This window comes from Chanodichthys erythropterus, chromosome 12 (assembly GCF_024489055.1).
Source record: "Chanodichthys erythropterus isolate Z2021 chromosome 12, ASM2448905v1, whole genome shotgun sequence".
NCBI classification, from domain to species: domain Eukaryota; kingdom Metazoa; phylum Chordata; class Actinopteri; order Cypriniformes; family Xenocyprididae; genus Chanodichthys; species Chanodichthys erythropterus.
The window spans coordinates 8,383,382-8,453,950 of record NC_090232.1 but is presented as its reverse complement, the minus strand read 5'-3'; the positions used below and the strand labels follow the sequence as shown (position 1 = coordinate 8,453,950).

The following is a 70,569-nucleotide window of genomic DNA, read 5'->3' as shown; positions in this document are numbered from 1 at the left end:
TGCTTGTTTGTCATTCTTTAACCCCTTAACTGTCACTGTCCTACTTGGTGCTTTTTTTCCTATCATATATTTTAGTAATCATCATAAATTAGGTCATCATAAATTATCATTTGAAAGCTTAAAAAATAATTCTGTGAAAAACGTTTTTAAATCAGACTGCGTTACCATGTAAACTTACTTTAAAGGGATAGTTTACCAAGAAATTAAAATTATCCCATGATTTACTCACCCTCAGTCCATCCTAGGTGTACATGACTATCTTCTTTCAGATGAACACATTTGGAGTTATATTAAAATATATTTTTGCTCTTCCAAGCTTAATAATGGTAGTGAAAGGGGCATGAGATTTTGAAGCCCAAATAAGTGCATCCATCCATCATAAAAAATAATACATACGACTCCAGGGGCGCCTTCTGAAGCAAAGAGATGGGGTTTTGTAAGAAAATTATCCATATTTAAAACATTAACTATAATAGACAGCCATATGCATCGATTTATGGCAAACGAGCAATTTTAGAGTAAAATCATTTTGTAAAATAAATATTTTGTATAAAATAAAAAAAGTTTAGTACATTTGTTTTACACACTTAAACTTCTATAACTTTTTTACACTTTTTTACAAGTGCTTTCACTTTAGCAATAATCTGCTGTGTCTTCTTTTAAAAAGCTGAGTCCTCTTCAGCCTTAGGTCTATAATCCAAAGCATTCATGAATTACAACCATATACTGTAAGTTTGGATAGTGCATTTTCACATCTATGCTCAAAAAGGGAGTGACAGATATGGTTACTGATATTATGTGGGCTAATTAAAAACTCTTGTCCAAATAATACAACATTCAAATATTTAACTATCCAACCTTAAACATTTACCCTTGCTCAGTCCATGTTAGCATAGTGACTGAAATAAAATCATTTCAGCATCTCTCTCTCACTTTTATATTTGCTTGGTTGGTGTTCTTCAATGCTGGTTAGTTTTTAGCAGTAAGATGTTGTGTGTTTCTGTATTCAGGTCTTTGTGGTTTTCTTTCTTTGGAACCTCACCTACGTAGATTACTGGCTTGTATGTGGTCAACTGCTCTGAGGGAAGAAAACCACTGGAAACAGCAACAGATATAACTACATGTTTTCACACCTGCATGAATGGAGACGGTGAAGAATCTTGGCGATTTTTAACATTTCCCAGCAGATTTGACCTCACATGTTTTTTAATTAATTCTCTTAAGTGACCTTACATGACATTTTCATGCCAATAGTTTGGTATCAAATGACAGTTCTCTTGCACATAGAAAACAAAATGTGAAAAGCGGACTTGGGTTAGATCTTTGGCCAAGAACAAGTCAATTGTGGTTTATATATATAAAGGTCAGCATGTGAATGTGTGTGTGTGTTTACAGGCAACTCTGATTTCCCAGAAGTAAGAAGGATGTACTTACAAAAATCAGAATCTAGTGTGGGTATTGTGAACTTGCGTGCAGAAACTAATATTTTAATTAGCCTTCACAACAATGCATTCCTTTTTTTTATTATTGTTAGCACAACTAGTGGTAAAATGTTTTCATAATAGCTGTCTAGAGCTGAACAAAGGTGTTGGCTGACTTAAAACATTCTGGATTGTGTGGGGAAGTACAAACTTTGAGGCATCTTCCTAATGAGCTAAGCTCTCTTGATATTCCATTTTAGAGAATAACAAGTTTGTAATGTTTATTTGTTGACTATTAATGGAAGTGGGGACTTTTTAGCAGTGAGAAAAACTCCAAAAAGCATTGCAATATATATATATATATATATATATATATATATATATATATATATATATATATATATATATATATATATATATATATACAGGTGTTGGTCATATAATTAGAATATCATCAAAAAGTTGATTTATTTCACTAATTCCATTCAAAAAGTGAAACTTGTATATTGTATTCATTCATTACACACAGAATGATATGTTTCAAATGTTTATTTCTTTTAATTTATATTATATTATATTTATATTATAACTGACAACTAAGGAAAATCCCAAATTCAGTATCTCAGAAAATTACAATATTGTGAAAAGGTTCAATATTGAAGACACCTGGTGCCACACTCTAATCAGCTAATTAACTCAAAAGACCTGCAAATGCCTTTAAATGGTCTCTCAGTCTAGTTCTGTAGGCTACACAATCATGGGGAAGACTGCTGACTTGACAGTTGTCCAAAAGACGACCACTGACACCTTGCACAAGGAGGGCAAGATACAAAACGTCATTGTAAAAGGAGGAAGGGAAGGAAAAGATGTGGTAGAAAAAAAGTGCACAAGCAATAGGGATAACTGCACCCTGGAGAGGATTGTGAAACAAAACCCATTCAAAAATGTGGTGGAGATTCACAAAGAGTGGACTGCAGCTGGAGTCAGTGCTTCAAGAACCACTACGCACAGACGTATGCAAGACATGGGTTTCAGCTGTCACATTCCTTGTGTCAAGCCACTCTTGAACAACAGATACCCCCTTTCCACCAGCATGAACCGGGTGCTAGTTCAGAGCTAGTGTTAGTGCCAGTTCAGAGTTGGTTCAACTGACGAGCCTTCTGAGAACCGGTTTGCCTTCCCACGGGCTAGAGAGCCAGGACAGAGCCAGGTCTTACGTCACTGTATACATCTCATATTTCACAGCAAGGTTAGCGCTGCAGTGCCAAACACAAACACACCAAGCTTCTATGAGATGCATCGGCTTCCCACAGAGTGATCGGCGCATGACATCAAAGCACCGCTAAAACGATCCAAAATGCACAAGGTTGTATGCTCTACAAACACACCCGTGGACCCGCGGCACTCCGATGTCACCTGCCGAATCGGTCCACGCTGCTCCGATGCATCTCGAACAAGCCTTCTATTAACAATCGCAGATGTTTCACTACTGTTTATGCTCATGGCTTTGCGAACCTACATCCATTTGTATATAGACGGAGATTACTAGCTGCTGTTTCAAAAATGGCAGTCACAAGTTTCTTGTTGTTCACGGTAACCCCACTCCCAGTCCCTGACGCAAGCGGTTCTTACTTCTAGCCCAGCAATGTTTTGGTGCTTCTTACGAACCACTTTTCCTGGTTCGGAGCTGGTGCTTTGTGTGTCGAAAGTCAAACTGATTTGAAACTAGGCTCTGGCTCCGAACCAGCACTCAAACTGCCTTGGTGGAAAAGGGGTAAGACACTGTCAGAAGCATCTCACCTGGGCTAAAGACAAAAAGGACTGGACTGCTGCTGAGTGGTCCAAAGTTATGTTCTCTGATGAAAGTCAATTTTGCATTTCCTTTGGAAATCAGGGTCCCAGAGTCTGGAGGAAAAGAGGAGAGCCACACAATCCACGTTGCTTGAGGTCCAGTGTAAAGTTTCCACGTCAGTGATGGTTTGGGGTGCCATGTCATCTGTTGGTGTTGGTCCACTGTGTTTTCTGAGGTCCAAGGTCAACACAGCCGTATACCAGGAAGTTTTAGAGCACTTCATGCTTCCTGCTGCTGACCAACTTTATGGAGATGCAGATTTCATTTTCCAACAGGACTTGGCACCTGCACACAGTGCAAAAGCTGCCAGTACCTGGTTTAAGGACTATGGTATCCCTGTTTTTAATTGGCCAGCAAACTCGCCTGACCTTAACCCCATAGAAAATCTATGGGGTATTGTGAAGAGGAAGATGCGATATGCCAGACCCAACAATGCAGAAGAGCTGAAGGCCACTATCAGAGCAACCTGGGCTCTCATAACACCTGAGCAGTGCCACAGACTGATTGACTCCATGCCACGCCGCATTGCTGCAGTAATTCAGGCAAAAGGAGCCCCAACTAAGTATTGAGTGCTGTACATGCTCATACTTTTCATGTTCATTCTTTTCAGTTGGCCAAGATTTCTAAAAATCCTTTCTTTGTATTGGTCTTAAGTAATATTCTAATTTTCTGAGATACTGAATTTGGGATTTTCCTTAGTTGTCAGTTATCATCAAAATTAAAAGAAATAAACATTTGAAATATATCAGTCTGTGTAATGAATGAATATAATATAAAAGTTTCACTTTTTGACTGGAATTAGTGAAAAAAATCAACTTCTTGATGATATTCTAATTTTATGAACAGCACCTGTATATATAAGTATATCGAGATATACTTAAAAGTATTTTTATAAAAAGTGTACTATAAGTACATTGTTTGAAAATATTGATTTATAAAGAAAACAGATATATAGCTGAGTATCTGAATTTTTGTGTAGACTAATCCTCTTGTAGTGTACATAGGAATGTACTTCACTCTTTCCTCGCCATTGACTGAATTTTCAGGCTATACGGTAGGGGGCGCTGTTACGCATCTTCTGAAAGAGTACAGAAACTCCGGTTCAAAATGCAGGAGAAGAGCATCTGAAACAAACGATAGAAGATTACGCACGCAAATGTGACATAAAGCGATCATCAAACATTAAACATATAAATAAAAACTGCCAAACGTTATGTGGATATGAGGACTATGAATTTTTGGGGGTGTTTATGGACTCGATCTACTCCACCTTCGTTTTGAATCCCATCCTGACATACCCATGTGAAAAAAGGACGTTTCTATAATGTACTTAAAGTGCTCTATTTTCGTGCACTAATTTTGTAATATACTAAAAATTATTCATGAAATATGAACTAAATTGTGCTTTTAATATACTATCTCTGTATTTTTTTTTTATTTTTTTTTTTTTGTATTTAGATATCAAGTACATTTAAACCCATAGTGTAGGCTACTACAAGTGGTCACTATTTTTTTTTTTTTTTTTTTAAATACAGAGATAGTATTTTAAAAGCACATTTTAGTGCATATTTCATGGTGTCTCAAAATAGCACAGTTACACTTAGATGTTCTTAAGATTATCTTATTAAGTACTAAAGAATAATTTTTACTATTTTAAGTACACAATTAGTGTGTGAAAATAGAGCACTTTAAGTACATTATAGAAGTGTAGGCTACTTTTTTCACCTGGGTAGTCTTTGACAAAAAAATGCAATTTCCTCTGCTTTTTTAAAAAATGTTTCCTTTTTTTAAAAAAATGAAACTTACCCACATTTAAGTGTTGATAAAAAAGGATTCATGAAACTAGAATAAAATGGAAAGAGTTAAAGAGCAGTTAAGGGTATTTCAAGTATAAAAATAATACCTAAATAGGAAGATAGTAGTATTTTTAAAGTGCAAAAAATAATATATAAAAAGTAAATTATAATTGTGATGTTATGTTCACTTAAAGAAAACTAACAAGTATACTTGCACTAAACTAGTAGTTTACTGAGAGATTATTTCAAAAAGTACTTTCATCAGAGGTGTAAAGTATTTGAGTAAATGCAATTTGTTACTGTACTTAAGTATCTTTTTGGCTACTTTGTAGTTGTACTGAGTATCAAAGATATTTGCAACTTTTACTCTTTACTTGACTGCATTTTTGAGCAAGTATATGTACTTTTTTACTCCAGTACATTTATAATGAGTAATACAATTACACATTATATTTTGCATGGCACCTAACTTTTTCTGCAGCAGTCTGTTTCTGATATAAAGAATATATCACCATCTAGGGGCAATGAAGGTACTATATCTTGTGCGTTTTGCCTTTATTTACCCAAACATGTCAGCAGGGGTACTTTACATGAATGCAAGTGCATTAGCAGGTTTCTTAATCACAGATGTTTGATTTAGGATGTGAGGTCATGACTGCAGCCGGTAATGCGGCTGAAACCAGCACATCTATTGCAAGTAGACAATGAATATTTAAAATAGTAAACTATTGTTTACTTAACATTGTTTTATTTATCCGCTATATATTGATGAGACCTTTTTGATGGATATTGATTTACTTATGGCCTTTTTGTGCACTTGAGCTTAACTGAGACTTGAGAGTTTGTAGATGTTTAAAAGGTTGTTCTGTCGACCTTGATTTATTGCAATATTGAGGTATTCAAAATAAACATGATTTCTCATCTTACAAATCAACTGTTTCTTATTTTCACTGACATGTCTCTCAGGTGTTGCAGACTAGTGCAACTTTGAGCCTAAATTCAGCATGAGCAAAATACTTAAGTACTGTTAAAATCAGATACTTTAAGACTTTTACTCAAGTCGTATTGGAATTGGTTACTTTTAACTTGTAATGGAGTCATTTTCAATGACAGTACTTTTACTCAAGTATGGTTTTCAGGTACTCTTTACACCTCTGACTTTCATATACTAAAAATGTATTACTAGTATTAAACTACTAGTACACTTTTAAGTTCACTTGTAGTACAGATGCAGTAAAAATGAGAAACGAAGCTGTGAACTAGTTGTGTTCTTAAAGTTTACACTTATAGTACACTTAAACGTATACTTCAGCTGGGCCAATTTAGTCCCAAGCGGTATTAAAATAGTACACTTACAAGTTTACTACTAGTTCATTGATACTAGTATACTTACTACATAAAGTATACTTAAAAAATATACTTGAACATTACTTAAGTCTACTTCTTTTTCGTAAGGGTAGTTCTTCATGGACATGGGCTGGTTGCTGACGGGGACCTGCTGCAGAAACCACCTATCGAGACGGCAGCGGGCGAGCTCCTCTGGGGCCGACCACTCTAATCCCCAACTCTTCTTTGGCCTTAATTGGTAAGGACACAGAAGAGTCCTGCCTAGGCCTGGCTGTTTCTCTTTAGGCAGCAGGGGGCAGAGTCATCGCCGGAGTTCACCAAGTCCTCTGCTTCAGAGTCAATCAAAGATATTGTGTCATCAAAATCCTCCATAGAGCCAAATTAAACCACGCCGCTCGCACCAGATGAGGGGAGCTGGTAATTCAGCACGCCGAGGGGAGAGCGAGGTACACGGGCTCTGGGCTGACAAAGAAAACTGCAAAAAAAACTTTCCTAACCAAAAACAAACCTTAAAATATAGCTGCAAGCAGCAATTCGGGGCCAAGCCCCAGAAGGGGCAGTAGCGCAATACGGAGCAGGAAGAGCAAAAACAGCAGAAATTGAATGTACATGCTAAACAGCTCGTTCAGAAGGACAGGTGGAAATGAAATGAAAATTAATAGAAGTTCAGAGAATGAACACGGAATGAACTAAATACACTTGTATCTCATTCAAGAGGAATAAAGATTAGTACAATGCTTATTTGGATAAAAAGGTATCAAAATGACTCATTACACACAATTGTATAAAGGCACCCCACACAGGATTCGAACCCACAACCTCCGGGTCCAATGTCCATTTCTCAACTCATTGCGCCACTGTGCAGGTAAATGTTGGCACACCTGCCGAAGTTCATTAGTTCATGTGAAAATGAACTCAAAATGAAGAATTTTTATAAAACTGCACTGAATGTTATATTTAATAACTACTTTAGATCATTCTGCAGCTCATCATGCTGTAGCGCAATACAGAGCAGGAAGAGGAAAAACAGCAGAAAATGAACAAACATGAAACAGCTGGTTCAGAATTACGGGCGAAAATGAACTCAGAACTTATGTACATAAGCTTAGATGAAAATGAACACAGCATGAAACAAAAAGCATTTATTTCTAATCCAAGAGGCAGTAAAGGAATCAAAACACACTATTTCATAAAACCACTCCACCTGGGATTCGAACCCACTATCTTGGGGTGCAGAGCTCATCAGGTAACTGGCTTTACACATTGAGCTACTTGAGGATGCACATTCAACAATCTGTGGAAGAGAACTTTTAGTGTAAGAAAGAATTTACAAAAAAGCATTACTTAGAATGCTAACCATATTAGCATGCTAAGCTAACTTAATGCTAATGAAGCTCATGGTTAACTTGATAGCTGAAGAGCCACATTAAAGAGAATGACAACTGGTTAGCATTACTGTTTTTGATTTAAATCAATATGGCAGACAGGTACATTTAAGGAAAATGACAAATGACACATTGTCGGAATCGGCATAAGCCAGGGAATAAAATGACATAAAGCAGATAATGTTGGATTTTGGATAATGTTTTCAAAAGTTATAAGCAATTTTGCAAAAACCATTATATCTGTGGAACACTAGGTGGCGCTGTGCTGAAACTTCTCATGTACCTTCAGGACACTCTGATGGTCATATGTACCAAATTTTGTGATGATATGTCAAATTGTTTAAAAGTTATTGCAATTTATGACAAAATTCAAAATGGCGGACACGTGGTTCATCCGATGTTGACGAATTCGATATCCTCGGATTCGGCATGGCACAGGGAATCCATAGACACCAAGATCTTGATTTTCTAATAAAGTGTTCAAAAGTTATTGGCCAAAATAGCCATTTTTCAGATCTCATGACCTGTAGGTGGCGCTGTTCCCAAATTTGGCATGGAACCTCAGATCATGGTCTTGATCAAGTGTACCAATTTTAGTTTTGATTGCTCAAAGTTTGGCCGAGATACAGCCTCTATAGCAATTTTGGGTCAACCTTGTTAACTTCGTGACATCATAACTTTTGAACAAAGATGAATAAAAAAAATCTGTTCAGTCATTTCTGTGCGGCTCAGACCAAAGATCACTTGATCAAAGTTTGGACAAAATTGGACAAATTTTGAAGGAGGAGTAGCGAAAAAACGGAATACTGTACTTTTCAAAATGACCACTACTGTACTGGGTGGAGATTTAATGTAAGATATTGAATGTGATCAGTATGAAGAGAGGAATCAGTTGTATTGACATTCATTTTTCTGGAACAAAGGGTTCAAAAGTTATAACCTTTACAAAAGTGAATATTTGAACTGGTGGTGGCGCTATAGACTTAGTCCTAGATACTCCAAAGTTGGTCAAATTACTTTTAATTACTATCACTACAAGCATGCCAAATTTGATAATTTTCCTTCTAATGGTTCATTGATTACCATACAGGGGGAAGAAGAATAACTACGAATTTGGACATAAAGGAATTGCATGTGATAGCTTCAGATTAGACCAGTTTTAGGCAGAATGCCTAGAACAGACACAAGTTCTGCATCTTTTCCTGCCACAGTACCTCATGCGGTCTGGGCATGTGTCACACTGAGTTTCGAACCCACGATGCAGAGCATTCGGGATCCGTGGCGTAACACATTGAGCTAATCAGCCATGCAAGTTCATCAGTATGCTAAGCAGAGGTTTCAGTGTGAGAAAGAGTTCACAAAAAAAAAAAAGCTTCATAGCATGTTAACCATATTAGTATGCAAAGTTATTTAATGCCAACTAAGTTTTGGTTAACCTGTTGACTGAAGACCACATTAGAAAGAATAGCAATAGTTTAGCATGCTAAGCAATTACTGTGCTAAGCTAACTAGCATAAGACAACAAACACAAGCAAGGTCACATTCAGAGATGAATATCTCGGAAATGGTAGTGAATATCAAAAATCTGTTCAGTCACTTCTGTGCGGCTCGGTCCAAAGATCATCTGAGCTGATTTTGGACAAAATTGACCAAAATTTGTAGGAGGAGTAGCGAAAAAAATGTTTTTCATTTACTTCAATATGGCAGACAGGTACATTTAAGGAAAATGGCAAATGATACATTGTCGGAATCGGCATAAGCCAGGGAATAAAATGACATGAAGCATACACATTTTGGAAAGTGTTTTCAAAAGTTATAAGCGTTTTTGAAATAATCATTACATCTGTGGAACAGTAGGTGGCGCTGTGCTGAAACTTCTCAGGTACCTTCACGACCTTCTAAAGGTCATACATACCAATTTTTGTGAAGATATGTCAAATTGTTTAAAAGATATCGCAATTTATGACAAAATTCAAAATGGCGGACACGTGATACATCCAATATTGACAGAATCGGTATCGTCGGATTCGGCATGATCCAAGGAATCCATAGACACCAAGATCTTGATTTTCTGACAAACTGTTCAAAAGTTATTGGCCAAAATAGCCATTTTTCATATCTCATGACCTGTAGGTGGCGCTGTTCCCAAGTTTGGCATAGACCCTCAGACCATGGTTCTGATGAAGCGTACCAATTTTTGTTTCGATTGCTCAAAGTTTGGCCGAGATACAGCCTCTATACTAATTTCGGGTCGACCTCGTTAACTTCGTGACATCATAACCTTTGAACAAAGATGAATAAAAAAAATCTGTTCAGTCATTTCTGTGCGGCTCAGTCCAAAGATAATCTGATCAAAGATTGGACAAAATTGGACAAATTTTGAAGGAGGAGAAGCGAAAAAAACAAATACTGTACTTTTCAAAATGGCCGCTACTGTAATGGGTGGAGACTTAATGTAAGAAGTTGAATAGCATCAGCATGAAGAGACGAATCAGATGAACTAAATTTAATTTTTCTATGACAAACAGTTCAAATGTTAAAACCGTTAGAATGTTGAAATTTTGAACTGGTGGTGGCGCTATAGAGTTGGTTCTAGAGACTCCAAATTTGGTCCAATCACTATTCATGAGCATCTCTACAACTGTGCCAAATTTCATCATTTTCTCATGTTCCGTTGATAGGGCTGCCATAGACTCCCATTCGGGAGGAAGAATAATAATAATAAAAGGGAAAACGTACAATTACAATAGGGGCTACAGCCCCTTCGGGGCTTGGCCCCTAATAAGAACGGTCTGGGAACCAAGAATTAACATTCTGGGAACCAGAGATTGTTAGCTGGGGTGTCACGCGCTGGACGCTCGCTGCTGCTTCATTCTTCACACGGTAGAAACGTCCAAATGAAAATGTTCAACAAGCTGAAAGAAGCTTCTTTGTTGGAACTGTTTAAATGTAACTGAAGATTTATAGTTGTTATTCTAAATATTCATTTTCCCATGGCCATGGAAGGGAATCAGATTGTGGGTCACATACACATTTCCGCATTTCAACACGCAACCAAAAATCTAATCCCTAGAAGCTTGTGAACAAGTGAACAAGCAAGTTCTGCTAATTCACAAGCCGACAAACTGAGAGAGTCATACTCACAATAATGTTAATTATTTAACCAAACAAAATACAAAACTTTCAAAAACACTCAGCAATGTGATTATTTCATTGAGTGATAGGCAGTGGGTTTAATCAGTGATATTATTAAGAGATATCCAGCGTCTTCTCGTCACCTCCTAAACCTGCTTCCCTTAGTGTTTTGTGTACACATAGAAAAGGAGAAAACATGTAGGCCTATTACATTGTCCAGTTTTATCCCTGAACAATGATTGCAATTTGTTACAATGGCAATGCTCGGTGCAGTAGGAATGACCTACATTGGCAACGTTTTTTACAATTTCACAAAATCAAAGCATGCATTAACTCACTATAACAAAAAGGCAGTGCCATTCTCCTAATATGGAGTCCAAACAAATGTGGAGTCCAAACGGTGTGATGTCAGATTCACATTTTCTATGGTATTCAAGCGTCCATAGCACATTCATGTTCATGACCTATTTAATCTTTGAAAGTCTAAATGCAGCAAATTTTGTCTTGCACTTCTGTAACTAAAGCTGAATTTCTTTTGCCATGCAACGTGTCAGTCATTTTCCCACAGTGGTTAAAGATCCTCTGGCTCCACCTGCTACAGTAGCCATTCCCTAAGCTCTTGCTATTGATTGCACTGGAAAGTGATTGACAGGTCTGGGGTGTAGATCTTTTCCCTACATACCTGACTGAAGTTTACCTGGGGCATCTCCAGTCAACACTCTGGCACTGCGCCTACAGTTGACAACTGGCTTTGAGTCGGTCGACGTCTCGACCTATCACTTGGGAATAAGGTCATTAGTGTTCCCAAATTTGCTGTGCAGCAAAAACCAAGACAGACTCCAGACATTGCCTTAAAATATGCTTTAATCAAGGTTCAAGGTAACCCTGCCTAGAGTAAGGATACCCTAAGTTTCATAAGTTTCATTTCCCCTTTTGTTATATTTGGACATAATTCAGACACACAATGACTTAGGCCCAATGTTTGGGCGGACACAGGCATCGTTAGCCAATGGTCACAAGTTCCATCGTTATCAGCATAGTTCAATGAGTCAGTGTTTCCTGGAGCCATGGTTCCAATGAACATTGACAAACAGCATTGCAAAGTTGTGTGGTTGGAGTGATAGATCTCGATCTGTGGTTAGAAGTATATTTTCTTGTTTGCATGACGTGCATTTAATGAATCCTCATAAGCAAGCTGGCATTCAGTACAGTCTAGGCTATTTATTTTGAATATATACTAATTTAATTTACATCTTTTAGTTTGTCAGGTGATTTAAAGCGCTGTTTTTGAAGAGTGAGCATGTGCGTACATGCCGTAGTACATAAGAACAAACCAATGATTTAATCTGGAAATAAAGCAAAATGAGTTAATTTGATCTGAATCAGATAACTTACTCCACCGGCTAACATCATTAACCAATGTAGCTGAATGACAAATTTGTGACAAAATGGTGTCAGGAAACAGTTGTGACTAGCTAGTTGATTTCTTCAATGATGCAGAGTACTATGGAGCGAGTTATATCATTGTATGGGAAACGAAGCCCTGGGAAACTAAATGTTTACACTTTTGGAGAGATAAACCATGAATGGCATACTAGTCAACAGGACAGTGGAGGGAGACAGAAGGTGAATGGGATTGGCAAATTATACATGTTAAAACTGAACCTTCACCAGGCCTCAAAATTCTCCAGTCAAAGTTGTGAAATGAACTCCGACCCACTGTTATTTTTAATGGGTGAACTTTATTATTATAATTATATATGCCATTTTTGATATGCATGTAAAGATGGGGTCTGACATACAGTATTGTGTTAGCTTTACTGAAGTAGGCCAACCAGTTAAGCCTGTATTTCACTGGAGTTTCCCTACAGTATATAGTCAGGTTTCTTATTCATTATGTGCAGAATGTATATTTTCGTATTGTACAAATTCATATTGTTTAGTTTCAAAGCAGTAAGGAACCCTTAGCTCTTGGTTTTCCTTTCTTTGATGAAGAAATGCTGCAAGTTTATCTCACTTGCAATCTTGTTTCAGCTACGGTTGGTGAATGAGATCCCAGACTTTTGTATGACCTAAAAGCACGTATTACTACCCATATACATTTCTTGAGTTCTTTAGAGCCCTTATGAATAATCAGGGCTCTAAAGAACTCAAGAGATGTATATGGGTAGTTGACATTTGAACATTTGTGGTTCTTCTATAACAATTATTTAGAATTATTGAAGTGATAACGTTTTACAATAAGGTTCATTAGTTAACATTAGTTTATGTATTTACTAACATGAACTAACCATGAGCAATACATTTGTTGTATTTGTTAGGCTTTGTTAATGTTGGTTAATAAAAATTATGTTGGTAAATAAAAATGATGTTAGTTAACTAATGTTAACTAATAAACTTTATTGTAAAGTGTTACCATTAAAGGGATAGTTCACCCAAAAATGAAAATTTGATGTTTATCTGCTTACCCCCAGCACATATCCAAGATGTAGGTGACTTTGTTTCTTCAGTAGAAAACAAATGATGATTTTTAACTGCAACCGTCTGTCAGTCAAATAATGGGAGTGAATGGGAACACAATCTTTAAGAGTAAAAAAAAACATGCACAGACAAATCCTAATTAAACCCTGCAGCTCGTGACAACACATTGATGTCCTAAGACACGAAACGATCGGTTTGTGCAAGAAACCGAACAGTATTTATATTATTTTTTACCTCTAAAACACCACTATGTCCAACTGCGTTCAGCATCATATTAGTGAGGTCTGATCGCGCTCTGACAACGGCAGTGATGTCTCGTGCTTGTACTTCAATGAGTGTTAGGCATTACTTCCCTTGTCAGAGCGAGATCAGACCTCACTAAGCGAGTGCTGAACGCAGTTGGACATATTGCATGTTTTTTTGACTCTTATAGATTGTGTTCCCATTCACTCGCATTATTTGACTGACAGACGGCAACGGTTGCAGTTAAAAATCAGCATTTCTGTTCTACTGAAGAAACAGTCCCCTACATTTTGGATGTGCTGGGGATAAGCAGATAAACATCAAATTTTCATTTTTGGGTGAACTATCCCTTTAAAGCTTTGATGAGCTAATTTACTGAGACTAAAAGGTTGCTTTTTTACCTTTTTGTCACACACCCAACCATTTGAACAAGTGAACATTACAAATAGTGACCAGTTACAGCACCTATGATATACACCTATATGTATGTATAAAGGGTTTTTTGGTAACACTTTTCAATAAGGTTCATTAGTTAAAGGTGCTATAGAGGATGTTTTGTTTTATACATTTTTGCAATATTACTTGAAACTGTCTTTACTAACTGATAAAAGACTATTTATTAGGTGTACTGAAAGGAATAATATTAATATACATCATCTGTGCACGAGGTAGGGCCTTAAAAACATCCGCCAATTGGCCCTCTGGCTTGTCAATCACTGCCATTACGCTCCTTGTGAGAGACGTGCGCGTTCCAGTAACTTTCCACACTCCACAGGCACCGCGTGCAATGTTTTTCTCAGGAGTAACAACTGCAGATTATGAGTTACCTGCGGTGAGTCCGACATAATGAATCCACTAACACGACACAGCGAATGCCGGTGGTAAACACTTGTGTTCCAATACTTGTGCACGAGTTTTGGGAGGCGTTCCCTCGAAATGAGCTGTGCATGCGCTCATTTAAAAAACTCACTAAAAGTCTTTGGTTTCTCAGTCATCGAAAACATCCTCTGTAGCAACATTGGTTGCATCAGAAAAATTGGGTTAACTACATAAGTTAACATGAACTTGTAACATTGCACAAGGACATAAAGGTAGAGGATCTAAATGCAGGTTTATTGGTAGGGTAATCCACAATCGAGGTCAAGAACAGGCAAGGGGTCATACAAACAACAAAACAGGAACACACAGGCAGCAAGGGAAATCCAGGGAACAGGAAACAATAAACCAGAAAAAATGGTCAGAATTGCAGTAGCTGACACAAAGAATATACACGAACAAGAAGTGACACTCAATGGAACGTTCTATTGTAACACTGGCGCCCAGCAGCAGCCCTGCGTTACTGCCATTTTGGGGTGAAAGCGAGTTGGCAGTCCACTTGTTTCTATCAGCTGCTTTGTTTAAAAAAAATTTAAAAAAAACACACAAAAAGTGCATTAAAGCTGAAATCCAAATAACTATCACTAGTGATCATCAAATCCTTTTAACAGTTTATTTTGTTTATTATTTAAGTTCCACTTTTTTCCCCCACAAAACCTTTGCTCTCTAGAAACCCAGTCAGTTTAGGTTAAAATTCTTTAAAAGACTTATAAACACTTAATTATTACCAACATATGAAATTAAATTATGTCATTAATTTAATTTCATATGTTGGTAATTATTAAGAAAATTAATGAATTAAATAATTAATAATTAAGAAAAATTGGGAATGTTGGACAATAAATATATTAAAATAACAGCTTGATTTTGCAGTGTTGCTTAATGTCCATTGAAGCAAGTGTCTAAAAGTGGGAATTATGCGATAACAGACACAGCAATGCATCATGTATTATAAGATCATTATGTTTGTGATCCATTATTGTATTGTATATCTTTATTGAAAATTGTTTTTGGCTCACCAGCATAGAATAACTATACAAATAATGTTTTTTTTTGTTTTTTTTTAATTAAAAAAAAAAAAAAAACAGCAGCAAAACCAGAACAAGAAAACAGACAAATTCACATTTCATAAAAATTACAATTCATGCCATGTCATTTCAAAAAACGTAAGCTCTAGCCCTAGATAGCCCTAGATTTAAATTCAGACCTAGTGATATATTATTATTACTCCACTAGGTCTGAAATATATTGTTCACTTTAAACATGATGATCTTAAATGTATTAATTATTAATTTACTATTAATAAATGTGTAAAGTTGCATAAAATGGAAATACTCAATAAAGTAGGCTAACTAGGTTACCTCAGATGGATGAATGGTTGGATTCCACATCTGGTAAAATAAGACATGTATAAGACAATACAACATTTACTGTGGGAGCCATACAATTTACTGGTGACTTCATTTAAAAAACTGTTCTATTGCGCTTCTGATTTGGCAGTGAAATTCGCCGATTTTGGGTGCGTAAGATGTGAAGTATTCTATGGTCCAGTTAGTATTTTCAGCCCATAATGGCGGCCGCGCTACCGGAGCGCCATCTAGTGACTGTTGTCCAAAAAGTATCAAGTGTCGCCTCTTGGATTCTAAGCTCTTTGGCTGACATACCATACTTCACCCTGGCATACTTATAGGCCGTTTCTCAAAACAAAGTTCGCAAACTTCAGACTCGCGTCCTTGGTAGTTGGGACTTGGTAAGTTCGACTCAGGAGAACGAACTCCCGTGGACGCCCAACAAACACACAACGTTGGCACAACGTAGCCAACCTTCTAACAACGTTTTAACAACGTGGCCAAAAGGTTGCTATAACTACGTTGCGTTGTGAACGTTGTTACAGCGTTGTCACAATGTTGACAACTGACCACCGCTCAGTTCCATTGCTCAAGGTTGCGCTTAGGTTGTCTGGACCAGTCGGGACTACCACTGGACGACGTCTACTCGTCTCTGCTCCTGTTCCTCTGGAGCGCGCATTTTAAATTACAAATGACCGTTGAACCGTCTCTTCATCGAGCCAGGATACGTGAGTATTGCTTTTATTTTATCTCTATAAATAAGATATGCAAATATTCAAAAACAGCCTAAATGTTACATTTATTTGTTGTCTAAAAACTGGACTAAAGTGTTTGCGATCTAATGCAAAATTTACCAGTGTAATAACGACGTTGTCTTATGCAGATCAGAACGTTAAAACCTCTTCTGGTCAGGTAAATGAAAAATATTTCAACATAACGCCAAAAGTTATTAGCCATAGTGAAGAGAAAATTACTTGAGTGATGGTTGACATTTTAACACATTATGAACAGACAGCGACTCCACTTTATATGTTTAACGCTAGGCTAGTTAGGCTAGTTTAAAATTAGGCTAGAAACACGGTATTGTTTACCTTGTTTATTACTACAGAAGCTGTTCTGTAGTGTAGCATGTCACATTACCCATCAAAAGCTTGGGGTCAGTAAGATTATTTTTTTAAATAAATCAATGCATGAATTTATACGTAATGTTTATTAATAAATACACGAATCCAAGGAGGGACACATTAAATTGATCAAATGTGACAGTTAAGATATGTAATCCACGTAAATATGAAGCAGCACAACTGTGTTCAACATTGATAATAATCATAAATGTTTCTTGAGCATCAAATCATCATATTAGAATGATTTCTGAAGGATCATGTGACACTGAAGACTGGAGTAATGCTGAAAATTCAGCTTTGATCACAGGAATAAATTACAAATTGTAATACTAGATTTTAAATTATAATAATTGAAATATTACTGTTTATATTGTATTTTTGATAAAATACAATGAATGTACCCTTGGAAAGTAAGTGAGTCAAATGTCTTTGAATCTTACAGACCCAAACTTCTGAATGGTAGTGTATGTTATGCATGTAAATCTTTGCTAAGGTTGAAAAAACAAATATTCTTATATTGATTTTCTTTTATTTCTTTACTCAACAGGCTATGTTCTTAACTCATTCTTCAGTCAGGTGACTGGAGCAGAGACCTGGAGGGCAAAACACCCACAGAACTGCAGGACAGGCCTGTTAATTTTCCATCTGTTTCAAACAACAAATATTACATTGCGTCCCAAAAAAAGGTAAACAAAATATGAGTGTAAAATGCACGTTTTGGGCACTTGTGATCCATGTACAGCATCTGCAGCAGTATTTCAATCACTGAACTGTAGAGTATTCACTATAAGTAGGCTACCTTAAATTAAATAAAACAGTGAGATTAAGAGATCAAATTATTTATACAGCTTATTGATGTTGCATACTACATACAGGTGAGCAGATGAGCCTAGAACATAAATGCAATGCCTAATGACAAACTGTGCGTTCTGTGTGTTCTAGGCTCATCTGCTCGCCCGCCTGTATAGTATTCATCATCAATAAGTTGTATATTGATTTTGGCCTTGTTTTACCCTCCAGGTGGGTGTTCCTATGAAAATTAGCAATGAAGGTAAGCATACACTATTTTAAGTATTTTCTTGTAAACAATTGAATGGGTCTATTAATAAATCTATTAAATTTAATATTAAAGATTAAGTAACAATAAAAAAGTAAGTAACACTTTCAGAATGTTTTCATTTGTGAGATTCACCTCAGATCAGTGCAGCTGTAATTCCTGATGCATGGATGCATTAGATAAGTACTGTGTGAAGTGTTGTTAGATACAAATCTCTCTCTCTTTATTTTTCTTTTTTAGGCAATATCAACACCATACAACAGGCCCTGCTCTCCTCACCAAGAACAAGTAAGAATTTATCTAAAAGATTTTATTTTATTTATTTTTTACTGTGAACTATAATTTTGATATCATTTGTCTATAACAGCAGATAGTAATTTTATTAACAATATGATTCTGCATACTATTTTCAGCACCCGAGCCATCATGGGGTTTTGACACCTTGCCAAGAGCTGGATTTTTTTGGCAAGTATATATAGATACACAGATTTACACAATACATTATATATCAAAAATGGTCATAATTTACTAATACTGTATGTCATTGATCCAGAGATGCTGGAGGGACTACGGAGCAACTATACACACATTCAGTGATGCTACAGCAACAATTAGGTAATTTCTCTTATAAGGTAATCTTTCTTTTGATAACACTTTAAAAGATTATTACTCTCCCTCATGTCGTTCCACATCCGTAAGACCTTCATTCATCTTCAGAACACAAATTAAGATATTTTTGATGAAATTCGAGGGTATCTGATCCACACATAGATAACAACATCACTGCACCTTTTGACATCCAGTAGTTAAACACATGGTTAAAATAGTCAATGTGACTACTGTGGTTCAACCTTTATGTTATGAAGCAATGAGAATACTTGTGCAAAAACAAAACTAAGATAAATGTATTCTACAAATTTGTCTGTCCCGTCATTCTGCTACATTGTTTACGTTCAGCGGTTCTGTGTTTAGGTCTGAACGCGGGCTCAGTATTCGCCAGTAAAATTGTTACTTTTGTTTTGGCACACAAAAGTATTCTCATTGCTTCATAACATTACGGTTGACCCACTGTAGTCACGTTGACTATTTTAACAATGTGTTTAACTACCTTTCTGGACGTCAAAAGGTGCAATGACAATGCTGCATTTGTGTGGATATGTGGATCAGATACCCTTGGATTTCATCAGAAATATATTAATTTGTGTTCTGAAGATGAACAAAGGTCTAATGGGTTTGGGACGACATGAGGGTGAGTAATTAATGACAGAAATTTCATTTTTGGTTGAACTAACCCTTTGTTACCTTTATGTTACCTTTACATAAACTAATGTTAACATAAAGGTAACATTTGATACATTTTTACAAATGTCAGTCAATAATAACATGGCTGTTCATTGTTTTTTCTTGTTAACACAACATCTTTTTTTTTTTTTTTAGATTTCTGCAACACACCAAACATGGATGACAAGAATGAAGGACAAGGTTATGGCTCATCAATTTTTAGGTAAGGTAAATAGAGCTTTTTATGAAAAATAATCAGAATTTTACCATTTTGAGATCACACACACAGGACCTTTTGAGAAGACTGATTTCTCCTGTCTGCTCACTAGTCACTCCCGGTCTAGTCCTGTCACATCAAGCTCCGATCTGCTCTGGTCTCTGCCCAGTTCACCTGTGCCTGCAGTGCAACCCTCTCTGGTCCTGGATGTCTACAGGTTTCTGACTCATGCCTCAAGGTTTCTGCGCTTGCATCTCTCCTCTGGATTTGTTGATCTTTCCTGGACTCATTCTGGTTATCTTTTCACCTGGCCTTTGACTATGCTCACCTATCAGCCATGTACAGAGCCCAATTTTGTTCAATAAATGTTCTGAATTGCCTTTGCTGTTTATTTTTTATTTATTAAACATATACATATATATATATATATATTTATTTATTTATTTGCTGTCACATATATTACATGCTATTATAAATGCATACCTTTTGAAGAATTAGAATATCATATGCAGTTTTAATAAAGTTGAATTATATAACCTTGTATGTCATTTTTACTCTTCAAAGTGTACATTTGCAGGTGTTGATTATAATTGACTAATTTGTTGCCCATAAATAATAAGTATAAACATATAGTGATCTAATATCGAGTGATTAAAAATTAACCACAAAATATAACACGCAGAATGGGAAATATATAATCTACCATTTTAAAAAAAAACGTTGTCAGAACGTCGTGTCGCAGTTGCTCAAAGCTGCGCTATAACGTTGCTGTAGCCCCGAGGCGTCTTACAATTCCACGTTGTCACAACGTTGTAGGCACGTAAACCGCGACGTTGCCATAGTAGAACTGCAACGTGCCACAGACGTTGCCACAACGTAAATGTGTTTGCTGGACGGGAGAACACAAGTCCAGTGATTCTGCAAATGGAACAGCAGCGTACTTGATAACGTCACTCAGCTCGCTCTGGCTTCTCCGGTTATCTCTTTATGTATATTTTAGCCAACAATAAAACGAAATTTGTTATAGAACACCACTCTGCCTCTTTTCGTTTTATTTAAAAAACAAACAAAACATATTAATAGTCTCAGGCAACGAGTGATTGGTTATCTGCAATGTCTGCATATATTTATAACAAAACGAAATATTAAACAACCCTGCCTTTTTTCCTATATATTTCAAAAATATTAAGTGTAATACTATTTGTGCACACTCTGATTAACTTCACTGTAATAAAATGAAATAGGCTATAAAATAAAACAAAACCATGTCTCTATTTGTTTTATGTAAGTTTTAATGATCAATAATAGCCATTATAAAAGGTAAGAATATACAATAAGAAATAAAGCAAACAATTCAGTCAAGCGTACAAAATCAGCGCTTTAGTAGTATACAAAAGGAAAATAGCCATATATAAAGTTATGAAACGTCACGTTGCCCTCATCCAAAACGGAGCCAGCGGCAAACGTCAGAAGGACTAGCCGAGGTAAGGCTGCTCTCGGCTGGGCACATGAGCGCTGAGAGTCCGGTGATCGCCTGGATCTCACAACTCCGACAACGTCAGATCAAATTGTCAGAAAGGCGCAATCTTTATCAATAAACCACAAATTTGAGCTTTAAACCAGCACATTCTCGCCTGAAAAACTCTTAAAACTACATATCATGACATAAAAACAGTAATATGTTTAAATTATGCGGGGTTTCTCCTTTACTATTGACGCTTGCTGGTTAGTGCGAGATGCATTCTGGGATACCTGGCTCTCTCAAGTCTGCACAAGGCGGCGTTCCAGTTCGGTTTTTAAATGCCCTTCCCTCGCTAACTTCACTCAGTCTCGTTGACTCGGATGTACGTCATTGCTTACGTTGCACGAGTGCCCACTTCTGGCGGAACCTTTGTATGGGCTGAACTGGAACGTCCTAAGCCCTTGATCACTTGGAATCCGCAATGGAGCTGATTTATTATTAATTTTTTTCCCCTTACAAAATTGTTTAATACAGCATTCTATATTTATATATGTGTGTTTTAAATGTTTAAAAAATAATTAGAATATCATAGAGTTGTTTGTGGTGGGGTAAATTAAACGCAATATGCGGTGACGTCACAATCGTGTTGCATTGTGGGTTATGGAGCTGCCTGAAGTGTACATATGAAGTAGACTCGCTCCCTCGGTCAAAATCGAGGGAGCGAGGGTCTGTCCATATAAACTTCCCTCGTCCACTTCACGAAGTGGAACGCACTTCAAAATGGCGGCAGGGATTCCCCCGAGGGGAAGTGTTTAGGGAAGTTCGCGAATGCGTGTCTAAAACCGAACTGGAACGCAGCCCAAGTCACCTCTCGATGCATCCTCGATAAAAGGGGCGGATCAAGAAACATCCGGGAACTTGAACTGAACTTGGCTAGATGCGAACTTTGGCTGTTTCTCAATTCCAAGAACGCAGAGAACGGACTTGCGTTCTCGTGGAGTCTGGTCTTGCCAGGCGACCTTGAAAGAACGATCTCGGAAGGACGCGAGGACAGAGAACGCATCATTTGAGAATTGAGATGTGCGCTTATTTCACCGCGTGTATTTATGAAAATGAGTTGGCTGTTATGCTTTGTCAATGATAAGATTATTTTTAATATGTCAATAAAAATACTGCAGGCTTTCTTCAGGTTATCATTTTATTAAAATTAAGCAAAACAAACGGTTTACTTTCACGAGCCGTCACGTATTTGCGAGCTTGTAGCTGGAATCTCACGAGAACTTCAAAGCTTAAAGGCTTCCGTACGTCGACCGCCGCAGCGTCTTCTGGGATTTTTAACGGTTCGATTCCGGGTGTGTCTCATACGTTCTGAAAAGTGAAGCCACGGGCTCTTTGATCGCCCCCTGGAGGCTGGATGCAGTACAGGTCATAAACCCCGCCCTCTCAATGCAGTCGAATGAGACTTCAGTGAAAACTTAAAAATAAATTCTGCTTCAAATAAAACTTTCTGAAAGATGGTTTTGGTCATTTAAGGTAGTTGTTATCACACTGATATATATTCAATTGTTCGTTTTTGTGATGATTTAGATTTTAGCTAGCAATTTGATTCTATAAAAAAGGGGCGTGTCGTCATGATTTGAAGTTGATTGACAGCTTGTCTGAGGAGGACTGTCGGAGCTTTGAGGGGAGATTTAAGATGTATTAACTAACTGTTAATTTTCGATTTCTTTGTTATTTAACACCAACAAAATGAGTTGTTCAGCAGTAAACTGGATCTGACGGATCACTGAACTTTTTTTCTGTAACATCAAATGTGGGCGTTATAAGCTAATTAATAAATGTTATTAGTTAAGATAACACACCTAATGTTAACCATGTCGGGAAAAAGCAGGTGATCGTTATCTGGCAGTTACTTATTATTTTTATGGGTATAAAATAATAATTAGCAGGACAAAACTAATGATAGCCTACTCTAATTACAGCAGTCGATCTCCTGTAACGTTAGTTGAACTTTATTTAAAATGGCAGGACCGTTTCTGACGATTTAGAGTTGTTTCTAGTGGCATTATATTGATTTTATCTACTGAATTTGCTGTTTCAAAAATATTATTGCTCTAGAAACAGAATAGCCTTTTATTTTATAGGTAGACTTTTAAATTGTGTATAATTTTTATAGTCTATTTAAAATACATGAACGCAGTCGTCTGGGCGGAAGTTTGATATCGCGACTCCGCCTCCGGCTCAACTGACGATTCCTTCTGCGCATGCCCAGGCTCCAAACTTTTTTTTTTTGACGTATTGCGTAACGTGTCAGCGCCCATTCATCAGCCCATTTTGGCTTCAGTTCAATACAATGGAAGGAAGCGACGTCGCGTCGTCCATCTTTTTTTTACAGTCTATGTTCGATTCCCTCAACTTTGCATTCGATGCATCCTCGATATCAAGAACACATCCGGGTACTTTCATGCGTCCTCCGTTCTTGAGTATTGGAACGAACTTCGACGGTTGATGATGACGTAAAGCAAGAACACAAGGGCGCAAGATCGCTGAAGAACGCATATTGAGAAACAGCCTTTGAATTTGAACAGTACTTGGACAGCGACTGATGACGTTTCACAAGTCCACAAGAACACAAGTACAGACAAGTACGCATATTGAGAAACGGCCATACACAGGTACAAATAAGCTTGACAAGATAACGAGTTAACAAGGGGGCGTGGTCCAATGAGTGTCCATGGTAACAAACAAGGGGAGCAGCAGGGGAACATGAGGTGCACAGAGGAGATACAGGGAACAGACAAGGATCATGACAGAACTGCAATTATACAGCATTTGTTAATGTTAATTTCAACATTTACTAATACATTATTAAAGTCTTGTTAACATTAGTTAATGCACTGTGAACTAACATGAACAAACAATGAACAGCTGTATTTTCATTAACTAACATTAATGAAGATTAGTAAATAGGCCTACGGTAACAAATATATTGCTCATGGTTCATAATGTTTAACTAATGAACCTTATTGTAAAGTGTTACTAGTTTTTTAATGTTTTTGTGCTCTCTCTTATGTCTCTTCTGCTCAACAAGGCTGCATTTATTTGATTAAAACTATTGTAAAACAGTGAAATATTATTACAATTTAAATCAGCTGTTTTCTATTAGAATGTATTGTAAAATGTAATTTATTCCTGTGATCAAAGCTGAATTTTCATGAATTTTAGTATCTTTAGTATGACATTCAGAAATCATTCTAATATGCTGATTTGCTGCTCGAGAAATATTTCTGATTATTATCAATTGTGCTGCTGCTTCATATTTTTGTAAAAACCATGATACATTTTGTTCTAGGATTCTAGAACAGAGAGTTTAAAAGAACAGAATTTATTTGAAATAGATTTTTTTATTTGTAACATTACAAAAGTCTTTTAGTCTTTTTTGATGCCAGTTATCATTCCTAACACCTGAGCAGGTAAAGATACATTTTTAGAATACCATTTGTTTGACTGTCAGTGTCAAAAACAACCTTTCTATAAGTGTGTGAACTGGTTTCTGTCCATTACATGCCATCTGAATACTTCCTTCAGCGGTATACCAGAGACATAACTTACTTGTGTGAAAGCAGGAAACAAACCAATAAATGCCATTTGAATGTAAAAAAAAAAAAAAAAAAAAAAAAAAAAAAAAAAATGAAAATAAGCACTGTATTACGTGAGTTAGGAAAAAAACTTCTGCAATGTTGTTTCTTTTAGCAGTAAATCTGTACCGATTTTTGGAATCACTTTACATTAAGCTTCTCATTTGTTAACATTAGTTAATGCATTAACTAACTTACAGAGAGCAATATATTCTTACAGGATTTATTAATGCTTTCTCTTTAATATCTATATACGTTTTTTTCCATTGAATGGAGTGCAAATGGAGAGAAAAAGGCTTGAGAAAAAGGCCTCAGTAATCTCCCTTCAAAAGTTTAAATATGAATAAAAAAATTTCACATCAAATTCTGACTCACAAAGTTCTATATTCTTACCTGCCAACTATAAATTAATTATGCAATTTTTTTTCATTCTTCTTAGTGAATTTTAGGAAGAACATATGAGAATAACTTTATACTTGTATGAAATTTATATACTGTATGTCTTCTGAGTTGTGAAAGAGACATTTTCCCATGAGGTTGGTTCAAGAAAGAAAGACGTCTATATTCTTACCTCATTCAGAGGTGGATTGAGAAACAGATGTTTTGTGACGTCAATGACTCACGCTATGCAGCAGCATTACAGAAGTCAGTGTTTTGTGAATTTCTATTTAATGTTGCATAATTCTATATTTAGCTGCAACTGATGTGAGTGTTTTGTGAATTTCTATTTAATGTTGCATAATTCCAAATATATTTAGCTGTTACTGTTACTATCAGTGTTGGGGAGTAAGTTACATGTAACATTGTTACATAATTTAATTACAAAATAAATGTAACTGTAATTTGTTACAGTTCATGATAAAAAATGTGTAATTAAATTACAGTTAATAATTACAGAGAGGGTTACATCTAAATATTTTATGTAAAAATCTAGGATATGTTAGTATATGATCATGCTATCATTCATTCATGGCTATTAAAAAATTCAAGCACGATAAGATGCAAAAATAAGAACTTAAAAATCTGTACTGGCACACATCTGTGAATCTCCTGTCTGGGCACGGCCATATTGAGTCATGCTTGAACAGACAAAAACAAAAAAGTATGCCAAAATGTTCACTTTGTCAAGTATCCTTGTAGGCACAGTCTTAAAGTCCCCCTGTAGTCTATTATTTTATCCCTTAAAACTCATTTGATCATCAAAATGACATATTTAAAAAAAAAAAAAAATCAAGTAAAAAAAAATTTTCTTCATGCCTTAAAAAAGCTTGAATGTAACTCCACACCCTTGCCTCATTTAATATTCACTGATCAATGAATATGCAAATTAGCCCCTCCTCCGCTCGCTCGCGCCAGCTCGTAGAGTGTACTGTTGCCGTAGTGATGAGCAATGTGTTGTTTGTGTTGTGGATATTTAAGAAAAAAGCTTGCTTCGCTTCGTATATTCAGTTTAAAGGTGCTAAAGAGGATGTTTAGTTTTATACATCTTTGCAATATTACTTGAATCTGTCTTTACTAACGGATAAAAGACTATTTATTAGGTGCACTGAAAGTAATAATATTAATATACATCATCTGTGCACGAGGTAGGGCCTTAAAAACATCAGCCAATCGTTTACGCGATCATCGCGTAAACGATTGGCCCTCTGGCTTGTCAATCACTGCCGTGACGTTCCTTGTGAGAGACGAGTATGGCTGCGCGCTCCAGTAACTTTCCACACTCCACAGGCGCCGCATGCAGTGTTTTTGTCCGGAGACAGGAGTAACAACTGCAGATTATGAGTTACCTGCGGTGAGTCCGACATAATGAATCCACTAACACGACACAGCGAATGCCGGTGGTAAACGCTCGTGTTCCAATACTCGTGCACTATTTTTGGGAGGCGTTCCTTTGAAGTGAGCTGTGAAGGAGGGGGGCTGTTCTTACTAATGCGCTCATTTCAAAAACTCAGTAACAGTCTTTGAAATCTCAGGCGACGAAAAAATCCTCATCACCTTTCATTTCTGATGCTTAAATTGTTTTAAATTTTGAATTGGTAAAACGCCTTTGCAAAACAGTGAATCCACTTACATTTGTTTGGACTGCTCTCTCCCTGAATCACCTGAAGCGATTTCTCAGTAAAACAGACAGTATTGAGAGAACAAGCAGCCGTTTTCCTCTGTGTACATGCACTAATTGGATATTTGACAATTTCATTGCTTTTTGGAGTTCAGATTAAAAAAAAACAAAAAACATTCAGATGAAATCCTGCAGGCGCCCATGCCTTCTCTGTACATAAAATCCAGCGTATTTACTTTTCAGGTAGGCTAATATCTATGGTTTGATCCATTCCAGAGGCGGCCAAAATCAGAATTTATAATGAACTGAATAGCTCTCTCAGAACTTGACGTGCGATTCCACACTGACTGAATATGCACATGAATCACGGCCACACGCACATGCTCATAGCAGTATTGTTAGCTATGTTTTATAGTATTAAAATATTTCGAAGGACAAAAACATGAACTTTATTGGCTTTACTTTAAATCAGCTGTCACTTGAGCCCCATGCGCTCACTTGGCACAGCCCTTGCGACAGTTCTGCCATCAATTAATATGAACGAATATGATTAGCCTTTTGCTTGATTACATTATCAAACAGCTAATAATGTGTTGCTAATGTTACACATACCTGTTCTTCATCTCAGAGTCAGACAGCTGCCTTCTAACAATCAGTATCCTTACAAATGCTTTGAACAACTCAGAACGTCAGTGGAGAAAGGCATATAGTTCATCATAACATCGTAATAAGCTCGCTGTATTGCAAAATCTACACAATTTTTCATATCAACAGAAAATATGATAAACAGGATAACCTGGCTTCTCTCGAGACTTTCTTACTTCAGAGCAGTCAAAGTCTGATATGCTAAAGCCTGTCAGTTACAAGGTAGTCTGCGACGTCACAAACACCCACGATTTCAAAGACTGACATTACGTGAAGGACTGTAATGCTTTAAGAGCTCGCTCAGGTATTGGGGAGCTAAACCATTTAGTGCTTTGTAAGTAATTAGCAAGATTTTAAAATCTATACGATGTTTAACAGGAAGCCAATGCAGTGCTGACAGAACTGGGCTAATGTGGTCATACTTCCTAGTTCTAGTAAGATCTCTAGCTGCTGCATTTTGTACGAGCTGTAGTTTATTTATCAGGCGAGCAGATGCGGTTTTACAGATGGCCTTCAAATGAAAGATTGGTATTAAAGCATATTAAAAACACTACGTAGACATAAACAACATTAAAAACTTGATTTTCACCACAGGGGATCTTTAAATTAGTTAAATAAAGTCTTAAATGACTGTAAAGTGTTGTGAAGACATTGGATGTGTGTCATTCATGTGTGGCCGGTCTTAAAGTGACAGCAGCCTAATAAACCCGTTTCTATGATGTCTGTCATTAAAGGTGCAATAGGAGATTGTCTTTAGAAACATTTTTTGTTATGCTGGTTGAAAGTTACCTCATATCCTGATAGCAATCACTATGTAAAGGGGTCTAAATGTATTTTTTTTTAAATGTAGGCTATATCAACTGTGTTAATAGTCTAATAGTTACTCTACTTATTACATTTTAAATGTACTTTAAATGTTACTATACAAAACATGTCTACACTGGGATGCAAATTGTGGTTTCTCATGTTGTCACCATGCATATAAACATGATATGTGGTCATGATCCAGTTGACACACACCATCAAACTCTTAACTGCAATTTGCACTGCAGATCTGGAGAAACCACATGAGATTTAATTTCCTTGAATCACAATAAACCTTCCCCGAACTGGACTGCTCATACAGGTAACCGAGAAGCTTAGGAAATCCTGTTTAATTTTTTCTTAGATTTAATCACCTTAGAGACGAAACTTGTGTTTTATTTACAATAAATATGCAGAAGCTGCTTCTTCCTTTTCGTCCAGTCAATGAGAGGCATTTCCTCATGCTTGAACAGACGAAATCTGAGCTGGCACATGAGATATTTAATACAAGGGAAAGTCGATGAGGAACTTTATTTAATGTGATTTCATTACAACGTTAATCACTTCCACTGGCTTAAGTTTACAAATTACAAAAAAAAAAAAAAAGATTCAAAACACAATAACATATGCTAAACATTTGATTTAGAAACATTTCCGTATAAGGTGGGAATTGTGACAAAAAACTCTTGAACACACCCTTATTTGCATGTCAATAGGGTTGAAAGAGGTTTCGCATTATATCTTCCTTTACTGTAAAACTGCATCTAAACATAAGCTGGAAGCTGGTGCTATAGAAAGCTGTTATACAAGAATGGCTTTTTTTCTGATGAATTTGTTAAACCAGTTACTCCATTCAGACTGTATGAATGAGCCAGTTCCGGTAGGTTACATAAAACAAAGACACCAACTGAGCAATTGAAAGTAAAAATGTTCTGAATAAAATAGCAACAGTTTATTTGTTGAGAAGTTTGAGTTTCACTCTGCAGAGTCAATTGTGCCATGAAGATATTATTCAAATATTGTTTTGATGTACTGTACATACCAAAAAGTAAACAATGCAAATGTCATTCACTACTTTTTACTGCTGTTAATCTTGTTTGACCAAGAATTTCTTTCATGCCATCTTCATAAAGTCAAGGATTATAAAGGAAAGCAAACAGTGAATAAATACAGACATACACACTCTAAAAAATGCTGGGTCAAGAGCAACCCAAGTTGGGTTAAATATGGACAAACCCAGTGATTGGGTTGTTTTAACTCAGCGGTTGGGTTAAACGTTTGCCCAATGTGCTGGGTAGTTTTATTTAACTCAACTATTGTTTAAAAAATGACTATGGCTTAAAATGAACCCAAAATAGGTTGGAAATTAAAAATCAGACACATAATTACTAGAGGCAACAATAATAATCAAAAGATGAACATTCATTAAAAAGCACTTTAATACATGTTTATTATTTAATTATTATTAATTAAACATATTGATAAATGTTAATTTCCAACCTATTTTGGGTTCATTTTAAGTGATCAATGAAGTAATTTTTAAACATCAGTTGAGTTAAATAAAACTACCCAGCAGGTTGGGTTAAAGATTCAACCCAACAGCTGGGTCAAAACAACCCGATCCAATTTTTAACCCAACTTTGGTTGTTTTTAACCCAGCATTTTTTAGAGTGCAGCTTCCACAAACATTTTTTGACCATTGTGGCGCCCTAAAGTGACATGTGGCCAAGTATGGTGACCCATACTTAGAATTTGTGCTCTGCATTTAACCCATCCAAGTGCACACACACAGCAGTGAACACACACACACCATGAACACACCCGAGGAGCACTTGGGGTATAGTGCATTGCTCAAGTGTCTCACCTCAGTTGTGGTATTGAGGGTGGAGAGAGCACTGGACATTCATTCCCCTTACCAACAATCCTTGCCGGGCCTGAGATTCGAACTCATGACTCTATCCATTAGGCCACGACTGCCCCTATGCTACTGACATGCTGAGGGCGACAAAGGTTGTTTGTCATGGAATGGCCCTGTTATGTTCATTCATAAATGTGGTGGATTTATGGACACACCTTTAGTCAAAGTTATTTATGTTGCATCCAAGTATGTGCATTCGCTGGGAATCAAACTCATGACATTGGCATTGTTAGCACCAGGCTCTAGTGGTTGAGCTACGACATTGTATTGAAAACATTCCTGATTAATGTATGAAGCCACTTGACTCTTTCGGCAACAAGATGTATGGGAATATACTGCGAAATATAAGGTGACATATTACATAATACATTTCCATATATGGGAAACTATTGCTTATATTTTTCAATATACTGCAAATGCATTGACCATGTATGGAAGCATATTGATGCATAAAATATTTAGAAATGAAGACAAAAATAGCATTACATGTAATATTCAGAAAGTTTTATCCTTTATTGTGTACATATATTGCACATAAATGTTCCCATTTAAATGCTTTCTACACACATATATACACACACACATTCATAGAATGAGTTACAATCAGTGGTTACAACAGACTTCTAGTTCCCAGGATGCTTTGCTTCTGACAGTTAAAGGAGAGCAAATGTTAAAATGAATGTGTTTTTCTCAATATTAACAAAATGGGAGACCTTCTATAAAATGACAGGAACATGAAATAGGAAATATAATAAGAAGGTATAAAATATTTAATATATAAGAGGTTAAACTGATAAAATATTTCCTTTTTTTTTTTGGTTGATAGGTGTGTAATGACATGAGAGTAAATAAATGATGACAGAATTTTCATTTTTAGCTTGAGTATCCCTTCATATATTGGCTATTTCACAGTGCCATTGACTCTGGCTCATCCATTTAGTTTAAGACTGAAACACCAGCTCGAGTCTCAGCTGCTTTGCTCGTATGTGATGTTACTCGTGGGTCTGTTGATCACAGCCACTTCAATGATCCCCTTAGTCCTTGACATGAGCCAATCACATCTGAACAGCTCCACGAAGGCCTGCTTAAAGCAATCCCCCGACAACGTGTAGAGCGGTAAGTTAAAAATGATGTTGAGTACAGCGATCGGCCTCGAAATAATGTAGGCGGCGTGAATGCAGCGGTCCAGCATGCAGTCGGTTTCCGGAGTGAGTCTCGTGTGGATTCTCAGAAGGCGTAGCACATGATAGGGAAGAAAGCAAACCACAAAGCACGTCAAAATCAGTACAATGAGTCGCCTTGCTCGAACCCGTTTCATGCTTCCCATATGAGGACCCTTCTTTAGCACCACAATGATGCGCCAATAGCAAAGACAGACCACGACCAGAGGAAGTAAATATCCCAGTACGGTCAATGCCCAACTGTAAGGCCACATGATTGCTGTGTTGCTGCTCGCCAAGTCCAAGCAGTATGTCTTGTTGTTGTATTCAACCATCTCAAACAGGTTAAAAATGGGACTTAACTCGATCACCGCCACAGCCCAAACCAGGACGCAAGCCAACACGCCCCATCGCTTCTGCTTGATGCTGTGCATGTGTATCGGATGCACGATCGCCACGTACCGGAAGATGGCCAGACAGGTGAGGAAGAGGATGCTGCCATAGAGGTTGAAGTGGAACATGAAGCGTGCAAAGCGGCACATGACGATCCCCAGCGTCCACGAGTCGTTGAGGACGTAATAGTAGGTCAAGAAGGGCAAGCTGACCATGAAGAGAAGGTCCGTGATGACGAGGTTCACCATGATGATGGTGCTGCTCTTCCAGGGACGGACTTTGATCAAGTAGACCAGCAGAGCGATGACGTTACCCACGACGCCCACGATGAAGATCGAGCCGTACATGGCGGGCAGGTAGTAGCGTTTCACCAAATCGTCCACATTGGTGCAGTTGTCACTTGAGCCGTTACTCGTACCGTAGTAAAGGTTTCTCTGCATGGCTGTTCCTGAAGCAGGAAAAAATACAAAACATTGGTATAGAGCGCACATCATGCAAAGTAGATGTGCTAAAACTGATAGTATTTCAGAGACTGCTCTTGTTCTCTGCTTGGTATTGAATACCTCAGCAATGTAATGAACAGATTTGCATCTATCCAACAAGATGCAACGAAAGAAGAAAAGGATCCACACACCGAGTGTCAGTTTCCGTGTAAAATTTAATAGTGTCAACCATATGTTTAAAAATAGTCTGATACAGTTACTGTAAGTGATGACTGTTTTAATGACTTCATTCTATTAAATTTAAAGTGGAAATTGACACCTACTTGGTTTCATTTAATTGGGTACATTTTAGTTAATATATATATATACACATAGACTTTTACAGAGCGACTGTAAAGGGATTTTTGACTTGAAATCCTTATACCCTCAAGGTTTGAATAAGCCCCTGAAGTGTTTTCTGTACTTTTTTGTGGCTTGACGAAGGGTTGAACCTGAAAACATTTTGCACTCTTCACTTCTTTACTTGGTGGCCTTTTCTTTTTCCTACATTGTGTGTGTGTGTTTTTATGTGTGTGCGTATCCTTTACTTCTTTTTTGGCACTGAATGTCTGACATGAATTCTTGGGATTTCACGCACGACTGTTATACCTCACACGATAACCTCAAAAAGTTGTTCAAACACCTAAAACACTGCAGTCTGCATGCAATCTCTGTTTAAACTGTACATTTCAACACTTGTAAAATTCCAAGATGGATCTGTTGTAGTCTCAATGTGAAGCTGAATTTCCACTATAATACTAAAAAGAAATAATAATAAAACAAACATTATTCAATTCGGTCTGTCTGGGTCGGTCTGAATACTCGATTCTGATCTGGCTGGAAGGTGTTCAGTAAAACCATTTAATGCACAGGTAGTTCCAAGTCAGTTTAGGGTGTATTCACACCAGGAAAGTCTTGCTTTGCTTTGGTCTGGACCAAATACAATGTTGACTTTTTTGCTTGGTCTGGTTCGCTTTCAAACTGCCCTTTTTTTGCAAATGAACCAAAATTTGTAAACAAAACCACACGTGTGCTAAGGTCATCCATTCATTGGGCAGAAATTCTCAACCGTACCAGAGTTCATTTGGAACCGAGACCACCTCTTCAGCTGGGTCTTGGTACGGTTGTTTGGTCCGCACCCGAGTACGATTGAGGTATTCACACCTTCCCAAAAGATCCACACCAAAGGGGGAAACGAACTGGAGTTCGATTCAATCGAGCTAAACAAGACAGGTGTGAATACACACTTAGTCACCATTCTATAATAAAGTGCTGCTTTCATTGAAACACACACACACAGAGAGATCGGAGATCGAGCTCCACACACACAGAAATAATCAGGAGCGCAGAAACTTCTTGTCATCGCTGACCTGTGACTTTTATTGATAAAATAACTACCCTGCTATTGAATTGCTACATTACATTACTCAGCAAGGGGGTGGTAATGTCACAGTTTTTTCACGAGTTCACACTTACAAATAATCAGATAGTTAATAGTATGCGTATTTTGGTATGCGTAAATAGTATGCTCAGAGTACTCCCCCCGTTTTCTGGTTACGAAAGTAACCAGGCGTGTGTGAGGAGACGGGGTGGTGGAGGGATGCTGTCGAGAAACATAGATGAGTCGACTGCATACACATATATATATATATATATATATATATATATATATATATATATATATATATATATATATATATATATATATATATATATATATATATATATATATGTATACAGTACAGTCCAAAAGTTTGGAACCACTAAGATTTTTAATGTTTTTAAAAGAAGTTTCGTCTGCTCACCAAGGCTACATTTATTTAATTAAAAATACAGTAAAAAAACAGTAATATTGTGAAATATTATTACAATTTAAAATAACTGTTTTCTATTTGAATATATTTCACAAAGTAATTTATTCCTGTGATGGCAAAGCTGAATTTTCAGCATTGTTACTCCAGTCTTCAGTGTCACATGATCCTTCAGAAATCATTCTAATATGCTGATCTGCTGCTCAATAAACATTTATATCTGTGTACAATATTTTTTTTCAGGATTAATTTATGAATAGAAAGTTTAAAAGAATAGTGTAACATTATAAATGTCTTTACTGCCACTTTTGATTGATTTAATGCATCCTTGCTGAATAAAAGTATTCATTTCTTTAATTTCTTTTCAAAAAAATAAAAATAAAATTTCTTACTGACCCCAAACTTTTGAACGGTAGTGTATAATGCTACAGAAGCTTTGTATTTCAGATAAATGCTGTTCTTTTGAACTTTCTATTCATCAAGGAATCCTGAAAAAAAAAAGTACACAACTGTTTTCAACATTGAAAATAATTATAAATGTTTATTGAGCAGCAAATCAGCATATTAGAATGATTTCTGAAGGATCATGTGACACTGAAGACTGGAGTAAGGATGCTGAAAATTCAGCTTTGAATCACAGGAATAAATTACTTTGTCAAATATATTTAAATAGTACACAGTTATTTTAAATTGTAATAATATTTCACAATATTACTGTTTTTTACTGTATTTTTAATTCAATAAATGTAGCCTTGGTGAGCAGACGAAACTTCTTTTTAAAAACATTAAAAAGCTTAGAGGTTCCAAACATTTGGACTGTACTATATATATATATATATATATATATATATATATATATATATATATAAATATATATATATATAGGTCTCCTCTCATGCTGAGTGGGTAGATCTGTTGATTGATGATTGGTCAGATCATGATTAGTCAGATCATTTGAATGTGTTCCTTCCAAAATTTGTAATAAAACATCATAAAGTAATTCAACTCACAGCTTCATTGCTAGAGAGACACTGAACAGACTGACTCGGGTAATTCACAATCACAGCTCTCTTTCTCTAGGCTTATTTATTCAAATAAATGTAATGATTCAATAAAATAAAGGTAACTCTGATTTGAAGCGGACAGAATACTAGATCTATCGAGTCGTTACTCACGAAAATAACCATCATTGTAACACTTGCAGACAAATGTAGTGCTGCAAACATCAATAACAGATTTAAGTTGTCAATGCTGACAAACGACCATGGTATAAGCCGGATAATCCACGGCTAGCTGTGCATTAAACAATTTTAATGTACGATGTGGAGGCAAATAATCACCCTACATGAGGTGTAGTTGAGTTAATATCTCAACAAGTTCAATCCAGTGAAGTTACTCTAAAGGTGATAATACACAGGGCAACTTTTTAAGCAATGTTGCCAAGCTATGTTGCTTGGGAACTTTACCATTGAGATACTTTAGATAGAGATTTGTTGCCATTCTCAATGGAAAAGTGCCCAAGCAACATTGCTCAAAATGTTGCCATGCGTGTCACCTTAAGGCTAAATTTGTAGTTGATATTTAATCGCGACAATCAGTTTTCACAGTGATAATTTGAAATATATTCTCTTAAAATATCTTTTTAACATCTTATCCAATTTTGAGTAAATGTATTGTTTGAAGTATATGTTTACTGGTCAATGAAAAATACTGAAATGCAAAAATACTAGAAGAGCCAACAACTGTTCGGTTCAATCTGTTTTAAGAAGTGGTATAGACTTACAATGGACGCTGAAGCAACTCATCCGACTGCTGGTTCCTCAGAGAAATGGACTGTGGTGTTCATGTAAACAGTTTAATGCCTGAGCTGATCCTCCCTCTTCCGATAAAGAGTTCCTGGTAAACTTCTATCGCATTCATTTGCATTCATTCTGTCACATCAATACACCAGCAGTGACCCATCTGAAAACACACAGACAATAGGATCTGTCAACACATGAGCATGGGCGGGATTTAGAGGAAAAGCCTCAGGTGTGACATAATAGCTGTGGCTTTGGGAAAGTACTGCGTTAATATTGCTGTCAATTCTTAACATTGACATGTTTGAAGATGTTTTATCGCTCACCCAAGATGCCAACAATTATTTTGTCATGTGTCTTGTGGTTTTTGCACGATCAAATAATCATATAATATAGGACAGGCAGGTGAGGGAGGCAGCGGTGACGAGGAGCAATTATTAGACGAGCTCATTCTGCATCAGGCCGAGCTGTTTTATGAGCACTGTGTCAAGAGAAATAAGTAATGCTGTCCATTATCCTCCCTAAACAGCATGCAATATAAGAGTAAGTGCATCCCAAACAGGACGTTGACAATAAAATGGCAGAAGTGATTTTTTTTATTATTATTTTAAAGTGTGCATCGCTTTTTCAAATTTTTAGGTTAAAACATGGCGCCAAAGTCATCATGTAAAAAATAAAATAAAATAAATAAATAAGATCAATAAGACATGGCAACATATATATATATATATATATATATATATATATATATATATATATATATATATATATATATATATATATATATATTATATATATATTTATTTATTTATTTTTTATTTTTTTTCCATTACTTTAACTCGTCGATATCTAGTCCAAATATCTAAGGCACATTTTCTTGAGAAACAAAATATATTTATATGATCAAGATTATATTTGTATTATTTATCTGTGTTAGGTTATTGCTAATAAAACATAAAATTATATAATAAATAATTATATAAAAATATAATTATAAAATTACAATAATCTGTAAAAAAGTATATGTTTTACAATACTTTCTACTTCACAATTTCATGCTTAATTCAGTGCGTTGCTTGCAGTTTCTTTGTAATTATTTGTGAAATTTACTAGCATTTTGATAGCAATCTGAGTGAGTACTGTAGGTTGTACACTTTTTTTCAGTGAAGAATGCTCTATGATATGGCAGAAATAGTAAGAGTAGCAAGGTTCATGACTGTGATATAAATAACCTCTTGATGAACTCTTTGATAAGTCTCGCCCAAACTTCCTGTGCTCAGTGAGCCATTGACAAAGATACCAATATGAATTGAGGAGACTGAACATGACTGTTAGGCTACTGTATGCGTTTACCGACCCCTAGTGGCTGATGATGGTACTTAGATGAGATCGTCAACAAGCCAATGCTAAATTGGGGATTTCACTGATACTATTAACACAAAGATACACAAAATTCTGAATGACATCATTCACAACACCACAAAATCACATTTGTCCAAAATAAGTGTTGTAGTATAACCATCAGAACAGCAGTGATGTGTGAACTGAATTTGACAAAAAAGTACAGTGTATTACAGTGAAGTTACTGAATATTTTTCATAATAAAGAGTCATAAAAATTATACAAATTTTAAGTGTTGTAGTATTTTGCAGTATCAGGAGTGATGTGTGAACTGAATTTGGTGACACTACAGTGTGTTACAGTGAAGTTATTCAATATATATTTAATAAAAGTGAAGTTATTGAATATTTAAAAAAAAAAAAAAATGCAATTCAAAATAATAAAATTTTCAGCAGGTCATGAAAGAGGTGCAGTGGCAGGTGATGAGACATGGTTGGTAAAAGAGGACAACCCCTACTTTTGTCCAGGCATTCTCACTGTTCTCTTTGATACCTGCTTTGCCATTTTTCCTCTTTGGAGTGGCTTGCTGTTGCATGAACAGGACCTTGTGACAACAAAGAAACTACCAAAAACAAGAGATACTGTCACATAGAAAAGTGGTTTGGAATTGGAACATTCCATAATGCATACCGAAACAAAAGTCAAACCAGGAACATTCATAAGGAAAAAAAAAAAATGCATCAGTATCTGCAAGCAAGATATTCAGAGAATATCAGCATAACCTTCCTCAAAAGCTATTGGTCCAATCTGAGCCACATATGAACATCAATCAATCTTGGATGAAAAAGAAGGAAGAACGTTTCCCATCCACCAAATCTAAATTCTTTCCAAGAAAAAAGTTCCACAAGGATGTAACACAAAGCAAGGAAAGTCCAGATTTTGATGCATGTCAGCTTCCTGCAGATGTGCTCTGTGTAGAGGAAGAGGTAATGAAGTCATTAGTACAAAACTGAAAACTAACTGCATATATCAAGGTACGCTATTATTTACTGTATGAACTTCATATCATATCATATCGTTGCATGTGCATGCTATGGATGAAGCCATCTACAGAGCTGCTTGTAGCCATTGTGATGTCTCCAAGCCAGAATCTGGAATACCTGTTACATCACAAAGATTTATGAATGGTTATTTGGAGATGTACACACATCAAAACAAAAATCTAAATGCATAATTGTACAATTGTATTTGTATTTAACAGTGTGATAATGTATGCTGTCCTCAATGTATATATTGATTCAAGTTGAATCATTTTTTAGACTGTTGAGTGCTATTTAACCCTCAGGGTGTCTGAGGATTTTTGGGGGCCTGGAGAAGTTTTGACATGCCCTGACATTTGTGCTTTTTTCAGTTGTTCATAAACATATTAATGGAAAAAGTGTCATTACACTGTATTCAGCACAAACTAGGCTACAATAATATGTGAGGAACATGTATGTACATGTTTGTGTTTTTGAAGGAATAATGTTTATGCGTGGTTATTGAAAAAACAAAAAACTTTAAGTCACTGAAATAAGGCCAAAAAAATATATATAAAACCGTGTTCACAAGGATTCTGGGTATTGGAGGTTGTAGACTACAGTTTTTGCTTCAGAATGAAGTAAAAATTATCCTTCCTACTCCTTCATATAAAACAATAGAGAGATTTAAATTTTCTAAGACACTTTTGGTCAAGAAACACAGTATGCGTGGAGGCGTGAATCGTCATGTATAATGGGTGATTCTCACCTGAGAAGACAAAAGAATTGAATAATAATGACCTGAAATGACTTGCATATTAATGAGGCCTTTCAGCCAGGTAGGCTGTGAAAAAACCCTCTGTGATCATGCTGATAAAAGGATTAAAGTCCACTCAGGACAAAAAAAAAATATTTTTGTGATCTCATGCATGCACATATTATTGCACATGATATGAAGAAACATTTCTATAGGCCTATGTTAAATTACACTACCAGTCAAAAGATTGAACACATTGCCATTATAATGTTTTTAAAAGAAGTCTCAAGTCTCTAACCAAATAATGGTTTTCTATTTGAATACACTTTAAAATGTAATGTATTTCTGTGATGCAAAGCGTCTGAACATTCCTACCTCTAGGGCATTTCATATAGGCTACTATATTTGTTATATTATAGAGCCTAAATGTTGATGTGCAGTTGACAAACTATACATCATAAAAAGATCTAAGACTCAAGCTTCACATTTTGACTCTTAAAATCTTATATTGACCATAACTTCTTAATATGCTTAAAAACATACACATTTGGAGAAATATTGATGGATTCCCATATGTTTATATCAATTTTCTATACAGAGAAGTAATATTTATTATTCTACATTTATTGTCATCATTATGAGCGCTGGATGCTGTGTTTTTAATTCATCCTTGAGCCGGTACTTAAGCTGAGCTGTACTTAATATGAAGGGAACAAATCTCTACCAGCTAAGCCATTTCACCACAGGTGTCATCTTAAATGACACAAGGGGGCAGATGGCACAGCAAGGATTGCGAAAAGTGAGAGCAACTACTTATGATTCTTAATTTTGACAGGCACTGTAAAAAGGGAACATGGGAGCAGTTGTTGCTTTAAGGAGGTATTTCTTCCTGATTCTACCTACAAATTCTAATTTGGTGCTGTAACCTATTTCAATCAGTTTGATATATCTAAAACAGGGAAAGCAATTTTAACTTAATTAAAGTACATTGACCCAATAATTCCATAATTCCAATAGAGCTCAGGAAAGACACATTCAACACATGTACACCTGTCCTTTGCTGTACTGCGAATTTTGCTTCAATAAAAAAATGTGAATTGGGTGTATTAAACACATTAAAATGTGTCAAAGTGAAAATTGCAACTAACAGCGCTACTCTTCACCACAATGGTAAAACAAAATTCAATAACAGAAACTACTCTTAATATCTAACTGAACTTTAAACATTAATATAAACTAACAACATCTTTCCCTTTTCTGAAAAACACATAAAATAACACTTAATCCCTAAATTTACTCTCCTAATGGAGTCCCTTGCAAAGCATGCTGGGAACTACAGATCCACAGCCCTGGAGTGCGTTTCCCAAAGCTTACTATGGTCGCAAGTTACCATTAGAGTTCAATGGGACTTACGACCATGGTTCACCAACGATGCTTTCGGGAAACGCACCCCAGGACAGTGTTTCTCAAAAGCATCGTGATCTGTGCTGAGTCTATTGGTGTCAAAGGCTCTACAATCTACTAGTGCTAAACACTGTCCTGGGGTGTGTTTCCCAAAAGCATCGTTAGCCAACTAACATTGCAAGTTCCGTCGTTACTTACTGTACATAGTTCAACGATTTGGTGTTTCCCGAAACCATAGTTCAAACGAACATTCGCAAACTGCATCGCAAACTTGTGTGGTTGGAACGACAGCTCTTGAGCTGTAGTTAGAAGTATAGTTTCCTGTTGTTATGACATGTGGACAGAATAAATCCTTATCTTGAGTAAAATAAGCAAGCTGACATTAAGTACAATGTATATCTTTTATTTTGAATATATACAAATGTCATTTATATATTTTAGTTTGTCAAGAGATCTAAAGCACCATTTTTGAAGAGTGCGCATGTGAGTACGTGCTCTAGTACGTCAGAACAAGCATTTGATTGAATTTGGAAATAAAGCAAAATAACTGAGGAAAATGAGAACTAGTCCTCTAATGCCATGTCTGTAATTTATAGCAGAAATTCTAGCATTAATTCGATATAAAACAGATTCATTTTAAGAAGTTATAGAGTACCTCAGGGATGACGCATTTTTGTAGGCAAAACCCGGAAGCGAGTTAGCATTTTAGGGCTTCCGGTTCCAACGTTGTAAAGTCTATGGGTTTTTGCTAAATCGCCTGAAATAAGGTCTGTGGTTAACAAAGCCTCTACATTTTCATGCTTGTAATTTTTTAAACTTTTACTGCGTCTTCAAATCGGCGGTTGCTAACAAATTGCTAAAAGGGACTACTTCCTTTGGCGGGGACTTTAGATGTCATCATTAAAAACGGGACATCTGGACAGCATTTCTCATGACAAAGTGGATAAGTATTCATACACAGCGCAGATCATAATCAGTGAGCATGTTTTTAAATAACTTAATTTATTAAATATAGTTTGAGGACGCTTGGTGGTGACGACGTTGATCCGCGACCATGGTGTGCTGTAGTCCGTTTATAGCCTACTGTTAGCCTTTTATATCTGACCACTTTATTTAGACTTCAAAATGTATTTATGTTGTTTTAACTTGTAAAGTTTATCTTGATAGACAAAACGTGTAAGTGTCATAACTCTTTGTTAAACACAGAGCTTATTTTCTGTGATTTTCCAAAAGTCCATGGGAAAAATGCATAGGCTTTCAGTCAAGGGAACCCGTGCGTCGCTAACTTCCGGGTTGGCCTACAAAAACGCGTCATCCCTGGGGCACTCTATTACTCCACCACCTGCGTGACATTCACCAACGTGGTTGAACGACAAGTTTGCGACAATACGGTTTCGGGAAACAGTCGTGACTAGCTATGCATCATACTATGGTAGTTCAGCAGCGAGTTACATTGTTGTTCGAGAAACGCACCGCAGGGATCTGTAGTTCCCAGATTGGTTTGCAAGGGACTCATTTAGGAGAGTAAATTTAGGGGATAAAGGTTATTTTGTGTTTTTCAGTAAAGGGAAAGAAGTTAGTAGTTTATGTTATTGTTTAATGTTCAGTTGGACATATACCCCCAGTTTCACAGACAAGGCTTGAGCTATTCCCAGACTAAAATGCATGTTTGAGCTGAAAAAAAGTTTTAACTGAAAGCAACTTGTACTGACAAATCTTAAAATACTGTATGTCAGTGCCATTGATTTATCTCAAAATGCACACCAGTAATGTTTTTTTTTTTTTTTCTAGTGTATGTTTATAATAAAAACTACTTAAATATCCTAATTGAACGAAGGCCTAATCCTGGCTGTGAAACCAGCCTTAGGGTTGTTTCTGTTACTGAATTTTGTGGTTACCATTGTGGTTGAGTAGCGATTGTGCTTACGCTGTGGACAATGAATTTGTTGCTCAGTACTTCCACCTAGTGGTTTATTGTAAAAATTGTGAGTAATGATTAACAATGCTACTAATCCAACTACACATTATAGAATCAGCAATTTTACTTGAGATAAAATAATAAAATTGCCTTTAATAAAATTAGTGTTTGTTTGTAAATATTTTATTAAAATGTGAAAACTATATTTGAATTAAATAGTAAAAATTGGGTTTTTCCAAAATAAAATTTATACGGAGCCCTGGACATGACATGCAGGAAAAAAATAGTAGGGTATGCATGATTTAATAAATCGAGGGAATGAAATAGTAAATCGTGCATCCGTAAATTTAAGTTGTACCAAAGTGAAAAAAAAAAAAAAAAAAAAGATTCACGGTTTAATAAACAATATTTTAACTTTGTGTGAATTTTTTTTTTCCCTTGGGCAGAAGAACTATTTTGATTGATATTAAATTAAATTTTAAAGTTTCAACCAAATCAAAAATATAATTTGAGGAAAACATATTCATTTAGCTAACACATTACAGTATTTTTTTTAGGTTGGTCCAAAGTATCATTTTGTTTTTCAGTGTAGAGATGTTTGATCTGTTCAGTGACATTTAATTGATAATTTCTTTGTTTCTTTTTCTCCAATTCTACATTGAAATAATTGCAGTGTCAAGAGGAGTACTGCTCTTTGTGTGGACAAAAAGACTGCCTGTTTACTATTCATGTTAAGTGAAAACGTGTGTTTTCACAACTACATTTAATAATTCCAACACTTTTGAATTCCAGATTTACTGTGAATTATGCCAGAGGTGGTTTCATGTTCAGTGCTTCAACATTAATCTGCCACCAGAAGAACAACCATGGATTTGTGATTTGTTTTTTTAAGCTATTCAGTTAGAATAGTCAAGTGGTTTGGGGTTAACTTGGGTAACACCTGAGTCATTGAGTCTCTTTTACACACAGACACAAAAAAATCTTTATCTTTGTAACTACTACTCTTATCACCCATGTGATTTTAAAGTGCCTGGTTTGTGCTCTTTTCTTGTTTTCACGGAAACTTCTGTACTGAAAGACAATGCTGCCACCATTTGATTGTAGTTGCAGTCATTCCACCTTCACTCGCACGCATATATTCACACATATTATCAAATATGTTACAATCTAATAATTGTGATACAATAAATATTGTGTTGAAACATCATTCATAATCAAGACAAATACAGACATATAGGCAGAATAACCTCAAAACTGTGACGTATCACCTAACACCAAAATAACACTTTCAATGTGAAAACATTTTCCCCAGTCTTTTGCATTTTTAAAGATTGAAATCTGAAAAGTTTGAAATCTTAAGTTTAATCTTGTGTTATTTTCTTGCTGATATAGTGTAGGCTAATAGTTCATGGCCTAGGTTATCTCTACTGGTTATCTTGGTCATTTTAGCACTCATAGTCATGCTGATAATGTGGAAATGAAAAAATCTTTAGTAAAAAAGTTTGTTGCAGTAAATGTTGTTGTCTTTAAAAACAATCCCATTAAAAAGCTTTACTATGGTAATAATGACAAAATACAATAGTGACTATAGAAGCCTACCTGTTACTGCTGTAAATAAAAATAAATTGATATGGGATCTTGTTTAAACAGCGTTCAAACAATCTTCTCTTTTATTACATTGTGGCGACCAAGGCTGCGTTCCAGTTCAGTTTTTAAATGCCCTTCCCTCGCTAACTTCACTCGGTCTCGTTGACTCGGATGTACGTCATTGCTACGTTGCACGAGTGCCCACTTCTGGCGGAACCTTTGTATGGGCTGAACTGGAACGTCCTAAGCCCTTGATCACTTGGAATCCGCAATGGAGCTGATTTATTATTTATTTTTTCCCCTTACAAAATTGTTTAATACTGCATCCTATATGTATATATGTGTGTTTTAAATGTTTAAAACATAATTAGTATATCATAGAGTAGTTTGTGGTGGGGTAAATTAAACGCGATATGCGGTGACGTCACAATCGTGTTGCATTGTGGGTTATGGAGCTGCCTGAAGTGTACATATGAAGTAGACTCGCTCCCTCGGTCAAAATCGAGGGAGCGAGGGTCTGTCCATATAAACTTCCCTCGTCCACTTCACGAAGTGGAACGCACTTCAAAATGGCGGCAGGGATTCCCCCGAGGGGAAGTGTTTAGGGAAGTTCGCGAGTGTGTGTCTAAAACCGAAATGGAACGCAGCACAGGGCGGGCGAGAGCCGTGAGGGAACGGCGCGAGGCCGGTGACGCAAGTGATAACAAGCATCACCTGGGAGGCGCACCGGCCTTGAGTCTCTCACGGAGGAGCTCCGGGAGCATAAAAGGAGGAGCGACGACCGTGGAGGACGAGAGAGGACCAGGCCTGGACTTTATTTTATGTTTTATTATGTTTGTGTGGCCGGCAGACGTCCGCGAGGGTCTGCCGACATTACTTTCGTTTTGTTCTATGTTTATTTTGAATTAAAGTTACGTTGAATGTTCACCGGTTCCCGCCTCCTTCTTCCCATATTTACGAACTGTGTTACATACATTAATAGTGCTTTGATTGTATCAGAAAATGCAGTAACCTATAGTTTGTCTGTACAACACAGGAGAGATCTGTTGCATCTTTAACACCGAGAGATGGAACTCTCAGGATTTCCTACTGTAAGACTATATTCAACGCTGAGGCATAATGCAAGTATTGTACAATATCCTAAATTGCTGCTAGTTAGGTAATGTTGTGAAACCCCTTTGTTAACAAAGGAGCTTTGTGATGAATAATGATGATTCTTTCTGGGTTAATGACTTTTCTCCATAGCTCCATTCCCTATTCCCACTTCAGGTTTCACTCTATCAGTTCTCTCATTTCCTATGTGTGCATGAATTGTATGTATGTGTTCGTTAGTTTAGTTAATAAAACTTGAGCACAATACATATTTTGTTCTAACCCCCCGTCTGTGAATAACTGTCACTTAAATGATCGATCTTTTTATCAGTTCTAAGTGCTGTCAATGCTAAGAAAGAATTTTTTTTCTGTGGCCATGAAAAATACCCTTCTCTTAGAGTTAATTAATAATCAATACTGGGTGTTCAAAGGATTGATTGATTGTAATGTTAATGTACATCAAGTTAATCTGATCAACTCTTTCAAATATTCATAATTATTCATAATGAATAATCATAATGAGTTATGAATAATGATTAATATTTCCCCTTCGAGCTAATTTCGCTACACAGGTCTCGCCAGCTGAACAGACTGGCGTGTTGTGGAACCTCCATCTGTGGCCTCTCGATAGGGACCTTCACGTCTTTGAGCATTATCTCTGAGACTAGGACACCTTCTACCATGCACCTCAGAAATTGTTAGCTGGGGTGTCATGTGAAGGACGCTTGCTACTGCTTCAGTCTTTACATGGTAGAATTGTCCAAATAAAAATGCTGAAAGAAGTTTGTCACAGAAACGCCAGGCTCCACCATCACCCAATCACAGCCCACCCCGTCACCCGAATAGTAATCGCGCACACCTGCACGTCATCAGCACACTCGTCACCGAAAGGACTCTCATTCACACATGCTCATTGTCTGGTCTTGTTAGCATCTTACCTGAATGCTTACCTCAAGGACTCAAGGGTTACTTACCTGTCTCCAGTGTGCCTCCTGTTCTCCTCTTGTGTGCTTCGTCTTCGTGTGTGAACTCCAACATCATCATTGTGTTTGGATATCTGCATTCTGCCATCATCCATCACCTACAACACAAAGGACAGTATTGCCATTCCATTTACCTCTATTCATCTGAAGATTTGGTTGTGAAAAACACCTTACTTTTATACATCCTGTGTCTCTGCCCTTCTGTGATTGTAACAGTTTCTTTGTTGGAACTGTTTAAATGTAACTGAAGATTTATAGTTGTTATTCTAAATATTCATTTTCCCATGGCCATGGAAGGGAATCAGATTGTGGGTCACATTTCTGTATCTCAACACGCAACCAAAAATCTAATCCCTAGAAGCTTGTGAACAAGCAAGTTCTGCTAATTCACAAGCCAACAAACTGAGCGAGTCATACTCACAATAATGTTAATTATTTAACCAAACAAAATCCAGAACTTTCAAAAACACTCAGCAATGTGATTATTTTGAGTGATAGGCAGTGGGTTTAATCAGTGATATTATTAAGAGATCTGCTATCCAGCGTCTTCTCGTCACCTCCTAAACCTGCTTAGTGTTTTGTGTACACATAGAAAAGGAGAAAAAATGTATTACATTGTCCAGTTTTATCCCTGAACAATGATGTGAGTTACAATGGTAATTCTCGGTGTAGCAGGAATGACCTACAATGGTGTCATTTTTCACAATTTCACAAAATCAAAGCACTGCATCAACTCACTATAGCAAAAAGGCAGTGCCATTCTCCTAATATGTAGAATATATAGTCCATACAGTGCCCTCCACAAATATTGGCACCCTTAGTAAATGTGAGCAAAGGTGGCTGTGAAAAAAAATCTGCATTGTTTATCTTTTTGATCTTTCATTCAAAAAATTCAAAAAAGAATTAAAAATGGGGGGAAAAGCTCATTATGAAATAAATGTTTTTCTCCAAAACACGTTTGCCACAATTATTGGCATCCCTAGAAATTCTTCTGAGTAAAATATCTCTCAAGTATATTACCATTCATATTTACATTTTTTAGCACACCAGGGTGAATAGGAGCATGAAATTGTGCAGCCATGACTTCCTGTCATGAGACTAAACATGAGGAAACAGAAATGCCAAATTCCCGTAATCATTCATCACAATGAGAAAAAACAAAGAATATAGTTCTGATGTGCAGCAAAAGATTGTTGAGCTTCACAAAATAGAAAATGGGTATAAGAAAAAAGCTAACGCATTGAAAATCCCCATTTCCACTATCAGGGCAATAATTAAGAAGTTCCAATTGACTAAAGATGTTACAAATCTGCCTGGAAGAGGATGTGTGTCGAAATCATCTTAATGTGACGTGAGGAGGAACGTTTGAGTGGCCAAAGACTCTTCAAGGATCACAGCTAGAGAATTGCAGAAATTAGTTGAGTCTTGAGTCTCAGAAAGCCTAAAAAAATGACCAAACAGCACCTACATCCCCACAAGTTGTTTGGGAGGGTTTCAAGAAAAATCTTTCTCTGCTCTCATCCAAAAACAAACTCCAGCATATTCAACTTTCAGACAAGACTGGAACTTCAAACGGGACCTGATTTTATGGTCAGATGAAACTAAAAAAAAGAGCTTTTTGGCAGCAAATCCACCAGATGGGTTTGGTGCACGGGACCTGATTTTATGGTCAGATGAAACTAAAAAAAAGAGCTTTTTGGCAGCAAATCCACCAGATGGGTTTGGTGCAAACACATGAATAAAAAGTACCCCATGCCCACGGTTAAATATACTGCTGGATCATTAATGTTGTGGGCCTGTTTTTCTGCTGGAGGTCCTGGACGTCTTGTTCAGATACATGGTATCATGGATTCTATCAAATACCAACAGATAAAAAATCTAAACCTGACCGCTTCTGCTAGAAATCCTAATGGGCCGTGGTTGGATCATCCATCAGGACAATGATCCAAAACAAGTATCAAAACCAACACAAAAATGTGTCACTGAGCACAAAATGAAGCTTCTGCCATGGCCATCCCAGTTCCCTGACCTGAAACCTAAAGAAAATGAGTGGAGTGAACTGAAGAGAAGAAGCACCAACATGGAGCTGGGAATTTGAAATAATCTGGAGAGATTCTGCATGAAGGAATGATCTCTGATCTCTTGTCAGGTGTTCTCCAAAACTCATCAGGCATTATAGGTGAAGACTTAGAGCTGTTACTTTTGGAAAAGGACATTGCAATAATTGGGTGCCAATAATTGTAGCCAACATGAACAAGAGAAAAACATTTATTTCATACTGAGCTTTTCCACCCATTTTCAATTGTTTTACTTAAATGATAGGTTAGAATTTTGTGAATTTTTTGAATGAAAGATCAAAAAGATAAACAATGCAGATTTATTTTCATAGCCGCCTTTGCTCATACAGTATTTACTAAGGGTGCCAATATTTGTGGAGGACACTGTATATAAATATATATATATATATATATATATATAAGTTGCCCAAAACTCAACACAGTGTGATGTCAGATTCACATTCTCTATGGTATTGAAGCGTCCATAGTGTGTTGCAACGTCTTTTTTGCTCTGATGTGTTCATGACCTATTTAATCTTTGAAGGTCTAAATGCAGCAAATTTTGTCTTGCATTTCTGAAGCTGAATTTCACGTCAGTCATTGTCCCGCTATGGCTAAACACCCTCTCGCTCCGCCTGCTACAGTAGCTACACCCTAAGCTCCTACTATTGATTGCACTGGAAAGTGATTGATGGATCTGGGGTGTAAATCTTCCCCAACATACCTGACTTGAGTTTACCTGGGGCATCTGCAGTCAACACTTAATAACAGTCGACAACTGGCTTTGAGTAACTCGAAGTCTTAACCTATTTGAACACTATCACTTAAGAATAAGGTCTTTAGTGTTCCTAACTTGCTGTGCAGCAAAAAACCCAGGCAGACTCCAGACATTGCCTTTGAATATGCTTTAATCATAGCCAGAGGACTTCGTATCAATCACAGGGAATCCCACCAGCAAAAATAATACAACAATAATTGATAAACCTATTAGGCAGTATCTTAGCGAAAGTTGCATTGTGTATGGCATAACATTAAAGGGGGACTCAGTAGTATTTCACAACACTGTTTGGAAGTTAATTGGGCCGATACCAAAAACAAACATCTAACCAATCAGCATTAGGGGGCGTATGACGGTCGAGGAGAGAAAATGAAGAAAAAAATGCAGAACGAGAAATAGGACACAATACAAAAGAGCTCAATATCACTGGAATAAAGGTTTATGCCTGGGCAAGCGCTTTAGGACCCCGTGTTTATATTAGAATAGCTTGCTGGAGAGAGCTAAATGGGAAGGCCTGAAAATAATGCTTTGGTCCAGCTACTCATGTGAGTAACACTGGGTTTTGAATGTCTGGAGCTGCTGTGCTGTTTGCGACAAACACTTTGTATTTACTCTTGTGTACTGTACATTCATTTTTTGTGCTTCGTTGTCGTTCATTTATCAACTGTGCTTTATTTTTCGTGAAGCATTTTGTTGAGCATCAGCTGTGATAAACATATCCACTCACATTGCGTGTGTAACAGAGGCCAGATAGTGACAGTTTTGCTGTTAAACTACTGCACACTGACAACTGATATAGAGAATGCAGTGTTTAGTGTCATTGGTAGTGCATTGGCCTCGCGTGCCAGCAGCGATCGGGCCGGGGTTTGAGACCAACTTGGACCAAGTTGGTTAGGATTGGATTGTGAGTTTTGGAGGCGGAGCAATGAAGAGAGGAGTGTTTTTTGGGGGGTTGATATCAAATATCAACAATATCCAACAACATTGCTCAAATAATACTTACAGCACCTTTAAGTGCAATGTGAGCATGGGGGAGTGGGGAGGGGGGCTTGGTTCAAGATAATTGTGCCTAGTGTGAGGACACCCTAAGTTTCATAAGTTTCTTTTCCCCTTTTGTTATATTTGGACATGATTCAGACACACAATGACTTAGGCCCAAGATTCGGGCGGACACAGGCATCGTTAGCCAATGGTCACAAGTTCCATCGTTATCAGCATAGTTCAATGAGTCAGTGTTTCCTGAACAAACATTGACAAACAGCATCACAAAGTTGTGTGGTTGGAGTGACAGATCTCAATATGTGGTTAGAAGTATAGTTTCTTGTTTGCATGACGTGCATTTAATGAATCCTTATCTTAGGCAAAATAAGCAAGCTGGAATTCAGTACAGTCTAGGCTATTTATTTTGAATATATACTAAGTTAATTTACATCTTTATTTGAAGAGTGAGCATGTGCATACGTGCTGTAGTACGTGAGAACAAGCCTATGATTTAATCTGGAAATTAAGCAAAATAACTGAGAAATTAGTTCATTTGATGTGAAACGGATAAGTTATTACTCTATCTGTGTGACAAAGATGAATGACCAATTTGTGACTAAATGGTTTCAGGAAACAGTTGTGACTAGCTAGTTGATTTCTTCAATGATGCAGAGTACTATGGAGCGAGTTACATCATTGTATGGAAAACGAAGCCAGGGAAGCTAAATGTTTACACTTTTAGAGAGATAAACCATGAATGACATACTAGTCAACAGGACAGTGGAGGGAGACAGAAGGGGAATGGGATTACACATGTTAAAATTGAACTTTCACCAGGCCTCAAACTGTACATTAAGCCGTCCCTGGCGCTGGCATAAAGTTGGTTTGACGTTAGACGTTTGATATTCGCAAATTTAGGGACCGTCTCTAAAGTTACATCCAAAATTGGTATGCATGATTCTAACTTCAATAACATTTGAAGGAAATAATTTACAGTCATAAAACCAACTGTAAAGTGTTCATCTACATGTCAGCTATGATGCACACCTTTTATATTTTTCATATTTATTAAAATTAATTGTCAAATCATGTGTAAAAATGGCTATTTTTCACTACTGTATATACGCTCATAAATATGCCATAATTTAAAGCTCAATAACATTTGAAGGGAATAATTTACATGATTTGACAGTTTATTTTAATAGATATGAAAAATATAAAAGGTGTGCATCATAGCTGACATGTAGATGAACACTTTACAGTTGGTTTTTTGACTGTAAATGTCACGGTTGCAAACACGGAGACGAGAGACAGATCCAATTGCAGGTAATTTATTAGGGAAATTCAAAATCGTAGTCCACAACAAGCATGGGTAAAAAGCCAGGTAAACAGTCCATCAAAAAAACAAGAACAAAACACGGGAACAGGAAAAAAACACAGACCAGGGAATGTGAACTGAAAACTCCAGGAAGTGAACAGAAACAGACAGGGTATAAATAGACAGACACTGATTAATGATGCATGACAGCTGGTGGTAATGAAGTGATAGAGGGATAATGAGTCCGGCAGTGCATTATGGGTAGTGTAGTCAATGGGTGAAAGAGTCCAGGATGGAGTGCCCTCAAGTGGCAGATAGGGCACTCACACAATCGATCGTGACAGTAAATTATTCCCTTCAAATGTTACTTCAAACCGTACCTGAGCACGGAACAGCTACTACTTTTGTGTGAACTACTGTCATCATTACGATGGCAAACATCTTTATTACTACTCTGATAGTACATTTATTTGAGTGTATTTGGGTTTATAACGGGTCTGATTCTCACCTTATTGATGAACTGGAATTGTAGTTTGCGGGTAAAGCTGCAAATTCCTCCATTAACATCAGCTGCTTTCGTAATAATCCTCTGATACATGCTACTGAAAATCACTGCGTGACATAAATTATAAATAGCCTATATATTAGGCAGTATCTTTAGTGAAAGTGCATTTCTTCATGTTTTCTTCCATTCAAAAAGTTGCGTCGTATATGACGTAAGTGTGCTCTGGAATGGTGCAATATGAGTGCAGGCCAGCGGGGGAGTGGGGAGGGGGGAAAATCACGCTCAGGCTCGGTCAAGGGCAACCTGATAACGACAAAACAACTTTTGTTATCTCAAGATCACAAGAAAATGAAGTCATGATCACGAGAAAACCAGAAAGAAAAATGATTATAATTCATGGCCTCTTAGGGCTTCTGTAGCTACGTATCACCGCAGTTCTGAATTGAAATGTCTGGTGAGTGGTTCTAAAAGCTTCTACATCACGTTTAATAACGTACACCTACACTAAATGTTAAAGGTGCTAAAGAGGATGTTTTGTTTTATACATTTTTGCAATATTACTTGAAACTGTCTTTACTAACTGATAAAAGACTATTTATTAGGTGCATTGAAAGGAATATTATTAATATACCTCATCTGTGCACGAGGTAGGGCCTTAAAAACATCAGCCAATCGTTTACGCGATGACCCTCTGGCTTGTCAATCACTGCCATGACGTTCCGTGTGAGAGACGAGCGCGGTTGCGCGCTCCAGTAACTTTCCACACTCCACAGGCGCCGCATGCAATGTTTTTGTCAAGAGACAGGAGTAACAACTGCAGATTATGAGTTACGTGCGGTGAGTCCGACATAATGAATCCACTAACACGACACAGCGAATGCCGGTGGTAAACAAACACTCGTGTTCCAATACTCGTGCACGAGTTTTGGGAGGCGTTCCCTCGAAATGAGCTGTGAAGGAGGGGGGTTGTTGTTACGCATGCGCTCATTTCAAAAACTCACTAACAGTCTTTGGATTCTCAGTCGACGAAAAGATCCTTTTTAGCACCTTTAATACTGCAAAAATGTTGACACAGAAACGTTTTTCCAATGAGCCTGTGTTGAATAATATTATTTTGTTGCTTTGCCTGTTTTGATGTGCATGATTCCTCCTGCCATTTAGCAGCCATATGCATTTGTGTATATTTAATCCATATCCATATTTAACACATTTATAAAGTAAAATATCTAGCTTTCACTAGACCGCCTTCCTATTCTACTTACGAAATACGGAAGGCGTATGACGTAGTTTAAGTGTTTTGAACTTTGTGAGGCGAAGGTGGTCTGAAGCTAGATATTTGCATTATAATGTGTCAAATATGGATATTTTTTCTTACACAAAGTATTGCTTTGCTTCAGAAGGCCTTTATTAACCCTGGAGCCATGTGGATTAGGTTTATAATGGATGAATGCACTTTTTTTTGAGCTCCAAACAGGTGATTTCCGTGCACTGTCATTATAAAGCTTGGGAGCATCAGGGTGCTTATTACTATAACCCTGATTGTATTTGTCTGAAAGAAGAAAGTCATATACACCTAGGATGATTTGAGTGTGAGTAAATCATGAGATAATTATCATTTTAAAGTGAAATAATCCTTTAACCCTGCCTGGTTTAAATGTTTGAAAAATAATTACCATTTGAAAACATTCGTTAGAAATTTAGAAAAGTAAGCAAATGTAATCAGTTACATTACTTTAATAAAGTAATTGATTACATTATACTTATTACATTTTAAATAGGGTATTTGTAATCTGTAACCTATTACACTTCAAAAGTAACATTCCCAACACTGGTTACTATACAAAACATGTCTACTCTGGGATGCAGATTGTGGCTTCTCATGTTGTCACCATGCATATAAACATGATACAGTATGTGGTCATGATGCAGTTGACACACACCATCAAACTCTTAACTGCAATTTGCACTGCAAATCTGGAGAAACCACATGAGATTTCATTTCCTTGAATCACAATAAACCTTCCCCGAACTGGACTGCTCATACAGGTAACCGAGAAGCTTGGAAATCCCGTTTCATTTTTTCTTAGATTTAATCACCTTAGAGACGAAACTTGTGTTTTATTTACAATAAATATGCAGAAGCTGCTTCTTCCTTTTCGTCCAGTCAATGAGAGGCATTTCCTCATGCTTGAACAGACGAAATCTGAGCTGGCACATGAGATATTTAATACAAAGGAAAGTCGATGAGGAACTTTAATTTGATTTCATTACAACGTTAATCACTTCCACTAAACTGGTGACTTAAGTTTACACAAATTACCAAAAAAATGTCAAAACAGTAATGTTTGCTAAAATAAAAACATTACATAAAAGAAAAAAAAATCTCTTGAACACACCCTTATTTGCATGTCAATAGGGTTTGACAGACATGATTATCTCTTCCTTTACTGTAAAACTGCATCTAAACATCAGCTGGAAGCTGGTGCTATAGAACGCTGTTATACAAGAGTGGCTTTTTGTTTTTTTTTCTGATGAATATGTTAAACCAGTTAGTCCATTCAGACTGTATGAATGAGCCAGTTCCGGTAGGTTACATAAAACAATGATTACATACTGAGCAACTGAGAGTAAAAATGTTCTGAATAAAATAGCAACAGTTTATTTGTTGAGAAGTTTGAGTTTCACTCTGCAGAGTCAATTTTGCCATGAAGATATTATTCAAATATTGTTTTGATGTACTACATACCAAAAAGTAAACAATGCAAATGTCATTCACTACTTTTTACTGCTGTTAATCTTGTATGACCAAGAAATTCCTTCATGCCATCATCATAAAGTCAAGGATTATAAAAGAAAGCAAACATACAGTGAAAAAAACAGACATATAGCTTCCACAAAATTTGTTTACATCAGAGCCATTTTGACCATTGTGGCGCCATATGCTATTGACATGCTGAAGGGCAACAAGGGTTGTTTGTCATGGAATGTATGGAATCTCAAGTCTGCCAAAATTGAAAAAAACAAATAAATACTAGGGGTGAAACGTTTCACGGTAAAACAAAACAAAACAAAACAAAACAAAAAAAACGATGATGCACATCTATAATATGGTTCGCAGAAAATAAATAAAAGAGTTAGGCTAATGTATGTTTCTGTTGATGGATACACATTCTGGCTTCCCCTAAAGTTTGTTTAATCTTTTTATGACTTGTCATTTACGCCGTCATCACCCGGGTGTTGATAGCGCACAAGCGTAGGTGATACCTGAACAGCACACGTTGCTATCTGCATTTAAACTAAACTCATTTAGCCTTGCCAATTTAAAGTCTGTGTGAACCGGAAGTTGCAAATGACTTTCTCCAGTGTTGTGATGTATTTCCAACTGAAACAGAATATTGAATAGAGTGCCTCAGGGATGACGCATTTTTGTAGGCAAAACCCGTGAGTTTTTTTGAATGGGTTTTTGCTAAATCACCTGAAATAAGGTCTGTGGTTAACAAAGCCTCTAAATACTTTCATGTTTTGATCTATGACATAAAACACACCAGTTATAACCCGCTTGTGATTTTTTTAAAAACTTTTACTGTCTTAAAATCGACGGTTGCTAACAAATTGCTAAAAGGGACTACTTCCTTTGGCGGGGACTTTAAAAACGGGACATTTGGACAGCATTTCTCATGGAAAAGTGGATAAGTATTCATAACAGCACAGATCATAATCAGCGAGCATGTTTATAAATAAAGTTGTTTTCTAAATAAAGTTTGAGAAAGCTTGGTGGTGACGACGTTGTGTACTTTAAACAGAGTGCAAGGCACGAAAGAGGACTTGCGCGAGCTCTGTGAGAAGATTTGTGCACTCATCCGAAGCAAGCACGTGGTCTCTTTCAAGTCTTGTTCTTGAACAGACAAAAAAATTGCATTCCTGCTGTCTGAATATGTTTTTAATGTTAAACAACAAAAGACAAGGAAATCACTCATTGCTCATGACTGAATAGTAACTTAATAATTAATAATGATTGACTGATCTATTTATTTAATTTAATACAGTGAAGACCACATGCAATGTTGTTTTACATTTTATTAGCATCATAATCAACATACTTACATTTATGTATACTAAACTAAAAAGAGTAACAAATTAACCAAATAATACTCCTTATAGAATGACATGTCTAAAGAGAAAAAAGGAAAAAAAAATTCAAAACAAAGTTGAAAGCATAATATGATCTCTAACAAACAAGCAGAAATGCACGCCACTGGTTGCGAGGTTTAGTGGTGCTGGCATCACTTTACTGACCCAGGATCAGTGATCCTTAGCAGTTATATTTCCAATTTGAGCTTGAGCTTCAGAAATGCTTTGGAAAATGTAGCTTTTGTTCACGCAACCCTGCTAATTGATCAGAAAAAGAGCTTCGCTACTGAAAAGCTATTTGATTCAGAAAACAGCGATGCTACCACCACGCTACTGAATAATTTAGTTAAGCTGACCAACAATGGCCGTAGGTTTGTTGATCACAGTCACTTCAGTGATCCCCTTAGTTTTCGACATGAGCCAATCACATCTGAACAGCTCCACGAAGGCCTGCTTAAAGCAATCCCCTGACAACGTGTAGAGCGGTAAGTTAAAAATGATGTTGAGTACAGCGATCGGCCTCGAAATAATGTAAGCTGTGTGAATGCAGCGGTCCAGCATGCAGTCGGTTTCCGGAGTGTGTCTCGTGTGGATTCTCAGAAGGCGTAGCACGTGATAGGGAAGAAAGCAAACCACAAAGCACGTCAAAATCAGCACGATGAGTCGCCTTGCTCGAACCCGTGTCGTGCTTCCCATATGAGGACCCTTCTTTAGCACCACAATGATGCGCCAATAGCAAAGACAGACCACGACCAGAGGAAGTAAATATCCCAGTACGGTCAATGCCCAACTGTAAGGCCACATGAATTCTGACTTGTTGCTCGCAAAGTCCAAGCAGTATGTCTTGTTGTTGTATTCATCAATGTCAAACAGGTTAAAAATGGGACTTAACTCGATCACCGCCACAGCCCAAACCAGGACGCAAGCCAACACGCCCCATCGCTTCTGCTTGATGCTGTGCATGTGTATCGGATGCACGATCGCCACGTACCGGAAGATGGCCAGACAGGTGAGGAAGAGGATGCTGCCATAGAGGTTGAAGTGGAACATGAAGCGTGCAAAGCGGCACATGACGATCCCCAGCGTCCACGAGTCGTTGAGGACGTAATAGTAGGTCAAGAAGGGCAAGCTGACCATGAAGAGAAGGTCAGTGATGACGAGGTTCACCATGATGATGGTGCTGCTCTTCCAGGGACGGACTTTGATCAAGTAGACCAGCAGAGCGATGACGTTACCCACGACGCCCACGATGAAGATCGAGCCGTACATGGCGGGCAGGTAGTAGCGCTTCACGACGACGTCCACATTGGTGCAGTTGTCACTTGAGCCGTTACTCGTACCGTAGTAAAGGTTTCTCTGCATGGCTGTTCCTGAAGCAGGAAAAAAACAAAACATTGTTAAAGAGCGCACATCATGCAAAGTAGATGTGCTAAAACTGATAGTATTTCAGAGACTGCTCTTGTTCTCTGCTTGGTATTGAATACATCAGCAATGTAATGAACAGATTTGCATCTATCCAACAAGATGCAACGAAAGAAGAAAAGGATCCACACACCGAGTAGGTGTCAGTTTCGGTGTAAAATTTAATAGCATCAACCATATGTTTAAAAATAGTCTGATATAGAACTGTTTTGATGACTTCATTCTATTTTTAAACAACGTAGGTTGACTGGATTAAATTTAAAGTGGAAATTGACACCTACTCAGTTTCATTTCTCAATACCAAAGTCTAATTATAATCAAGTAGGCTACATTTTAGTTATATAGTCATATCAGTATACATAGTTATTGAACAAATTGTACATCATTGAAGAGGAGGTAATATAGGAAGCATATAGATAGGATCCCCCCCCCCCCAATTTAATGATTAATTGGTTAATTGGTTAGAAACTATTAATTGGTTAATTGGTTAGAAACTAGTTGCTATGAATATAGGAGCCATCAATTGTCTTCTTATGAATGACTTGTTTGTTACTGAGTCAGTGTTGCTGATGCAAAGTAGGCCCTTTGTTACCAAACACCAAGAAACAATTATGAGTCATTTGCAAATATTATACTGTTGGTTACTTTAAAACTAACCTTCATCTGGGAGATCACAGGGATATGTGAATATTTGATCTGTTAAAACCACAATATGTACATTTTTGCCAATAGAGATCGCTCATTCAAAACAAAGGCATTGCTCAATAACACCTTGATTTCATGGAATCATGGGAGGTGTTGTCTTCACATCTACAGCCAGTGGAAAAGAATTGGGACAGGACTCAGGCAGAATTAATGTACATGACATTAATAATGTTACTGTAATAATAATAATAATATGTTTTATTTATTTAGCGCCTTTCAGGAACCCAAGGACGCTTTACAAACATTTACTGTAGTATGAAGCAGAGCGGGGCCGAGCACTGTGGAAGCAGTAACGAGACCGCTGGAGCAATTGCTAATGAGAGACGAGCGCGACACATGTCTCGACAGCAGCAGATCTTTTATTATGCCACAGTCGCTACTTCCGCTTCTTCCGGTCATGTGCACGTAGGGTAAAACAGTGCTGTTTATCATATTAGATGCATTTGAGTGTTGAAAGTTGTTATACTCTCTGCTTTCGCTTGACAGCTGCTATGAGACACGTTGCACACTGCAGTAAGCTAGATCGATTTTAATCATGGTAAAACATGATACTTACTGTAAATCAAGAAAACAAGATTCAAACAAAAAGACTTAGGGCCAGATTTACTAACAGCTAATAAAACCCTCTTTTGCCATTAAAAAACTACTGTTGGGATTTACTAAAGACACGCTGTTCAAAATTAGCACTGAGTTGTTTTTGCAGCTGACCTTATTGCATATGCATTTGTAGGAGTTTCCCTTTCAGATGCAAAATTTATGGGAGGAGAGTGTTTGAATAAATCACGCAATGTGATTTACTAATATTTGCACTTGTCATTATTTAGCCCCCTAAAAAAGCATGTCTTAACCCATTTTGTGACATGGCTGCAATTGTTGCTGCTAGGAGGAGACACCGCAGAGAACAGAGAGCATGTGGGAGAAGGAAGGTTATTAATTTCTTTGACATGCCAGAGTAAGATGTTATTCGAACATATCGTTTGCCAAGCTATGTTGGCCTATATAAGATATTATTGGCAAAGGATATTATATATGTGTACGTGTTTGTCACACCTGTGTCGACCCACACCTGATGAGAGCATCAGGGATCAGCTGTTTATTTGTGACCCAACTCTTATTTGCACTGCTCTTGGTAGATTGCGTTAGTCATTATGTAAATGATTTGACTGCGCCTGTGTAATGCATTTAGCTAAATGCAAAAAGTGGGTGATAAGCATTGATACCAATATGAACTGAGGAGACTGAAAGGGTTAGTTCATCCCAAAATGTAAATTCTGTCATTAATTACTCACCCTCATGTCGTTCCACACCCGTAAGACCTTCGTTCATCTTCGGAACACAAATTAAGATATTTTTGTTGAAATCCGATGGCTCAGTGAGGCCTGTATAGCCAGCAATGACATATCCTCTCTCAAGATCCTCACTGAGCTATATCGGATTTTAACACAAATATCTTAATTTGTGTTCCGAAGATTAACGAAGGTCTTACAGGTGTGGAACAGCATGAGGGTGAGTAATGCATGATTATAATTTTATAATTTTTGGGTAAACTGTTCTTTAATTTGCGCGTCAGCAGTAGATCACGCGAAAAACTTGCCTCTCCCATCGACACATTTGTGAAATTGGGCTCTCACGGCAATTTGCCCCGTTTAGTAAATCTGGCCCTTAATGTGTTAAGCTATATAACATGATGGGTTTTCTGTCGATGAATGTATCCAAACAGTTGCTCCCCTGTCTAATAAAACACATGATATAAAGTACTAAAGTGTCTTTGATGTTTCCATCGTTGAGGGTGAGGGTAATGATGTAATTGATAGGTGACACAGTCTGTGTCCTGTGTCCTAATTGCTTATTTTTCTGGATTTAAACATTCTTGGAAACATTAGGGATAATAAGTACACAAGTCAAAAAATATATATAACAGTTCTAGTGGTTTTTGGATATTTTAATCCAAAAATCCTACATATTGTGCCTTTAACTGATTTCATATGTCAGATCTATTGCATGACTTGGACAGAGAAAAGCTGTTGCTATCAAACATTGTTTACTTAATTAACTGAGTCAGTAATGGTGAAGGGATCGATCAAATAGGCCAATTGATGGAAGGTTTGTGAAGAAATTTCATGCTCCCTTGTAAATGTATTTTTTAGTATTTTTAAAATACAAAAATACAGTAGTTTATTTTGATACATGGTGTGGCTGCTGTATTTTTTTTTGTTTTTTTTTGTTTATTTTGATACATTTAAAATTAAGGTATTTTGGTATTTTATTTTAAAATACATTTTCATGTATGTTTGACCAACCCTGACAATGACAAAATACTGAGATGCAAAATACTAGAAGAGCCAACAACAATCTGTTTTAAGAAGTGGTGATTACTTACAATTGGTGCTGATGCGACTCATCCGACCGCTGGTTCCTCAAAGTAACGGACGGATCATGTAAACAGTTTAACGCCTGAGCTGATCCTCCCTCTTCCGATAAAGAGTTCCTGGTAAACTTCATTCATTTGCATTCATTCTGTAACATCAGTACACCAGCAGTGACCCATCTGAAAACACACAGACAACACGATCTGTCAATACATGAGCATGGGCGGGATTTAGAGGAAAAGCCTCAGGTATAATATTATTCATAAGATATGGGCTATAGGAAAATGTGTTACTGACAAGCCCGCATTAATTCAGTTGCTTAACATTATGACCTGTTTGAAGACGTTTTATCGCTCACCCAAGACGAGCTCATTCTGCATCAGGCCGAGCTGTTTTATGAGCACTGTGTCAAGAGAAATAATAAATAATGCTGTCCATTATCCTCCCTAAACAGCATGCAATATAAGAATCAGTGCATCCCAAACGGGACGTTGATAATAAAATGGCAGAAGTGCTTGTTCTTTCTAATGGATTTTATAGTGTGCATCGCTTTTTTCCTTTTAGCATGACGCCGAGGTCATCGATGGTGTGATCATTTTTCCATTACTTTAACTCATCAAAATAATTTAACCAACCTAAACTTAATTTGTTAAGTTATACAGGATTCCTTTTTTTTTTTCAAATGAGTTAAAAAGAAGATTGTTATTATTACAATCTATGTTAAGTGTTGAGTATTAGCCTAATGTTAATGCTTTTTTTAAATATTTTGTATATATTTGTATTATCGTTGAGGTTATTGTTTAAGAGAGCTTTAATAAAACAAAATTTAAAAAATATATTTTTATAATTAGCATTAATACTCTGTAATATATATATATATATATATATATATATATATATATATATATATATATATATATATATATATATATAATTGGAGTACGTTTTACAATACTATTTCAGTCTTTCTACTTCACAATTTCATGCTTAATTCAATGCGTTACTTGCTGTTTCTTTATAATTATTTGTGAAATTTACTAGCATTTTGATAGCAATCTGAGGGAAACTGTACACCTTTTTTCAGTGAAGAGAAGAATGCTCTATGATATGGCAGAAATAGTAAGAGTAGTATGCTATTCCAAATTCAGCAATGGTTCATGACTGTGATATAAAAAAAAAATCTCTACTTTGAAGAGAAAAAAAGAGAGAAAAATAACCTCTTGATGAACTCTTTGATAAGTCTTGCCCAAACTTCCTGTTGCAATAGGAAACATGTCAGCACCTTAAAGAAAACTGTGCTCATTGAGTCATTTTATAGAGCTGAAGGTAATGCATTTAGCTAAATGCAAAAAGTCAAGTCAAGTCAAATTTATTTATATAGCGCTTTTACAATTGGTAATTGTTTCAAAGCAGCTTTACATATTAGAAGCACAGAAAAAAAGGGAAGTGGTTAAAACTGTACAAACAAGCGTGGTAATATGTAACATATACAAGATGGTGCTACATTAAGCCAATGTCGGCTGACTTCCAGGGGTTGAAAAAACCCCCTAGGAGAAAAACCCAGCGTGCTAGCACTGGGAAAAAAGTCCTAGGAGGGAAAAAACCCCTTGGAAGATATATATATGTAAATGTATATGGAGATCAAAATCTGAATTGTACATTTTTATTATAGAGATTAAAAATCGATTATATATAAATATATGTAAGCGAATACGGGGATCCTGGGCTACGTTGTAGTCAGGTCCAGACGCAGGTTCTCCATCTGACCTGGATACGGCCTGGATCCAGCACCCGGCAAACCTCAGGATAAGCAGAGAGACAGATATTAGCCTAGATGCCATTCTTGTTCTGATGTACAGGTATATCTAGTGTTATAGGAAATGTTCTCGGTTCCGGCCGACCTAATTATTGCAGCGTAACAATCCTTTAACGGATTTGAAAAATGTTAATGTATTGATAATGTGTTATGTGTATGCAAGAGCAAAGAGATGTGTTTTTAGTCTAGATTTAAACTGACAGAGTGTGTCTGCTTCCCGAACAATGCTAGGAAGATTGTTCCAGAGTTTAGGTGCTAAATAGGAAAATGATCTGCCGCCTTCAGTTGATTTTGATATTCTGGGTATTATCAACTGGCCTAAATTCTGAGATCGCAATAAACGTGAAGGACTATAATGCATTAAGAGCTCACTTAGGTACTGGGGAGCTAAACCATTTAGAGCTTTATAAGTAAGTAGCAAGATTTTAAAATCTATACGATGTTTAATAGGGAGCCAATGTAATGTTGACAGAACTGGGCTAATATGGTCATACTTTCTGGTTCTAGTAAGAACTCTAGCTGCCGCATTTTGAACCAACTGTAGTTTGTTTAAAAGCCGAGCAGAACAACCACCCAGTAGAGCGTTACAATAATCTAGTCTTGAGGTCATGAATGCATGAACCAACTGTTCCGCATTTGTCATTGAGAGCATATGTCGTAATTTAGATATATTTTTTAGATGGAAGAAGGCGGTTTTACAGATACTAGAAACATGACTTTCAAATGAAAGATTGGTATCAAAGAGCACACCCAGGTTCCTAACTGAGGACGAAGGTTTAATGGAGCACCCGTCAAGTGTTAGAGAGTATTCAAGGTTTTTTCGTGAGGAAGTTTTTGGTCCAAAGATTAGGAAATCAGTTTTTTCTGAATTTAATAATAAGAAATTTCTTGTCATCCAGTTTTTAATGTCAGCTATGCATTCTGTTAGTTTTGTGAATTTGTAGGTTTCGTCAGGGCGCGAGGAAATATAGAGCTGAGTATCGTCAGCGTAGCAGTGAAAACTAACACCATGCTTCCTAATTATCTCTCCTAAGGGCAGCATGTACAGAGTGAAAAGCAACGGTCCTAATACTGAGCCTTGTGGTACCCCATATTTAACCTGTGATCGATACGACATCTCTTCATTAACTACCACAGACTGATAACGGTCAGATAAGTATGATTTGAACCATGCCAAAGCAATTCCACTAATGCCAATATAGTTTTCAAGTCTTTTTAAAAGAATGTTATGATCGATAGTGTCAAAAGCAGCACTGAGATCTAATAACACTAATAGAGAAATACAGCCACGATCGGATGATAGGAGTAGATCGTTTGTAACTCTAACGAGAGCAGTCTCAGTACTATGGTATGGTCTAAATCCTGACTGGAAATCCTCACAGATTCCATTTCTTTCTAAAAAGGAACACAGTTGTGTTGAAACTGCCTTTTCTAGTATCTTTGACAGAAAAGGTAGATTCGAGATTGGCCTGTAATTTACTAAATCTCTCGGATCTAGTTGAGGTTTTTTAATAAGAGGTTTGATAATAGCCTGCTTAAAGGTTTTTGGCACGTGTCCTAGTGTTAAAGATGAATTAATTATATCAAGAAGTGGACCTACGACCTCTGGAAGCATTTCTTTCAGTAGTTTAGTCGGCATTGGGTCTAACATACATGTCGTTGATTTTGATGATTTGATAAGTTTAGATAATTCTTCCTCTTCTATAGCGGCGAATGATTCTAGTTTTACCTCAGGGACACTACAGTGCACTGTCTGAAGAGAAACTGTAGACGGTTGCATGTTTATAATTTTCTCTCTAATATTATCAATCTTGCAAGTAAAGAAGTTCATAAAGTCATTACTGCTGTGCTCTATGGAAACGTCAGCAGTTGAATCTCTGTTTCTAGTTAATTTAGCCACTGTGTCAAATAAATACCTGGGTGATAAGCATTGATACCAATAGGAATTGAGGAGACTGAAAGGGTTAGTTCACCCCAAAGTTGAAAATTCTGTCATTAATTACTCACTCTCATGTCGTTCCACACCCGTAAGACCTTCGTTCATCTTCGGAACACAAATTAAGATATTTTTGTTGAAATCCGATGGCTCAGTGAGGTCTGCAAAGCCAGCAATGACATATCCTCTCTCAAGATCCTCACTGAGCTATATCGGATTTTAACACAAAAATCTTAATTTGTGTTCCGAAGATTAACAAAGGTCTTACGGGTGTGGAACAGCATGAGGGTGAGTAATGAATGACATAATATAATTTTTGGGTAAACTAACCCTTGAAAATAAGTGTTTCTCAGTAGTGGCTGATGATGGAACCGCAGGAACATTGATGAGATCGTCAACAAGCCAATGCTAAATTCAGTGGGAAATCACTTTCAAGCAGAGTAACCACAGGTTTAGCTAATCGATTAAATATAAACACAAAAATGCTATTAACACAAAGATACACAAAATTCTACTAGATTTATCTATCTATCCTAGGGAAAGTGCTTTAAATTAACCACTAGAGGGTGTAATACTCACACTTAAATTAAAACTGAAACCCTACAGGCATGATATATATATATATATATTTATATATATATATATATTTTACTAAAATTTAACTGTAATGTTTTAATCTGATTCATTGTTGCCCAAAACTGGGCACCTAGCATGTAAAATGTAACTTATTATGCAGCTTAAAACAGAAAAACAAACAAACAAACAAACAAAACTTACCAGTCATGTTAAAACTTAAAGGAATTATTTTAAAAACACAGCCTTGCATCGAAAAATTCAAATCTGCCAGTTTATTTGAAGGAATAACGGGCGCAGCACAAAACCTAACAGTGTCACACTAAAAAATCAAGTAATCACTGTGGTGATTTAGCCAAGTGAAATCCTCCGAGCATGATAGACTGTGGTTTGACTAAAATAGGATCCGATGGCCTATTTTAGGTGACTAGAAAATGAGAGCACATTGAAAAGCAGGCCAGACTGAAGGGCAGGCTGTGTTTCTACATCAGAAGGCAGTGGATCTATATGTGGATTTAGTCTCTGATTGTCATGATCTCAGATCAGAATGAACTCTCAGATCGGTATCGCCAAACTCAACGCTGGATCAGTTTTGTCTCTCAGAAGGAGGGACCCTTTGGAGCGCAGCGGGCCGCTTGCTTTGATTTTTAGATTTTCACACTTAGACAGAAGGTGGAGACACCATAAGTGATGAAGCTTGCAGTAAACAGCACTTATCTTGGCACGGCAACATATCATCGTCTTGCTGTGCCATTCCGCCCACAAATAATGTGCGGCGACCTGCTGTCAAACTGGCCTTTTAGTGCCCTGCATCGCACAAACAACCATAAAACCATAAACTGCATTGGGGGATGAGACCTTGTTATTCATTCAGATTGTTAGTAGCATCGACAAAGAATATGTTTGTTATAGTCTAAACGTATAAATTAGCTGGTGTTTATCAGGCCTGAAACATAATTTATGCAAGTAGGCCTATGTGAACACTAATGCTATGAGGTCGCTCACACGTCGTTGTGTTTGGAAATGTGTCAGAATGCAATTCACAATGCAATGCAAGCATGTGTTATTTTTTCTATAGTGGCTATTAGTGGAAACTGTTTATTTATGGCCAGTTAATTAAACAAATGACAATTTTTTTTTTTATCTATTTACCAGAATAATAATACATCTGTTTTAATGACAAACATTTGAAAGTAACTTCCTATGCAAAAGCGTTCAAATATGCAAGCACAATTTCGCAAATTGTTTGGTTTCAAAATGTGTCAGTAGAGGTTGCATTCTCAACTTTGACACAAGGGGGCACTATAGCATGCATTAGTGTAAAGCACAAAGTATATTCACATTTTATGTGTTATGTGAGGATCAGCGTATAGTGCGTGAGGCGCGAATTTCGTCAAGTCAAGTCAGATTTATTTATATAGCGCTTTTACAATTGGTAAATGTTTCAAAGCAGCTTTACATATTAGAAGCACAGTAAAAAAGGGAAGTGGTTAAAAATAAGCTGTACAAACAAGCGTGGTAATATGTAACATATACAAGATGGTGCTACATTAAGCCAATGTCGGCTGACTCCCAGGGGTGGAAAAAACCCCTAGGAGAAAAACCCAGCGTGCTAGCACTGGGAAAAAAGTCCTAGGAGGGAAAAAACCCCTTGGAAGATATATATAATATATGTAAATGTATATGGAGATCAAAATCTGAATTATACATTTTTCTTATAGAGATTGAAAATAGATTATATATAAATATATGTAAGCGGATACGGGGATTAAAAATCTGAATTATAGATGCAGCCAGAACTGGATCCGTAGGCCCATTGTCTCCTGGGCTACGTTGTAGTCAGGTCCAGACACAGGTTCTCCATCTGATCTGGATACGGCCTGGATCCAGCACCCGGCAAACCTCAGGATAAGCAGAGAGACAGATATTAGCGTAGATGCCATTCTTATTCTGATGTACAGGTATATCTAGTGTTATAGGAAATGTTCTCGGTTCCGGCCGACCTAATTATTGCAGCGTAACAATCCGTTTACGGATTTGAAAAATGTTAATGTATTGATAATGTGTTATGTGTATGCAAGAGCAAAGAGATGTGTTTTTAGTCTAGATTTAAACTGACAGAGTGTGTCTGCTTCCCGAACAATGCTAGGAAGATTGTTCCAGAGTTTAGGTGCTAAATAGGAAAAGGATCTGCCGCCTTCAGTTGATTTTGATATTCTGGGTATTATCAACTGGCCTGAATTCTGAGATCGCAATAAACGTGAAGGACTATAATGCATTAAGAGCTCACTTAAGTACTGGGGAGCTAAACCATTTAGAGCTTTATAAGTAAGTAGCAAGATTTTAAAATCTATACGATGTTTAATAGGGAGCCAATGTAATGTTGACAGAACTGGGCTAATATGGTCATACTTTCTGGTTCTAGTAAGAACTCTAGCTGCCGCATTTTGGACCAACTGTAGTCTGTTTAAAAGCCGTGCAGAACAACCACCCAGTAGAGCGTTTCAATAATCTAGTCTTGAGGTCATGAATGCATGAACCAACTGTTCCACATTTGTCATTGAGAGCATATGTCGTAATTTAGATATATTTTTTAGATGGAAGAAGGCGGTTTTACAGATAGAAACATGACTTTCAAATGAAAGATTGGTATCAAAGAGCACACCCAATTTCCTAACTGAGGACGAAGGTTTAATGGAGCACCTGTCCAGTGTTAGAGAGTATTCAAGGTTTTTTTGTGAGGAAGTTTTTGGTCCAAAGATTAGGATATCGTCATCAGAAGAGTTATGCGAGCACTGTACGCACGCCGCCGGATTTGCACGCGAAAGTCGCACATAGTCATTTCAATTTTTTTTTGCAGTAATTAGTTTATCCACAAGGTGGCAACTGTGCCCTGGGGTCCTCGATTCACAAGGTAGTCAACACATGCAAGCTACAGTGACGATGGAGGCCTACAAAGATGAGAGACTGTGCGAAAAGGTTAGAAAGTACCCTCATTTGCACAACTCTAGCATGAAAGAATACAAAGATGTTTATATGGGTTGTAACTCATGGCGAGAGATTGTTCAAAACTGTGCATGCATCGAAATCCTGTGTATGCCTATGAGTCAAAAGTATACTTTGCAAAGCTGTGCGTTCAACTGAATTCCCTTCAAAACTATAACTAATTCACTGCATCTTCAGTGGCTCAGATGTTGGGAGTAAATGAAGACTGGTATGTTCACTCCTACATTCAACAACAGAACACATAAAACGCTTACGAGACATTCTTGTTGCTACAGCTGCTCCAATGTCAAGACAATGGCGGACTGTGTACAACTCGTTCAGGGCGGAAACTATGCTAATACAGCAGTGTCTGTCAACAGTCGTGGGCGGGGCCTGTACAAAGTGATGTCACTTAGTAAAAATGCAGAGTTTCACTGCACAATGGCTGCTAAAAATGACAACAAAGGCCGCAAAGATTGCAGGTCAGTCTCCATGTTATTGTTTACACGGTCGTCAAGGATATGCAGAGTGAACGGGGGCAGCCATGCCATCATTTTTAAAAGTCTCAGTTTTGGTACGTTTACCCTAGAACGTGTTTTCAAACTAAAACGGGCCCTGCAGCGTTTTCAAAAGTCTCTGTATTTGAGGCTCAAAAACGCCGTCGTAGTGTAAACGACAGGTGTAACCGTAGCAAAACTTGTGCATTTTAAAATGAAAACAGTGTAAACGGGGCCTAAGTTGCTATGTGAACAGGACATTTCGAGACTCACACCTGTAAGTAAATGCGATTGTCAATCACAAAAACTGAGAGTGTGAATGTGGCCTGAGGCCTGTTTAGGCTTGTTAAGTGCAAATCTACAGAGCTTCTGTACAAATCACCATGGCATACATTATGTTATCATTACTAACTTATTTAATCAGTACACATGCACAAAGTGAAAAACGAGAAGTTAAGAAAGAACGAAAGAAAGCACGCAAATATCCGGTTGCTGCGGTTCTTGCATTCCTTGCGGTTGGCTCGTCAATAGCACGGTATGATAATGCGGTTATCGCGACAGCCCTATCTGAGACACTGACACACTGCTTATGATTTGTGGGGATTAAAAATAAGGAGTGGGTGGATTTTTATCATTATAGGGTGGTTACTCACACTGCCAGCACACATTTATGTTCTAATGCCATGTAAAAGTGAATTTTGCATAACAGGTCCTCTTTTAAATATACCAGGTTTTATATCATGACTAAGCACTGTTTGTGTTAGTTTGCCAGGTTTGTGACATTTGTATGAGGCATTTAGTAATATGTAAACTAAATATTAGCAAACAGAACTGTGTATTAATGAAATAATCAGTATATGTGTATATATATATATATATATATATATATATATATATATATATATATATATATATATATATATATATATATATATATATATATATATATATATAAAGCTTTTGGATGGAAAGATTGTGACAGGATTCCTGGAAACTGCTTCACTGTATTTTGTTCTGACGTGCCTATTATTGCTGTATCAATTATTTCTAAACCTACCTAAAACAGCACAGCAGAGCCATAGAAACATTAGACAAGTTTTTTTTACAGTATTTATTATTAATGATTATATTTAATATTATATATAAATGAAACTGCAGTACTTATTATAAATGATTTATCCGCACATGTTTTTAAATCATGTGCCCTCATAATCTTTAATCAAAATAACTCCCCCTCCCTCTTACAGCGACATCTCTTCTCTTTTCTGATGACGTGAGGGCGGGGCAACCTGTCACTCACATGAGATCCAGCAATAGCAAAACACAACCATCCAATTAATTCCCCATGAACAAAATCAAGCCCCGCCCTACATTTGTTCTTGTTCAGGAAGCCGTTTCACCCAGATATATAAATCACAATAGTTGCAGCTTCAGTTTTGTGCCTACACTGACCTGAACCACACACTGACCTGAAGTCACCCTCATTGAGTTGAGGTTTGTTACTGCCACAGTAACGTAAAGTGCACTTGTTAAGTGTGTACAACTGCACAAATGTGCTGGCCAAGCATTCACATCTACATACTTGTAGTCTTGTTGTTAGGAGAGTGTACGTGCACACTTATGCCCGTCTCTCTGGATCTGTCAGTATTCATGGTTTGTATGTATGTATGTGCGTGTGCCTGATGGGGGATGTAGGTGTTGCGTGGGTTGGCTTGCCATTGGCTTTCCTCACCATTCCAGTAAGTCTCCTCTCTCTTTTTTCATTCTCACGCCTTCGCTGTTGCCAACCACAGAAAAATCTCTTCTGCTGTTGTTCTAACCATCTCTGCTCACCTAGAACTGAGTATTCTGCATTCTCCTTGTCTTCACTGTCTATATTGCACTCTCGCTGTGTGTCATTCGGATCAGCCACGCAGCATACATTATGCACAAGACCGTTATACATTCAATGTGGGGTCAAACACTCTTTCACGCCCACGTCTGGTGTGTGAATCATGAAGATTGGTCAATTCTGTCTAGCTCTCGGGTTAAACACGACTAAATGTTCTATACACATACTTCGTTCTGTTTATAACAAAATAATGAAATATTAATGATATGAAACAATTACCATAGCAACAGAACTGAACTAATCAGAACAGACAGTGAGCAAAGTTTACAAATCTGCTGTTTTGTATTTAGATTTCAGTGTGGATGTGCATGTATTTGTAATGGAGTGTATGATCGATCTATCTATCTATCTATCTATCTATCTATCTATCTATCTATCTATCTATCTATCTATCTATCTATCTATCTATCTATCTATCTATCTATCTATCTATCTATCTATCTATCTATCTATCTATCTTCCATGCTTTCTACGCATCTATCTATCGTTCTATCTATCTGACTGCCTATATTAGCAAATATCTTTGTCATCAGTAATACCATAGATTACTGTAGATTAAAGCTACCAATGTTTTGGGCTTAATTTTACAATAAAACTATTTACAAAAAGCTCAATTTTTAACCGAACAAAGCTTATATGATTTGCTGTCTTGAATGGAGTAGAATCAGTTTCACTTTCTTCATGCATGCATTCAGTTGTCGTATATGCAGATACGAGTGTCTCCGTGCTCCTGCAGTGGTCTGCTCCTCTCATTTGATGGTGATCATTG

The 70,569-nt window shown here is 36.9% G+C and overlaps 2 protein-coding genes across 2 annotated transcripts; both read right to left on the bottom strand.

Annotated features, from left to right (window-relative positions):
• Positions 1 to 31,057: 31,057 nt before the first annotated feature.
• On the bottom strand, positions 31,058 to 35,825 carry LOC137031627 (2-oxoglutarate receptor 1-like). The gene is made up of 2 exons (XM_067402719.1): positions 35,720 to 35,825; positions 31,058 to 32,091 (listed from the first exon to the last, which is right to left on the bottom strand). Exon 2 carries the CDS (start codon positions 32,081 to 32,083, stop codon positions 31,058 to 31,060), a length of 1,026 nt encoding a protein of 341 aa, XP_067258820.1. The 5' UTR covers positions 32,084 to 32,091; positions 35,720 to 35,825.
• Positions 35,826 to 55,948: 20,123 nt separating this feature from the next.
• Positions 55,949 to 56,968, bottom strand: LOC137031625 (2-oxoglutarate receptor 1-like). The gene has a single exon (XM_067402711.1). The coding sequence runs from the start codon at positions 56,966 to 56,968 to the stop codon at positions 55,949 to 55,951; it is 1,020 nt and encodes a 339-aa protein (XP_067258812.1).
• Positions 56,969 to 70,569: the final 13,601 nt, after the last annotated feature.

What these genes read in the sequence shown, in the direction of transcription:
- LOC137031625 (XM_067402711.1), bottom strand. Translation starts at nt 56,968, where the DNA reads ATGCAGAGAAACCTTTACTACGGTACGAGTAACGGCTCAAGTGACAAC.
- LOC137031627 (XM_067402719.1), bottom strand. Translation starts at nt 32,083, where the DNA reads ATGCAGAGAAACCTTTACTACGGTACGAGTAACGGCTCAAGTGACAAC.